The 52,800-nt window shown below is 32.1% G+C and overlaps 1 protein-coding gene across 2 annotated transcripts; it reads left to right on the top strand.

Moving 5' to 3' along the window:
- The first annotated feature begins 3,984 nt into the window (after window positions 1-3,984).
- On the top strand, window positions 3,985-52,196 carry LOC134711820 (gamma-tubulin complex component 3 homolog). Of its 2 annotated transcripts, none has more exons than XM_063572722.1 (26): window positions 3,985-4,125; window positions 5,942-5,987; window positions 13,121-13,182; window positions 13,314-13,381; window positions 13,996-14,082; window positions 14,935-15,158; window positions 15,530-15,609; window positions 16,851-16,928; window positions 18,300-18,418; window positions 23,253-23,378; window positions 23,915-23,983; window positions 27,767-27,896; window positions 28,594-28,688; window positions 29,422-29,493; window positions 29,747-29,857; window positions 30,400-30,502; window positions 32,288-32,415; window positions 33,417-33,481; window positions 39,731-39,866; window positions 44,046-44,114; window positions 44,761-44,896; window positions 46,457-46,545; window positions 47,105-47,236; window positions 48,540-48,680; window positions 48,938-49,057; window positions 51,990-52,196. In XM_063572722.1, the coding sequence occupies exons 1-26, from the start codon at window positions 4,047-4,049 to the stop codon at window positions 52,143-52,145; spliced, it is 2,721 nt and encodes a 906-aa protein (XP_063428792.1). In that variant the 5' UTR covers window positions 3,985-4,046; the 3' UTR covers window positions 52,146-52,196. The 2 variants fall into 2 exon arrangements, with proteins under 2 accessions (XP_063428792.1, XP_063428791.1); XM_063572721.1 differs by having other exon boundaries at window positions 14,932-15,158.
- The last annotated feature ends 604 nt before the right edge of the window (window positions 52,197-52,800 follow it).

Genomic DNA, 52,800 nt, shown 5'->3' with positions numbered 1-52,800 from the left:
ATGTCTTTGTGACGTCAAATACGTTGACCCGGCCTTACTGATAACTTTGACCCGGACATATCAGCAACGTCATAATGTTTGAACCGACGTTAATAACTTTGACCCGAACTTATCAAGTCATATTTTGTGTACTGGCGGAACAAAGAAAACACTTCCGAAACACGCAAATATAGCCCGATAAATCGATTATCAGATTATCTGCATATTGATATTGTAAAATATCAGCTGCTTGGCATTATATGAAGGCTTTTTGATCTCGTTCGCTACACTCACTCGACAAAAAGCTTCATATTATGTCTCGCAGCTGATATTTTACGATATCAACATGCAGATAACCTGATAATCGGTACATATCAGACAAATATAACTTGTACAAGACACATTCAAGACTTCATATCAGAAAAATATAATTTGTACAAGACACATTCAAGACTTCATATCAGACAAATGATAACTTGTACAAGACACATTCAAGACTTCATACCAGACAAATATAATTTGTACAAGACACATTCAAGACTTCATATCAGACAAATATAACTTGTACAAGACACATTCAAGAATTCATATCAGACAAATATTTATATACACAAAGAGTTATTGAAACAACATACCATTCTCAGTTATATACTCGCACTTTTATCAGATCATTGTAATGGTGGTTAGATAAGTTCTGAGAAACCAACCACGAAAATATGACTATATATATATACCCATGCAATTATTATGTATTATAACACGACCGGATACCATCGTCAAGATGTATTTTATTTTGGAACCAGTTAAGTTATTCTCAGAAATTCAGTGTAAGTGATTCCCATCTTCGAGGACGTGACATCATATTTATAAAATCAATATTAGCATCAAGACAGGACACGACCTCATTGTGTATAAATGTCAGACGAGGAGCTACATGAAATATAAATTTTATTAATAATTAAGACTATGCAGCTAACAATACTTTGATATAAATTATAAGTAAGTAAGTAAGTAAGTAAGTAAGTAAAACTTTATTTGGATTCGGCATATTGACAAACAATACAAACATAAGCTCTAATGAGCTTTTCACCGAATATAAAAACATATGCAATAACAAATAAAACAAGGCATGCAGCATGCAATAAATAATAAGAAGCAGTACCAAAAATTAACTCTAAGCAAATAGCATATACATGTATCTTGCAAAATACCAAAACATATATATGAAGCACTAAAATTTTTAAAAATTTTCTGTTTACTGAAAATTAATTTTTAACTAATTTATGATTTATAAAGTAAAAATTTCAAATATTTCAAATTTTAAAAGGTAAAAAACAAAAATTTCAGTTGCAACGCAGGCTGTTAATGCAACATAAAAAGCATAAATATTGTAACACAAAGTTATCTGCAGGCAGAGCAAAAACATTCTGTTCCACTCCAGGACTGTACAAGACTCTTAAAATGTGAGAAACTGTTAACAGTCCTGAAGTGGTCAGGTAAGCTATTCCATAAAGTAGCAGCAGCAAAACTAAAAGATTTTTTTCCATATGAGGTAGTTCTTACCTGTGGTACAACCAAAATATTGCTGTATCTAAAAGAATATTTAGTGTGTTTAATTTTTATTAAATTTTGTAAACATACAGGAGCCAAATTATTTAAAATTTTATAAGTCTCAAGTGCCATTGTCCTGATGCGTCTTACTTGTAGGGTTGGAACCTTTGCGTTCAATCTAATTGAAATGTTGATCTCTGATTACGTTATACTGCATATGAGCAGTATAACGTAATCAGAGATCAACATTTCAATTAGATTGCTTTGCGTTCTCAAGAAGAGTTTCAGAGGATGATAAATACTCGTCGTATACAAATCGTAATGCTCTCTCTTGTATTTTTTCAAGTTTTTTAGAATTTTTCTCTGTACAAAAATGCCAAGCCAAAGGGCAAAAATTAAAATTACTCAAAATAAAAGTATGAAAAATTGTAAGTTTATTTAATCTGTTTAAAAATGATCCAATTCTCTTGAGAACATTCAGCTGTTGTGATGCCTTTCTACACAAGTTACTTATATGTGCATCAAATTTTAGTTGGTAATCAATATCAATTCCAAGTAATTTTACTGTTTCTTCACAAGATAAAATATTTTGCTGAATTTGTAAAGATGGATTTTTTGCAAAGGTTCTTTTCCCTACAGCAATAACTTGGAAATTATCAGGATGCAGATAACCTTTTTTTTTTTAAAACAAAAACAAATGAAAGACGGCGAAAGACAAACTAGTTCACAAAACACTATACATAGAAAACTAAAGACACTGGAACTATGCAAGTGAGAAAAAACAACTGGCTGATTTATGTTTTTTTCGTAAGAATTATAATTTTTGCACGTTTCAGACCAGGTCCCTAATATGTATTGACAGCACAAACAAAACAAAAAAATGTCAAATATCGTTTTATACAGGCTTCTATAGTACGGTAAGTATTGTTTCTGCTTTAAATAAAAATAATATTCTTACTATTTACCACAAAAACTGTACTACACATGCATGCACAGAAATGACTGTCATTGTCTTTTTCTTGATTGAAATTAGTTTCACACGTGAAACCATATACTACTATTTACAAGAGACCATTTTTCGTTCCCTAATAAAAAAAAATAAAAAATTGGGATGTTCCTTTTGAACCAACGTACGGTGTGTATTTCTTTTCTGTCCACATGTTTGCGAAGTACGTGTTTGCAATGATAACGGCATATGATCTTAGTTAAAACATTTTACTACTGGAAACAGACAAATCAGAGTGTTGGAAGAATGGTGTATATATTTGGCTAGTTGTTATCTTTTTGACCTATTTCCCATTTCCATTCTCAATTTTTATAAAAATGAGATCGGTGGTATGAGTGACTGTGTCAATGAGATAACTCAATTAAAGTCACAATGTGTTAAAAGTAAACAATTATATAGGTCTACATTCCCCATTTCCATTCTCAATTTTACTAAGTATGGCCTTCAATACGGAATCTTGGCTCATATTGAACAGCAAGCTATAAAATTAAGAGACCAAAGTGACTAGTGCAAAACAATTCAATCAGGAAAACCGTCCGGATACGGTCTAATCAATATAAACAGCAAGAAACGAGAAAACAGTAAGTACCACAACAAACGACAACCAATAAACAATGTATTGGTTCCTGATTTAGGACAGATACAAACATATATTCAGCGAGTTTACACGTTTTTAAAGGCGCCAACCCTCACCCTAACCTGAAAAAGCGGTTAACATTACAAAATAGAAAAACGTACAATAAATCAACATCCCAGAGACCGTTAGCCTGAGTTTTAACGCCATGAATAGTCAATGTAGACGTGACTTGTACAATGACAAAATAAAAGTATCACTCAGGCAGGATGATAGTTAGAATTTAAATATTTATCTCCTTAACTGTAACTATAACTAAGTGAACACTCTTGATAGCTTGGGTTTGTATATGATTAATTGGTATACATCTTTAATTTAGAATGTATTCAAATATTAGGAACATTTCTATAGCTTTTGTTAACAGTCAATTCCAAATACACTTCAATCTGGGAGCAGTATATCTAACATAACTTGATATGTATGTTCCTAGTTCAATGTAGAGAAAAATCTAACGTTTAAATAACGTTTATTGAACCATACCGGTACCATACGTTTTATTCAGTTTGTTTTAGATTTTTCAAACTGTAATACGTGTTGTACATACAAACAAATTCAGCGTGTTTAAACGTTTGTTTTACTTTATTTTAATTGACTGTAAAGAAAAGCCTTTGTATGATTATAGTTCATTTTGTATTTTGAGACCACCCTTCTCTAGTTTTTCAGACTTTAGTTTCGTATAATTATTTTGCTCACAATTTTCTATGATTCGTTGCTCATATAAAAAGATTCTTTTAAACAATATTGTTAATTCAAAACTTTCCTTTTTTCTTTTATTTTATTCGAAAATATAAAATAACTTTACATTTCATGCGCATTGCCCGTAGCGCGGCAAAACAATTCTCTTGCAAATGGTCAATATCTGGCACTTTTTGTGCTATGGATAGGAGGGGCACAAATGAAACTGAGACATTATTGTTACAGAAACTTTGTTGTAAAATAACAGGCCTTTCTGAGGGTAAATAAACATGTTCAGTGTTATCTACCAAAGGTCTGACATCAAACATCTTCAGACATGCACCAAATATTTTGTTAGGCATGAATGTGTGTCCACATTTTTTGTCGTTATTGAAACTGTAATGAAGTAAATATGATATGAGGCAGGTGTTAAATATCTGTGAAAGAGTATTAGTATTTGAGTATGATTTTTGCAACATTTAAAGTGCATTCAAATGTATGTTGATCCCTCTAGGCTTAAAATTAATGAATTATTCTGAGCCCCCTAGATCTGCAAGGGTATAGTTCTTGACTTAGGTCTTTGTGATAATTATACCCCACACACCAAAGTTGCATAGGGTATAATGTTTTTGACCAGTCTGTCAGTCCGTCCGTCCTTTTTCTTGTCATCGCAACTCCTCTGAAACCACACATCAGAATTTCATGAAACCTTTACTATATAGATGTGCAGATATCGACAGGAAATTATGATGCTATTTTTTTCCCCTTACAGTTATTTTATTTTTCCAGTGACTAATGTAGGGACATGCAGGGGTACATGAATGTGAGGCCGCCTAAAGCTCTTTGATTTTTTACTATTTTCCAACTAAAGAGCCATGTATTTTTCGAATTTCAAATTGCCAGGTTTAGTTCGCACTTATTTCTTAAAAATTAATTGTTTATCGTCCTCAAATAGCTTGTCAGTGTCAAGATATCTCTAACAGGAAAACAGGTGTTGGTTTGTTTACATTGTCTTTTATTCTATCTCCATGACTTTTGGAATGAAAAACTTTTTTCAATGATTTCTTCAAACAAATAAAATTCTTTCCTGCAGATTTAACAGGTTGGGAAAAAACCCACACCCATTGACAAGGAATGCATGGACGATAATCAATAATTTTTGGGGTAATACGTCATAAACTGCGACCTAAATCAGATGTTAGTTGTGCATGTTGTGTTTTGAATTGTATTTATGACACCATTTTCAATGATTTAATACAAAGAACTAGCTTCATGTAAAAAAATGATATTTAATGTGTTTTTTAAATAGATATATCATGTTCAGGAGGGGTATTTGTGAAAAATACCAGTCAAGAGAACGTTAAATTTCGTGTGTCAAAAGGTGAAGGAAATTCATTCTCAAGACTGGTATTTTTTGCAAATACCCCTCATTAACATGATATATCTGTTTAATTACACCGAATGTAATTAACGTTATAAAAAGCATTGATGAGCGTTACGTTACAAGCGTCCAGTCGGATAGAGTATTTTTTTGGAAATACCACGGCAGATAGGGTATAAAGGGCATATGCTTTTTGCATATAATACCCTGGCGAAGTTAAAAAATGAAGATATTCATTTATTGATTTAATAACAGTAAATTGGTGAAAAATACACTGGCTATCATAATCAACCAATCAAAACCCAGGATTCTTGCATAAGGTGTAATTAAATTAAAAATGAATTAATTTTTATCTTATATAGACAGTAAAATCAATTCGGGTTATATTAAGAAAGAAATTGGGTGTCAAACAATCACCATTTGCAAACAGTTGTCATTATTGTATGTACACCTACATTCTTGATTTTTCTTTTGAGAAACTTTCTGAACTCATTGATTATAAACTTGCATATATACAATGTAGTATGGGTTACAATGTATAGGAATATTCATTATTATCATTTGAAATGATTAAAGGCTTGTTTATTTTTATTTTGCTTACTGTACAGTTTGTGTATATAAATGTACGTAGTTAAATATGGAACTTCTGTATTATTGAGTCTTCATTTTCTTGCTTGAGAATACATAGGTAATGATATATATGTCTTTTTTGTAGATGTTATTTTACCAGTTCTTCAGCATGCATTAAGGATAGTTGGAAGGTACGTAAGATACATACAAACCATATAGTTCTGACATGTTCATTCATTTAATGTATTAAGATACCCAATATTTTATATAATATCAACTACCTTCTTGTGTGTACCTAATGAAGGTTAATACAAACATGTGTTGTGTGCACCGATCTGGGTACAATATTTATTTTATCAATAAACTGAGAAAAATTCAGACATTAAAATCATTTGGTAGTTTTGTATTATGATTCACAACCACTCTAGAAAAAGAAATTTGGTTATCACAATAATACAACATCAACAAGTTATGATATAAATGTTTATCAGTTCATATTTTTTGCCCACTTGGCTTTTCTAATGACTTCAATGGTGTCTGTCATCGTTGGTAACTATTACATACATGTACATCTTTTCTGAAAGTACACTTCAAAATTTAACTAAATTGGCATATAATTCTACCATTAATTTTTCATGTTTACCTAATAAGATCTACAAAACTATAAAAGATAGAGAGAAACTTTGTTTACCAATATTGATTAACAAGACAAGATGTTGAAATCGTCAAAAGACTCTAAACTTGTCCTGTAATGATGATTTTTAAAGGCAGTGCTTTAAGGCCTGACTTTTAAGTCATGAGGTTCATCTTTTCATACGCAATCTTTGTAGGGGGTCTTTTGGCCAGAAATAGATCCGGAAATGTTCGAATTTCTCCTCTTCTTTTTATGGTATAATATGGTTTTTGTTTCTTTCATTTACATTGGGGACTAAAGAAACGATCAGTGTGTATTGTTCGTTTTTTAGAACTTGTTATTAGTGTGTATTTTGCATTATAAGCAGTCAACCTGACTACAAACTATCATTATGTGTATTCCGTGTGGAAAGAGGTCGGGTCAATTTGAATGTTATCTGACATCTAAAGTTTCTTTAATTAGTTCAGACGTTGATATAACAATGAAAAGTCGACTGAACATGATTAATATTGCATCTTCTATAATTCAAAGCGGAATTCGGTTTATGAACGAGAAACCGTAAAGCGTTTTCAATTTCGGTTCTAGTTATGTATGTTGTCCACGTTTTATCCTGGTTCCCGGTACTACGTTCCGGGTATTAGCTATTTGATATATGTGATGTGTAACATTACGATCGGGTACCAGCCAATCTACGTGTGTATGTGTACATGATTTCCCGCCAAAATGACACTTCCGGCAAATGACGGATAAAACCTAATCGACGATCCCGGGTCAATGGACAAAGCCAATGCAATGTTACGCGACTCGGGTTCGCATACTTATTTTATTTATTTTGGTAATCGATCTATTTCCGGTATCATGTAATATTTATCGTCATGAACATTGATGTTTTTACTTGCTGAACATTTGTTTCTCTTACATAAATTAAACATCTCTATACGTTTTGAAATTAATTTTATGTTTTTGTTGGATTTCAACTTTGTCTTGTGTATTTTTTTACTTGTCCACGGGCAACCAAGACAAAAATAATTACTTGTCAGGTTGTTCAAATGTACGAGTCGGGCATAGCATTTCCACACCCCTGGTTATAAAACTTTTTCTTCAGGGCACAAACCCACTTTAAAGAGACTTGTCTACTGCCATACCCATCTGATGCACTCAACACTCAGTTTCAATCAGTTTTCTCAGAACCAAACAAAATCAGTACTACTGAATTTGAAAACAATCAATACATGCAACAGAAAACAGCTTACCCTATCATGCCCGACATAAACATCACCATCCAAGGTATCTCAAAACTTCTTCTAAATTTAAACCCATCCAAGGCAAGTGGACCAGACGAACTTAAGCCACGTGTCCTTAGGGAGTTAGCACATGAAATTTCACCAATACTATGCCTTATATTTCAAAAATCATTAGACACTGGCGAAGTCCCTACTGACTGGCGTACTGCACATGTTTCACCCATCTACAAGAAAGGTTCCAAATATAATCCAGAGAATTATAGACCTATTTCTTTGACATGTATATGTTGTAAACTTATGGAACATATTGTAGTTAGCGCAATCATGACACACGCAGACAAACATAACATCCTGTATCCCCTACAACACGGCTTTCGAAAAAACAGATCTTGTGAAACTCAACTTTTGGAATTTGTAGATGATGTCACTAAAAATATGGAAAACTCAAAACAAACAGATGTACTTATAATGGATTTCTCCAAAGCTTTTGATAAAGTCAGTCATAACTTGTTAACACACAAATTAAACTACTATGGGATACAGGGGAAAACAAATGCATGGATACAGGGCTTCTTATCATGTCGTACCCAAGCAGTTATCCTAGAGGGTGAGACTTAATGCTATGTCCCTGTAAAGTCCGGAGTGCCTCAAGGATCTGTTCTGGGCCCAAGTCTGTTTTTATTTTACATAAACGACATACCAGTTGGGCTAAATTCCACCATACGCCTATTTGCAGATGACACCATTGCATATCTGGTAATAAAATCAAACAGTGATTGCGAAACCCTTCAAAAAGACCTCAACACACTAGGCATTTGGGAAAATACATGGAAAATGGCTTTCCATCCTGACAAGTGTAATGTCATGTCCATCAGCCGGAATAAAAATCCATTCGTATATAATTACACTTTACATGGCCACATTCTTGAACATGTTGATAAGGCAAAATACCTAGGTGTGACAATTCAATCAGACTTAAAATGGCACAGTCATATTAACAACATCTGTAATAAAGCCAACAGCACACTAGGTTTTCTTCGAAGGAATCTTAACATCAGTTCCACCTCAGTAAAGGAACAGGCATATAAATCTTTAGTCAGACCATCACTAGAATATGCCTGTTCAGTTTGGGACCCTTACTTTACTGAGGATATTAACAAGATAGAAAAAGTACAAAGAAGGGCTGCTAGATATGTCACTAACCGACACAGAAACACTTCAAGCGTTAGTGACATGCTAGATCATTTGAAATGGAGAGACCTGGCACAGAGAAGAACTGATGCACGCCTGGTCATGTTCTATAAAATTTCATATCACCTCATTGCTATCACAAAAACAGACAGTCCAGGAACATGCACACACTCTCATACCAAATTCCATCCTGCCGAACACAAATAAGACAACAATCATTTTTCCCACGCACAATTAAAATCTGGAACAGCCTTCCCCTGAGTATTGTGATGAGCGACTCTATAGAGTCGTTCAAAGTAGCCGTCTCAAACTACACCTACAGCCCATAAATTCATCATGTGTAAATAGTTTTATCTTAATATTTAAAAATAATAAATTAAAAATATGCACTATCACTATGTAAAAATTTTTTGTTTTTGTTTTTTTTTGTTTACTATCACAAATTTGTTATATTTCAATGTATATAAATATATTCACAAAGCAATGCGCAGTACAAGTGACGTAAACTTCAACGTGTTGAAGGCGGTCATTACATAGTAGAAGTAGAAGTAGAAGCATCCTATTTTCATGCACCATTTGCAAGCAAGAGACTGAATGGTTTGCAAAATTAAAAATCAGGACGGTGTCCAATTAAAACAAAAGAACTAAACTGGATGAATATTGTAGGAGAAATCTAGAGGAAAGTTTTGATTTGTGAAATTGGTTTTCCTGAAAAGTCATTCATCCTAGCCTACAGAAAGGAACTATATATTTAACTGTCCACCACCAGCTGACGAGCTAATGTTGAGCTTCACATATGGAATTACTCAAAACCAATGTCTATGTTTTCAGCACAGATTTCACAAGTTATGACACAGCTGTGCTTTTTTTTATACTTGTTAAAGAGTTGTATACTAAATTTTATTTTTTTATCAATAAATATATATTGTGTCATTTAAGAACTTGTATTTTGCCAAAAGATGCATACTAGTGAATGAAAGTGGTGCAGTTCATTTTGCTTTGGTATATAGAATTGAATTACAATTGTTCATGTTATTGGAATGCTTATAAAAATAAGGAGATGTGGTACAATGTATTTGATATTTAGTGAGTTTATCAAGCAAAAGTGAATAAGAAATAGGTATAAGCAGTTACAGGTACTACTGTACAATCTCAAACAATGAGAAAAACTCATACCGTAAAGAGAATTTCATATTTACAAGCAAGTTTTGTTTTTGCGTTAAATATTTTCTTCTATTGTTTTAATTGCAAATATGGGAAGTGGTTAAAATGCTAATGAGACAGCTGTTATGGCCACATAGCCTTAATTGAAATTTTCTTTTTCATTCATACCGGTAGATTTTGCCTGGAGTTAGAAACATATCTGCCAACTTTTCAAAATGCACATGGGGGTTTTACGTGAAAGATGGTCCATAAAGTCATACAAAACCTTCAAGGGGGCCTTCAAATGGAAGCAGGACAAGTTGCCCCACTGGCTAATCACCCCACTTTTTAAAAAAACGCCACAAACTGATTTATCAAATCGCCCCACATGTGAAATTGGTTAAATCATGTTTAATATTACTCCTGCCAACTCGCCCTACTTATAAAAAAACAGTAATATTTAGATTAATATATATACAATTAAACATAAAAACTCGCACCACTTTAATGAAAACTAATCTACACAGAATACAAAAAAACCGAAAATTAATTTAATTACTATTATTGATATATACTGAGATTATAATTCTAAAAAAAACCTGATTGTTGAAGAATAACTAAGTTTTAAAGCTTAGTTATTTGCATAACAATTGAAAAGTAACCAGTTAAATGTATCAAAATGCAATATAAGGAATTTAACTTATATTCAATGGAATAACATCTTTTTCCATAAGTGGGTCGAGTTGGCATTACTTAATTCATCCTGGTTAATAATATATTTATCTAGATTTCACCCATTTCCATTAGATGGGACCAGTTGGCAGGAGTAATATTAAAGGGATTTAACACAGTTCACAAGTGGGGTGATTTGGTAATCCAGGTTGGGGCAGTTTTTTTGTCGAGTCTGCGACTTTTGTCGCAGAAAGCTCGACAGGGATAGTGATACGGCTGCGGCGATGTTAGCTCAGTTCTTAAAAGCTTTATATTTTAGAAGGTGGGAGACCTGGATGCTTCATACTTTGTATATGGTTGCCTCATGTTATGAAGATTCCGTCAGTCACATGTCCAATGTCCTTGACCTCATTTTCATGGTTCAGTGACTACTTGAAAAAAAAGTTAAAATTTTTTGTAATGTTAAATTCTCTCTTATTATACATGTAAGTAATTGGATAACTATATTTGGTATGTGCGTACCTTGCAAGGTCCTCTTGCCTGTCAGACAGTTTTCACTTGACCTCGACCTCATTTCATGGATCAGCGAACAAGGTTAAGTTTTGGTGGTCAAGTCCATATCTGAGATACTATAAGCAATAGGTCTAGTATATTCGGTGTATGGAAGCACTGTAAGGTGTACATGTCCAACTGGCAGGTGTCATCTGACCTTGACCTCATTTTCATGGTTTAGTGGTTATAGTTAAGTTTTGTGTTTTGGTCTGTTTTTCTTATACTGTTTGCAATATAGGTCTCCTATATTTTGTGTATGGCATGGTTGTAAGGTGTACAGGTCTACCTGGTAGGTGTCATATGACCTTGACCTCATTTTCATGGTTCAGTGGTTTAAGTTAAGTTCTTGAGTTTTGGCCTTTTTTTCTAATACTTTATGCAATAGGTCAACTATATTTGGTGTATGGAAATATTTCATGATTTACATGTCAGTCGCACAGGTTTTATTTGACCTTGATCTCATTTTTTACGGTTCATTGCTCAGTGTTAAGCTTTTGTGTTTTGGTCTGTTTTTCTTAAACTATAAGCAATTAGTCAATATTATTTGTTGTATGGAAGAATTGTAAGCTGTACATGCCTACCTGGCATGGTTTATCTGACCTTGACCTCATTTTCATGGTTCAAAGGTCAATGTTTAGTTTTCTTGGTTTATGTTAAGATTATGTGACAGTTGTAATAATGCTTTATTATTAGGACTATCAACAGAATATCAATGATTAGTAAAGAAGGCGAGACATTTCAGTGTGTGCACTCTTGTTTTTAAAGTGAGGCGAGTTAGTGAAAAAGTGGGGCGATTTGTCATGGATTCCCTTCAAATATATTCTAATGTGGTTTTTGGCTTCTTCGTGCATTAACAAGCTCATAGCCATTGTTGAATTAATTGTTTTCCTTAAAATAGTCGACAAAATTGCTCTCACAAAATTTCCATTTGGGAGCCTTGAGCTCGATGGGGGAAATACTCTGCAAATACTGACAGTTGACAGGTATGGTCATCAAAAAAGTTGACATGTTACTATGTACATTTACCATTATGTTACTTGATGTCCTTGCTATACACACAGTACAGAGACTAGTCAATCTTTGTGAACTATTTTTTATGGGAGTCATAAAATATGTGTATACAATCAATAATTAAAAATAGTCTATTTATATTGAAAAGGAAAAGTTCTTATATGTCTAAAGAAGAGGGACGAAAGACACCAAAGGGACAGTTAAACTCATAAATTTAAAGCAAACTGACAAGGCCATGGCTAAAAATGCATTTCATGGGAGGCACAGAAAATATACTGTAAACAGTAGACTAGATATAGGTGAACTAGGTACAAAAGAACTCTAAATCTTAAATTCTACAAACCACCTCTGTTCTATGGAAGATAATGATATAACTGGACTAGAAATACACACAACCTGTAATTAACTGCCTTTACAGCGCTTTCGCGCTTTGATTACTTATATTTTATGGTTTTGACTACTATCTTGAAAACCATAAAAGATGGTACATGTATGAGACAAGATCTTTAAATTTATAAGTAAAATTTTGCCAAATTCTTGGTCACTCTTTATAGGAGTGATTCACTGATTTTCATAATTGATATTTTTTGTATCATTTTTTGAGTTTGGGCAGAAACTAAAGAAAATAGAGAACTGTAATGAAAAAACAACAATCAATATAAGATTTTGACATGAATCCTATTCTAGTCCACAATGTTTGAGAAGGTCTATTGTTAAATGTTCAAGATGCTCATAGACCTAGGTGAGCAACACTAGCTCTTTTGAGCCTGAGGTTATTTTATAGATATCAAAGAATGGATGAGTGCTGTATTGAATTTATTAAATTTCATTATTTGTAATTAATAATAAGTTAATTCCTTTTAAATTACAATTTCAGCAAAGTTGATCCGTTAGTTGAAAATGATGAAATACAGGTTGCAGAAAGAATTAAAAGGAGATGTAAGTAAAACATGTAATTGTAATAGCTTTATTGACATGGCAAATTTTCTTTTCTTTCAAATATCAATAAAATCTTTACAGTAGAGATTGCTAAGTTAATATTCTGTATCTGGTTTATTATATATTTTTAGTGGTCAGAAGAGGAAGGGAAAGTGATGCTGCTGTATTCTCGGATCTTCATAGAAAACTTCAGTCACAGGTAAAGGGATAACTTGTTCTAGTAAATTGTTAGGAAAAATTGGTTTTGTTAGCAATCAGGCCATAATTTGCCAACGAAACAACTAATTTAGTCCTGAAAGATTTTTGAAAATCACTAAAACTTGCAGTTCAACTGATTTCACAGCAAAGTGTGTCTCTATCAAAATAGGTATTTGGGAGACAAATTGTAAAATTTCTAGTCTTAAAGGTAATCAAAATGGTAAGTGACAAGAAAAATCACGATTTTTAAAGTGATCCAGGACTAATACTGTCCAAATCAATACAACAGCATCTTTATGTCTGCTTTGATTTAAACAGGAAACCAAGCAAATTTTGAATTAATTAACATAGAGTTGTGTCTGAGGTGTTGAGTAATCACTGATCTCAGTCAGCTGATTTGTTTTATTTACATTTATTGTGCAAACCAGCTGTACTATAAGATTAGCTAAGGGATCAGAACTTATGTTGAATACTTGATTTTCTTTAATTCATAATTGTAATATATGAAATCCTCATCTATTCTCTTATTTCCATAAGAAAATGGGAATAAGTTTTCACCTTTGAAGAAAACTTGATAATCAAATTTTAAATTGATATATTCAATTTGTATTTTAGGGAGTGTTAAGAAATAGATGGTCTATCCTTCATTTATTACTGTCATTGGCTGACAGTGCCCCTAAATCAGACCATGCAACCAGCAGGGTAAGTTTAACTATGAAACATGTACTATTTTTATAGATTGATATAGATAATACAGAAATGATGGTGTTCATTGAGAGGAATGTACATGTTGATGCCGTCAGATCTTAAAATACAATATTAATATCTCCATTCTAATGAAATTGACAGAAAACAACGTCGAAACATCCATTTAAAAAATTTCATACATGGTCTGTGCTAACATGTAATTGTCATAGCATCAATTATGAATTGATACCATGAAAATTTGCAACATTATCCAATCAGACTGAATGTTATAAACAGTGTTGCAATTTTTTGCCTTTCCGTAAAAATCTCACATCTGTTGACATTTAAAAAAAATATAAATAATCAAGCTGTTGACTGAAAATATTCACTTTCTGCTGCCATGACCTTGGTACTCTTAGTTTTATCTTTCTTGAAAATTGTCATAGTAGATGCTTTACCATTAAAAGAACATAATCTTACCTTACTGTCACTCAAGATGGAATAAGTTTACTGCTTAGGTTGACTAATGCTATTTTTAGGTCATCAACAATGGCAGAAGATAGATGGCGGGGATCTGTTGACAGTGGCCCATGATATTTTAACTATGATGGGCCACCATCATAAAACAGGCAATGGAGACCCCTGGGTATCAATAAGAACAAAAAGCACATTTGCCTTTTGTTTAGACCAATGTTCTTCAATTTAAAGCACAAAATATCTCGAGAGTTTAAGATAAGTGGTGTCTTTTAATGAAAGATTTTATAAACATTTACAAAACTATGTTCAACTAATATAGACTTTCACTTGTAAATAATGTTTTTGCATGATTTTAATGTTATCTGACTTACTGTCATTAACTTCTAACAGAGTGGACTGGGAAGTTCTGTATTTGGAGTTGGACTACCCTCTCATGCTACATCAACACCGTTCAATCCTGCACTACATCATCTGCAGCACCCTACTCCAGGTAGTAGAGATGTCACCTCACTGCAGTCCATGACACACTCCTCTGGTAGCAGTGGTATTAGTAGTATACGCAGTGACATAAATAGTAATGATCCAACACCGGTACCACAGTCATTTTTACCTGTGTATGTATAACTTTATTTTTGTTTCTCAATGTCATATCTTTATTAAAATTTGAATTTAATCTATGCAAAGAAACCAGGCTTATTGTTCCAGAATCTTTTCATCCTAAAAAGACTTATATAAGAAAAGAGTCAAAATCTTTCTACATACAATCATTATCTGTTGATTTACTTTGACTGCTTTGAATAATTACTAATGGACATATTTTTGCTTTTGTTGATGAAATATAATTTGTACTGATGTTTTATAAATTATAAGAAACTGAAAGGACAGAAATTTTTATTTATCATCTGTGAAAAGACTGTATAAGGATAAAAAAATAAATAATACAGAATTAATAGTCCTGATAATGACATTACTTTGTACTTTACAGGACAACTTTCACCCATGTAGACCAAGACAGAAATAGTAGAAGTACAGGCATGAGATTAGCTTCCACACTTACTGACAGAGGTAAAGTATCAGAATAATGTTTAACCCTTTCGCCGATGAGTCCCGGTTTACCGGGATTCACGCTTCAGATATCTGACGATGAGTCCCATTTTACCAGGATTTGAATACCTCTTTTATGTTTCCCGCTCAAAACAGTGCAAACATGAGTTATCTTTCTTTGATGAATACCCTGATGAAAGTGTAAACATGGCGCTTCCGTTTGTTGAAAACCCTGTCAAAATCAGAGGAAATATATGGAATTTACGAGAATTTGAAATGAGGAAACATTTTTTTTGAAAGAATATGGAAGAATTGAAGCCAAACTAGTATACTTTTTTGACATAAAACGACCGTCGTTTTATGTACAAAACACTTGGAATGGACATCGTTCAGTGTGAGGAATTTGTACAATTTTTGCCATTTTGGGCTAAAAAATTATGATTTGGGGTTAAAAAAAGCAGAATTTTGAAAAATTCACATAATAGGAAAATTTGAATATTTTATGAAGAAAAAATTATCAAAACATGAACAAAACTGTGAACATGGTGTTAGTGAATGAAATAAATACACAAATAACTACAAACAAGTTTTGATTGACATTTATTATGAAGATCTCTCACTTGAGTAATAGTAGCCAGGGAAGCCATCGTCTCAGAGTAGCTTCTGTCTGGGAAGCAATCGGTGAAAGGGTTGAGGAATATATATATATATATATATATATATAAACAAGTTTAAATTGAAAACTACGTTCAAACCTATGATTGCGTTGGATAAAAACCGCAATTTTTGTACGTGTGCATGTCCAACTAATTTTGTATATACGCTTGTGATAAAATAGATAGCCAGTGACATAAACTTTAAAACAAAATTCACAAACATCAAATATTCTAAGTTTTCAATTATTTCCATTGATTGTCTAAAGGATTATATGACCCATATAAAAATTACAAAAGGAACAAAATGATTATCAGACTGTCTTTTAGGTCGTATTCATTTAATTTCTTGAAAGTTCAATACATGGTAATATAAGTTTATTGCTCTTTTCAATGAGATGCCATCCAAGTTTATTAAATTTTTTAATGTTGGCAAATAAGATTATACATTTGAACAGACGTCAGATGAATCACTACTGAAGGTATACAAGTTCAGTTACCCAACAGTAAGTATTCATGAGCCTATCAAAAGAATGAGTACGATTAAAATATAATATCAGGAAGTATTAAATTTAGAAGACAATAGAAAATTGTTTATGATTATTTCAGGTACAGAATCAGCATTAATGCCAAGAGGTGCTAGAACAGTTATAGAATCAGGGATTCCTATTAACAGGGGAGATAATAGTATGTATAAACTGAATCAAATATTGTAATGTACAGGAATAGAATCAGGATTCCCTATTAACAGGGAAGATGACAGTATGTATTTACTGAATCCATTATTGTACCTTCTACTGAAATAGAATCAAGGATACCTATTAACAGGGGAGATAATAGTATGTATTTACTGAATCCATTATTGTACCTTCTACTGAAATAGAATCAAGGATACCTATTAACAGGGGAGATAATAGTATGTATTTACTGAATCAAATATTGTACCTTGTACTGAAATAGAATTAGGGATTCCTATTAACAGGGGAGATAATAGTATGTATTTACTGAATCAATTATTGTACCTTCTATTGAAATAGAATCGGGTATACCGATTAACAGGGGGGGGATAATAGTATGTATTTACTGAATCAGTAATGGTACCTTCTATTGAAATAGAACCAGGGACACATATTAACAGGGTCATATTGATTTAAAAATAGTGATAAGGTCTATTGATGTGTGAACTTTATTGAATTAACCACAAACCGAATAAAAGTCCAAAGGGCTTAATCTAAACAGGAATATATCAACAGTATTTATTCACTGTAATGTACTGTCTTCTAAAATGAATCAAGGATACATATTAACAGGGGAGATAATAATATATATTTACTGAATCAATTTTCTACATTAGAAAATGCCTGTACCAAGTCAGGAATATGACAGTTGTTATCCATTACGGTTTGATGTGTTTGGACTTTTGATTTTGCCTTTTGATTTTGGATTTTCTTTTTGAATTTTCCTCGGAGTTCAGTATTTTTGTGTTTTTACTTTTTATTGTAATGTCTACTGAAACAGAATCAGGGATTCCTATTAACAGGGGGAGATAAAAGTATGTATTTTCTGAATCAATAATTGTAATGTCTACTGAAATAGAATCAGGGACCATAATAACAGGGGAGATAATAATATATATTTACTAAATCAAATATTGCACTGTCTACTAAAACAGAATCAGGGACACATATTAACGGGGGTAATAATAGTATGTATTTACTGAATCAATTATTGTACTGTTCACTGGAATAGAATCTCAAAATTGAGAATAATTTAGATTAAGCCCTTTGGACTTTTATTCGGTTTGTGGTTAATTCAATAAAGTTCACACATCAATAGACCTTATCACTATTTTTAAATCTGTGACACTTCACCAGAGATTTTGCAACACTTGAAATATTGATGCCCTATAAAAAATCACTTGTACACAAGCTGCATCAGACATTTCTGTAATATCACAATATTCAGAAATGGCTGATAAATAACAATACGTTGTATACCCTCATATATTTACAAATTGCTATCTAGCTCTATAATAGTCAAACCTTCTTACTTTTTTAGCCTCTTATGAACTGCCAGAGTCAGAGTTAATCAAAGATATTGTTTATACCTTCCAAGGCATTGATGGGAAATGGATAAAATTTGATCCGTCCAAAGATGCATACAGAATAGATTCACAGGTAAACAACTGACAACTGATTTTTCTGTTAGGATGAGATCTGAAGGGAAGTAGTTTTAGAATATAATAAGAAGTTGTTATGGAGTCATAATTGGCTGAATCAAGTTAAAATTTCTTGTATTGTTAGCTCACGTGACTCCGGGACATGTGAATATTTTGAATCAGTTAGGGTTTTCTGTCATCTGTTAACTTCTACTTAAATCATCTCTCAAGACTACTGGGCCAATATAACACAATCATCTTTACAGAAAGTAGTTTTAAAAATGGGTCTGATCATTCCACCTACCAACCAATATGTCTGTCAATACTAATATTAGAACATAGGGGTAACATGCCAATATTATTTTGTAAACTATCATTGGTAAAAAAAATCTAGTGGATAGATAAAAAATAAAAACAGCAAAATTGATCAGCAGGAGAAGATCTAAGAAGTAATAATGACCAATAGTACAGTTGAACGGCAAACGATTTAATGGCTTCTAAGGTCAAGACATTGGTCACGTGGTAAAAGGTCAGAGTTTACGATTTTTTGGTAAACGTGCACGCCTCGTGGTTTTTGGACTCGTATTGTCTTATTTGTACTCGTACATTAATAAAAACCAAAGAGTTCAATTCTAGATTAAATAAGCTTCCTTATTTTATATAATTATCATTTAAAAGTGTTGTTAAAATGTTATAAATTCACGAGTGAAGTGAAACTTTTTTTGTGAAAATTTGCGTAGGTCCACGGAAAATCCTTTATAATTCCTCAAATGGGTTTGGTAACGTGTTGAGGGGTATAAAATATGAAGTAAAACCATTTTTTGCTTCTTATTTTACTATATCAGATCACAAAAACCCCGGATACGCAATTGTGTCAGATTATTCGTTGCGAAGCGGAGATCAAAGGGAGATAACTCGGTACGCGCATCGTAGGATATTGCAAGTTCACAACAGTAAATTCGAGTAAAATTAATGATTGCAGATATTTTTCGAAGATTTCTTCAGTAAATTTTCAATATTCCATGTTCCTCTACTGTTGTAACATTAAAATAGTCATGGAAAGGTTGAATATGACATTTTTTCAAGTACTTACAGGTTATTGAACACTTCCAAAGAAGAAAATTCTGAACTTGAACTTATTGTATTTTCTCAAACACCCTTTTGGTAGATAGAAGGATACAAGAGGGGTTTATCAGTTGTCAGTAGAACCTGTGTTACAATAGAATTGAACTTTTCATTGCATGAAAGCAAACTGAATATGGAAACAAAGGACATATAGTCTTTAAAATTGTGAACATTTATACTTTTGAATGAAAATAATATGAATTTGCAGTGGACAGAAGTACATGTACAATGCTTGTTTTATTGTACCTGCTTTAAGATACAGTGGTGGATCCCAGGGGTTCTGGTGACCTCCTCTTTTTATGGAAGATTAATGCATTTGAATTCAGGGATCATATAATTAACTCTCCTTTTTATCCTTGGTTGAGAATACCACCACTTATGTTTAAAATTGTCTGGATTCACCCTGAGATAAGAACCTTTATAAGATGTACAAGTTATGTTGCTTGCCTTAATCAAGAGAAAATATCTGAACCCAAAGAACCAGAAAGGGATTTAGAACATAATAATCAACACAAAGATAACTAAGCAAAAGCTGTATTGCAACCTGATATCATGCAGTTCTCACCATAATTCCTATTATATGTATTATTTCAAATTTTGCTTTATTTTTCTTCTTTTTATATTTGAATTCAAAAGTCCTGCAACCGACTGTTGAGTGCATTCAATTAAATTATTGATTGAATAATAAGCTATAAAGCTGACCAGTAAATAAAGTTTGAAAATGCTTTGTTGAAATACAATAGTGGTATTATATCATAAAATATACTGAATCAACTTCAAATTTAATCCAAATTCATACCTACCTGCTCTAAAATGCATAATCAATTGAAAAACAAAAACCTGAGAATACTACAATGTATAAAATAGAGATTGCATGGACACTTCCCATGTTATAGTAGTCATAGACAAAAATAAAACTGACTTAAATAAAGTATGTTCATGTTTTTTTGTAAAAAGGACAACAATAAGATATTTATTATTCTGATATCAGAAATAATCTCATAGTATCAAATAAGAATGTCAGTTCTTTTAATTGAGATAATCAATTTAATCACATTATTTACTTTTATAAAAAAAAACTCATGATATTATCTGTATTTACAATCATGGACTATATAAAAGCTTGTCAACATCTCACTTACTTCAAATGCTTTTAAAATTAACCTGTTAGTACTAAAATAAAGAGATGTGGTATAAGACATGTAAGATAAGATAAGATATTTTATTCTAATTAAAAAAGGCCATGAAGAGCAAAGTAATGTGTTACAATGATTTATATAGTTGACACAATAATGTTGATATAAATCAGATAAACATGAATATAACCAACTCCATTCTTAGATTTTAAACCACAGCCAGACCAGGGCCACACATATATTAGAAAAAAAGGGTATAACAATTATATCTTCTATTATCATGATTATTAAACGGGCAAATATTCTCAAAGTCTTAATTAAATCAATATCTGTACTGTATTTATAGTTTTCTGAGTGCAAAACATTTATTTTAAATTGCAACATTTTTCAATACCTCTAGATTTACTTGAATAAAATGCCAATTAAATTTTGCACTTGTGCTAAACATTTCAAATTTTTTACAACTTATTATTCTATCATTAAATTCTTTTCTTTAAATGTTATAAAGGTGAAACTGACATTTAAATATGGTATAATTGCCAATAAGATAACAGTCAAGAAACTTATCACCAGAGTCCAATTAAGTGCCTGTTAGCAGTGACAGTTAAATTACAAGTCACTTTACATACATCAACAATGAATAAATTCCATTGTTTTCAGGCAAATGAGGAAAATAAGAGTACCAATAGCTTTTGTCTTACTACATGTACAAGAGAATATAATAGAAATGATAATATAAATAAGGAAATATCAGAGACAAAAAAGACAGGACTTAGCCATTGGACTATATGTAAAGTATTCCCTTACTAATCCTTGGAGGAGCTGCTGTATACTTTATAGAAAAAAATATGTTGAGGATTTGGCCCCATCAATCAGGATTTTAGACATTTAATACATAATAATGTCAATTGCAATCTGTTCTATTTGTTCCAATGTATAATGAGTATAAAATTTTATACCTAGGGTGGGAATTAAATGTCTTAAATCCATGCATGTTTATTTACTCTATTGTTCTTTGTGTACATAAAATGTACATGTATATGAAATATATCAAATGCAAAAAAAATGCTGTAATGTAAATATGGTAATTTGTAAACATCATATTACACCCTCACTATTTAAAGACCTAGTAAAGGAAGTCCCTGCACCTCGCTAGACCTGTTTCTTAGACAAGATGTATTATATAACTCTTGAAAGTATAACACGATAAAGGTTATTGCTAGGACCTTATTGCTAAGTATATAGTAACATCGACGTGCAATTCAGGTAAAGCAAACTGTCAAACATAAACAATCTACCACGTGTTTGTCGACTGTACTTGAATTCAAAACGACCCATCAGGCCTTATTTACACGAATTTTTGCTAAAGCAGACAGTTAAATATGTCTGTTTACCTTATGAGGTCTGTAAAGAATGGATTTGGTGGTATGACTTGTGTATGCATGGAAATATAATGAAGAAAACATTGATTTTTACCGTAACTTTTGAATACACAACATTCCCAAGGTATCCCCACAAAACACATGGCTACTTTGTAACGATGGCTGGTAACGTATAGCCACTTTCTAACGGCAAATCTAATTGGATGATCTCCAAAGATCAATAATAAAATTGCTAATAAATGATTGGATATGAAATTGTGTCAGATTATAAATAGAGGAAAAAATGTAAACATTGAAATCCGCCATTTTGACGTAGGAAACAAACTAATTTTCAATCTTCGATTAAAGGACATTGCGCACATTGCCAGCGTATCATGCATAACCAGTCATCTGCAAATATAACTTTCAATATGTTTTTTACACTTACTTTTCTATGTTTTAGTTAATTTAATGTTTTAATTTACTACAGAACGGGACATCGCTCTCAAAGATGCCGTAGAAAAAATTATAGGTGGCGCTGTTTGTGGGCGTAAACCTTTTACATACGGGTCCTTTTTGTGTCGACAAATTGACCTTTAACTGTCAGATTCAGGCGTTTGCCTTCCAACTGGTACCAGATCTACCCACATTATCAGTTGGAGTTATTGCCCTTGAATGATGATTATCCAGTTTCTGTTATGTTTGTGTAAACCAGAAAACACTGTAAGAAGTAAAAATGACCATTGGGATAATTTCTAACCAAATTGTCAGTTGGAGTTATTTTCCTTGAATGATGATTATACAGTTTCTGTTATATTTTTTTTGTAAACAATAGAACACTGTAAGAAGTAAAAATGATCACCAGGGCAAGATTACAAGTTGCACTTGAAAGACACATTTTAATAATTTTTTTTAGCAGAAACATGTAGTTTGAAAGAATCTGTAGATATCAAAATTGACATGCATGACAAGATGATAAGCATTCTACTGTTTATTCATCTTGACACAAGTTGGCACTCTTATTGTTGAATGATGATTTTTAACAATTTTTATTTTATTTTGTGTTTACTATAGTAATTGCTGAGTAACTTTAAAAAGCTAAAATTATTTGTTGGTTTCCTCCACAGTAAAAATTGGCTGTCATGATATAGCCACAAATGCTAAAAAGAGGATTTAAGCACCAACAAACAATAAAATATTATATACTTTTTGTAATATTTTATATTTGCAGGCTGGAATTCCAAAAGCTGTCAGACAGTTAGTAGGTAAACTAGCAGAATGTGGTTGGTTGTTTAAAAAGATTAAAAGTTATGTGGAGACCAAAACAGTTGATAAAACATTTGGTCTTGTTGGACAGGTAGGTTAGGCTATTTAAATTTATTCTATATATCCTTATAATAAAAGGAAAGAACACAGTGAAACAATTTTTGACACAAAATCAACATACTTACAAAATTTGGCTACTCTCTACAAAGATGCATCAGCCTTTAAGGTTGCTATGGTGGCACACATATACAAATATCTTCAAGGTGCTTTTATTTATTCTGTTATAATGTGTTGTCTGAAACTAAAAATCAAAACCAACAAAAGTATGATCTCAAATGATTTTACCTTTAAAATGTTAACAATATAAAAACGCATGCATTATTTCTGTAGCTTACAGTTAGTAATAGGTCACTATCTATAAATGATATATATATTGATTGGAAGAGATACATAGCTAACTGACATAGATAAGCCACCTTAGGTTTATTTTGCATTGATCATTGAATGTTAATTATATGTGATGCCTGTAGAAAGCTTTGATCTAATAACTTTCAGCACAAGATTCAATCATAATCGTGACAGTAAAGCAAGTGTACTCAAAGAAGATTTTTGCATTTTACATTATAGAGCTTTTGTGCATCATTACATCAAGAACTTACAGAATATTACAGATTGATAGCTGTATTAGAATCCCAGGTAGGTAACAGATTCAACCTGAAAAGGATTACATTCAAAGGGCTCAAGGTTTTGAACATAACATACATCAAGATTGAAACACAGCTGAGTTTAAAACTTTATGGAAGTCTTTCTACCTGGTCAGATTTTGACAAGAAATATTAATGATGAATAAGTTGAGCATAATTATATAATTTTATCTGAATGTTTTTTTTTGTACAGTTTGTTTTTTGATTGGAATTTTGATAGATTTGGTGAAAGTAAACTATAAATACAAGGGATATTACTGTAGGGTATGTTTGATTACACGTGGTAATTTTTGGTATGTCAATGATGTACCAAAATTATTATAGTCTTCCATAGACTATCAAAAACAAAATTTGTGTCTGCTTTTTAGCTCAACTGGCCCTTTGGGCCAGGTGAGCTTTTCTCCTCACTTGTTGTCCGTTGTCGTCCTGCGTCCGGCGTTAACTTTTACAAAAATCTTCTCCTCTGAAACTACTGGGCATCAGGGCTCACACTACTTCAGAATTATAGGGAGAAGTGACTTCTCTTTTTGAAACTGATAGGGAGAAGTGGTGAGATTTGAAAGAGAAGTGCTCTTTCGCGCGGTGCGCTACAATGTTTGGATTATACTATAGCATATATAGTATAAAGGATCATATGTAAATAATGTTCTTTTTATAATGTTCAATTCATATCTGAGTATACAATTAAAGCAACATTTCAAATAAAAAGTTGTTAAGTTTTACTCAGGTTCTTGTGAGAAACTACCAATTAAATATTTAGTATCTAGCACTAAAAAAATATTTTTTTATCTTAAAAAGGTAAAGAAATTATAATATATATCAATTACAATTTAATTCAAAACTATCTTGTGTATGAAAATCAGTGTTTTTCATTAAAAAAAAATAAAAGTTATTAAGCTGGGCCATAATATATTGATAATAGTATTATAATAGTCATGATAGTCTCAGAGTTAAACAACTTTAATCAATAGTTTGAAACAATCCATAAAAAATATAGAGAATTATATACACCAATCAATTAGATGTAACCAAAAGTCTTTTAATTCGTGTGGAATACGTAATTTTCCCCTTTAGGATCCATATTCTTCTGTCAGCTGTTCCATCCGTGCGTCCGTAGTAATTATTGTAAAAGTACGGATTTTTGTCATAGCTGGTCGGGTTGAGATCCGTAGTTTAGAAATCGGTCAATGGCGGTCAAATGCAAGAAAATTTACAAAAATAAACGATGTTTGACAAGTTATTTGGAAGGGAACATTACGTTTTTAATGCAATAAATGGATTAAACACTTACTGGAGGCAACTTGTATCACGTTTAAATGAAGAAACAAACTTAGTTTGCCGCCGAAATATAGGTTGATGTACGTTTTCGAGTAACAAGCACCGGAACAAGCAGAAATGCACGAAGTGATAACAAGTTGTTTTTTTATCAAATAACCTGCTACAGACTTCAAAGACAATGCTTCAACCTCTTTTCTTAAGATAATGAATCGTTTATGTCTAAATTTCTTTAATATCAATAAAAAATTGATGTTTCATCAACTTGGTAAAAATTGAAAATGTCCGATGACGGAAGCAACTGAAAGCGAGTATCGTCAAGAACAGGGCAACTTCTTTTCGCTTTTGGGGGTCGGGGAAAGCGAAGTGACGGTCGGGAAAGCGACTTCTTCGCCCACTTCGCCTGGTAGCGTGAGCCCTGGGGCATCATTGGGGAATCTAGTTTTAAAAATTGTGTTCGCTGACCCGGCCAACCAACCAAGATGGCTGCCATGGCTAAAAATAGAACATAGGGGTAAAATGCAGTTATTGGCTTATAACTCAAAAACCAAAGCATTTAGAGCAAATCTGACATGAAGTAAAATTGTTTATCAGGTTAAAATCTATCTGCCCTGAAATTTTCAGATGAATCCGTCATTCCGTTGTTAGGTTGCTGACCCTGAATTGGTAATTTTAAGGAAATTTTGCTGTTTTGGTTATCTTGAATATTATTATAGATAGAGATAAACTGTAAACAGCAATAATGTTCAGCAAAGTAAGATCTACAAATAAGTCAACATGATTAAAATAGTCAATTGACCCCTTAAGGAGTTATTGCCCTTCATAGTCAATTTTTAATAATTTTCATAAAATTTGTAGATTTTCACTAACATTTTCCACAGAAACTACTGTTATAGATAGAGATAATTGTAAGCAGCAAAAATTTTAGTAAAGTAAGATCTACAAACACATCACCATCACCAAAACACAATTTTTTCATGAATCCATCTGTCAGTTGACCACTTTAGGAGTTATTGCCCTTTATAGTCAATTTTTAACCATTTTTCGTAAATCTTTGTAATCTTTTAGAAAAATCTCCTCTGAAACTACTAGGCCAAATTAATTGAAACTTGGCCACAATCATCTTTGGGGTATCTAGTTTAAAAATGTGTCTGGTAACTCTGCCAACCAACCAAGATGGCAGCCATGGCTAAAAATAGAACATGGGGGTAAAAAGCATTAAGAGCAAATCTGACAGGAATTAAAATTGTTGATCAGGTCAAGATCTATCTGCCCTGGAATTTTCACATGAATTGGATCATTGGTTGTTAGGTTGCTGCCCCTGAATTGGTAATTTTGATGAAATTTTGCTGTTTTTTTGTTATTATCTGTAATATTATTATAGATAGAGATAAACTGTAGACAGCAATAATGTACAGCAAAGTAAGAACTAAAAATAAGTCAACATGACCAAAATAGTCAATTGACCCCTTAAGGAGTTATTGCCGTTTATAGTCAATTTTTAACAATTTTCATAAAATTTGTTGATTTTCACTAACATTTTCCACAGAAACTACTGTTATAGATAGAGATAATTGTAAGCAGCAAAAATGTTTAGTAAAGTAAGATCTACAAACACACCACCATCACCAAAACACAATTTTGTCATGAATCCATCTGTGTCCAATGTTTAGGAGATAACTGTATTGTATTTTAAGCTCCGACGGCATCAATTGGGGATTTGATGGTCGCAAATTAAGTTTAATGGCGACGCGTTAGCGGAGACAGTAAACGGGTATTTGCGACCATCAAATCCCCATTTGATGCCGTCGGAGCTTAAAATACAATATTGTTATCTCCATTCTAATGAAACTGACAGAAAACAACGTTAAAACATCTATTTAAAATCTGTCATATGCCGTCTGCGCTTGTGCGTACGTCCCATAGCATCAATTAGGAGATAACTGTATTGTATTTTAAGCTCCGACGGCATCAATTGGGGATTTGATGGTCGCAAATTAAGTTTACTGGCGACGCGTTAGCAGAGACAGTAAACGGGTATTTGCGACCATCAAATCCCCAATTGATGCCGTCGGAGCTTAAAATACAATATTGTTATCTCCATTCTAATGAAACTGACAGAAAACAACGTTAAAACATGTCTTTAAAATCTGTCATATGCCGTCTGCGCTTGCGCGTACGTCCCATAGCATCAATTGTCAATTGATGCCATGTAAATAAGTGACGTTATCCAATCAAAATGAACGTTACAAACGTTGTTGCATTAGAATTGTCAATTGATGCCATGTAAATAATTGACGTTATCCAATCAAAATGAACGTTACAAACGTTGTTGCATTAGAATTAATATTAACATAGACCAAGGTGAGCGACACAGGCTCAGAGCCTCTAGTTCTTATCAAGCAATGATTTAAGGTTTTTTGATTATTTGTAAACAGAATTTATTGATCACAAAGTTAAAATGAATCTCTACTTAAAAGAACTGCATTATGTTTTATAGCTACACCAAGAATTGGACCAAGGAATAGGTCTTGGTTTCACTGGTCTCTCATTACGACAGCTGTTTGTCTGGACATTTGATCCCTTACACCGACTTAAAACTCTAGCAACCGTGGTGGATGGTTGCAAAGGTAAAATAAAAATATTGAATTTTGTCATACTAGTAGTGGTTGGGGTATTTATAGTTGATAATACAAAATATGTTATTGAAGAGAGACATGAAGTAGTTAATAACATTCCATGAAAAACAAATACTAACACCATTTGCAAATCTGTATGAAAACAGTAAATCTTAAAGTAATCATTCAGTTCAAACAAGATTAGTGTGACTAAACCATTAAATGAAGTATAATACCTTCAAAAGTGATTGATGTCTCTATCTTTGTATAATTCATCTATCTGATGTTCTTCACAATATTTTCCATTTGTAGTTTTATATGCCTATGATTATCCAAAATTTTCCTTGCACATATTTTTACAATTTCCTTTCTTAACTGCTTGTTAGTTTTTGTTTACTACAGCTGTTACAACATGTGGTCAGTATTTTAAATTTTCAAACTTTAAAATGGAAACTCAAAACTCTCATTTAATTGACATGGTACCCAGGGATGACTCTTTCAAAAATATGGTTACAACCTATAGAGGTAAAGTTAGGATTATACTTATATTTTCAATATACTTGGTATCCATTCATAGTTGAGATTTCAAAGTGATTTCCCCGGGTCCCATGTATATTTTATGAAACAGCTCTGAAAATATTGACGTAAGTTATATATTGTCAAAAACCCAAGATTTACATTTATGATAAAATTTAATGGTTCTTTTCAGGTAAAAAAGGTGGAGCTTTGTCATCTTCAGTTTATTCCTATATGTTACATGGAGATCCATTTATTGCATCACTCATTAAACATATTTTAACCATGGTAAGTGTTAAATATCTTTGGTCATTAATTTGATGTTGGTATTTATTTTTGGATAACTTGTGTACCGCGATAATGTTATTTTACCCAATTTTAACGTATTCATTTGTAACTGTCATCGCTGTTACCAAAACTAGTATTGTGTTCTTTTTATTTTGTTCTTCTTTTCATTGAAATACATGAAGTACACAATTTTATAAACATCAGAACTTAGAGTGTTTTATTTCATGTCAGCTTGTTTTGAATGGTACCCTATATATTTACATCACATATACTGGTAGTAACTTACACATGTCACCATCTTGGAAAACATTGGTTAATATTGAAAGAATAAAAAAGTGCAGATCTTATTTACATATCAGGAAATCATTATTTTGCTTGTAAACACGCTGAAAGACTGTTTGTCATCTTAATTTTTATGCCCCACCTACGAAAGTAGGGGGCATTATGTTTTCTGGTCTGTGCTTCCGTTCGTCCGTCTGTCCCGCTTCAGGTTAAAGTTTTTGGTCCCAAGGTAGTTTTTTGATGAAGTTGAAGTCCAATCAACTTGAAACTTAGTACACATGTTCCCTATGATATGATCTTTCTGATTTTAATGACCAAATTAAAGTTTACCCAAATTTCACAGTCCACGGAACATAGAAACTGATAGTTGCCCTGCCAATTTATTGTACACTTGTTCCGTGGATATATGATGGTGAATTATAAGATATCCATGATATGTTTATACTTGTAGGTTGCCCAGCCTATTTACTGTACACTTGTGAGGTGGATATATGATGGTGAATTAGAAGATACTCATGATGAGGTGAATTCATTATCTACTGTAAAAATACACATATCTATATATATAGATGTATCAACAAATTTGTGTTATTTATAGTTTAGAAAATTATTCTTCTCATGTTTCTAAGAGTGCTGTTAAAAACATATGCTTTGCCCATCTTGATTTTATTGAAACATCTTATCTTAATTATTTGAATGCTTACAAGGAGTTGCATATATATGTTAAGTACAAAAAACTTAAGTCATCTATTAATGGATGTAATACTTTTTTCCAGTTCTTTGTAGCCTCTGACCCTACCGTGAAGAATGACAGACTATGGCATGATAAGTACAGTCTGAGGAAATCTATGATTCCTAACTATGTAACTACAGATCAAGCCAGAAGGGTATGAATACTTATGAATTTTGTACTCTAACTTCAAATGAAAGGGGTACTATGGCTTCCTCCACTTCTGTTCTTTTGTATGTATACATTTATGTTGCATTTTCTCAACAATTTATAATCATAGCTTCTTGATAAACATCAGAGGTAAGTTTCGGGTTATTACTTAATGCGTGGAACATAACTCTTTCTTAGATTTTAAGTTCTTGAGTTATGTCCCTTTATAAATTGAAAAATTGACAAATTTGTAGTTTCCTCATTCTAAATTGACTTTGCCTCAACCAAATGTTATGTAATTTATTCATAATGCTTATTACCATGAAACACAAATCAAGTTGAAATTTGGGTAATGTAGTTAACCCATTACTGTTTGTAATAGAACAATGAGAGTACTATAAAAAAAAAAACATACAGAAAGTCAGAAACAAATGTCATTAGGTTCCAAAGAAAAAAATTGTCAATAGGTATGAAATAGTACATTGACTCCTGTTATTTACAAATGATGGCATCAAAATCATTTTAGAAAATGGAAATTTTTTTCTTCAGATCCTGCTGACTGGCAAATCAATTAATTATCTACGCCAAGTATGTAAAGACACAGCTCCTATTAAAGGAAGAGAAAAAAGTATTGAAATAGACAGAAATAATGGTATGGTGCTACTTATGAGATATGCTTTTGAATTTTGTTTTGAATCATTTGGCGGATTTGGACTGGTTGTTCACTTTACTTCAAGTTTCTTAAAATATACTCACACCAAATCATGTATGTCAGAAAAAGATAAGAAAAAAGAAAACTGATTTGGCTGAGAGTAGTGACTATTTTAAAGTTTTTAGCTCACCTGGCCCGAAGGGCCAAGTGAGCTTATGCCATCACTTGGCGTCCGTCGTCGTCTGTCGTCGTAAACTATTTCAAGAATCTTCTCCTCTGAAACTACTGGGCCAAATACTTCCAAACTTCAACTGAATGTTCCTTAGGGTATCTAGTTTATAAATTGTATCCGAGGTTTTGATTTATCAACAAACATGGTCGCCATTGCTAAAAATAGAACATAGGGGTCAAATGCAGTTTTTGGCTTATAACTCAAAAACCAAAGCATTTAGAGCAAATCTGACATGGGGTTACATTGTTTATCAGGTCAAGATCTATCTGCCCTGAAATTTTCAGATAAATCAGACAACCCGTTGTTGGGTTGCTGCCCCTGAATTGGTAATTTTAAGGAAATTTTGCTGTTTTTGGCTATTATCTTGAATATTATTATAGATCGAGATAAACTGTAAACAGCAATAATGTTCAGCAAAGAAAGATTTACAAATAAGTCAACATGACCGAAATGGTCAGTTGCCCCCTTTAGGAGTTATTGCCCTTTATAGTCAATTTTTAACCATTTTTCGTCAATCTTAGTTATCTTTTACAAAAATCTTCTCCTCTGAAACTACTGGGCCAAATACTTCCAAACTTTAAATGAATGTTCCTTAGGGTATCTAGTTTATAAATTGTATCTGAAGTTTTGATCTATCAACAAACATGGTCGCCATTACTAAAAATAGAACATAGGGGTCAAATGCAGTTTTTGGCTTATAACTCAAAAACCAAAGCATTTAGAGCAAATCTGACATGGAGTTGTTTTGTTAATCAGGTCAAGATCTATCTGCCCTGAAATTTTCAGATGAATCAGACAACCTGTTGTTGGGTTGCTGCCCCTGAATTGATAATTTTAAGGAAATTGTGCTGTTTTTGGATATTATCTTGAATATTATTATAGATAGAGATAAACTGTAAAGTGAGCAATAATGTTCAGCAAAGTAAGATCTACAAATAAGTCTATCTGACCAAACTTGTCAATTGACCCCTTAAGGAGTTATTGCCCTTTAAAGACTTTTTTCACAATTTGTTCATCATGTTGACTTACTTTAAAAAATCTTCTCCTTTGAAACTGCTGTATCAATTTCAGCCAAACTTAGGCTAAATGAGTTTCATAGTATCTAGTATAAATTTTATATTTTATTTCCTTGTATGTCAAGAAACATAGCTTCTATGGCTAAAATAGAACATAGGAGAAAATGATTTTTTTTTTGCTTTTGAAGAAAATAGTTTGATCCAAAAACATTTAAATAAATTGAAAAGCCAAAATAATCATTGATGAAAGATTTAACCAAAAGAATTAAGGTGAGCGATTCAGGCTCTTGAGAGCCTCTTGTTTAGAGCTATTCCAGTTAAACATATAGCTCACCCCAACAGTGGAATGATGGTTAATTTCAGCCTGAAACAAAGTTTTAACATGTTTTAAAATGTTGAAAATTGTGAAGAAAGAAAAAAAAAGCATAATTTGGACAATAAGAAATAAATACAGTACTGTGGTGAATGAGGTAATGACTTACAGCTTCAGAACCTGTTTGAGAGAATAATGATTACAATACTGATATTTATTTACAGCCTATGTTATGTTCATGCAAGATACAACCACAGAATTTCAGAATATAATTGACGAGGCTTACAAAGATACTAGTCTCCATCTTCTAGATGTTTTACATGAGAAATATAAATTTTTAGATCACTTGAAGGTAAGATCCGAACTTGTATGATGCCATCATTTATTCATGCTGGTTACATTCTGCTTATTTTTGCCGAAGTTACAGGCTATGAACTTTGTTAAATTGTTGAAAATCATTTTGCAGAATATTTCATGCACTATACATGTACCATCATATTCAGCTGCTTGCTCTACATGTGAAGTGATGATGCCCCCATACATACAAATGATGTTCATAAATATCAGCTTTTGACTGAAATGTAACAAACTTGGAAGTGGTTTATTCCATGAATTGTATGCAATAGACTAGAAATGCTTGATCATGATTTCATGTAGATATTGGAACAGATTAGAATATTATTTATAGACTATTTTATTTTCCAAATTACAGCTAGGCCCATTTTAAGAGCAGTTATACAGACTTTTTTTCTAAACGCTTTCAGATATTGGGCTGACTTTTGGTATGTGAGTTACTCATGATGAGTTCCAGATCAAGTTTAAGTTTCATTCCACTCCACTAATTTTCCCCAAAATTTCGGGATTTGGACTACTGTAAATTCAGAAATTATTGCGTGCATTTATTATTGCGATGTTGTCATTTTACACTTGAATGCGATTTTAATTTTTACGATTTTGAGAAAAGTCATGCTTAATTCAGTTAAAATATTACAAAATGCGAGTTTTAATTATTGCATTTACAACTCAGTCGCATTATTCGCAATAATAAGAACCTCGCAATAATTTCTGAATTTACAGTATGTTAAATTTTTGAAAATCACAGTTATACAGACTTTTTTCTATAAGCCTCCAGATTTTGAGCTGATTTTTATATGTGAGACCACCATCATGTTTGTGTCCACTGTGTTATTGAAATTGCAGATTTTTGAACTATTTGAGACGGGGCCATTTGTGTTTTTGACACATCTAGCTAAAAGTAAAAGTTCAATTACTTTTACAATAGCGTTGCTTAAATTGTGTATTAAATGATTTACATATTTCTACATGTAATGTGTTTTTTTCTATTTTATCTAGGCAATGAGAAGATACCTTCTTCTGGGCCAAGGTGACTTCATAAGACATTTAATGGATTTATTAGAGTAAGTCTCTAAGTAAAGCGCATACAATCATTATATTATACAATTGAAATTGCATTACATATGTCAATTTCTTTATACTGAAATTTTTATGCCTTTCATATTTTTAGCTCACCTGACCTGAAAGGTCAAGTGAGCTTTTCTCATCACTTGGCGTCCGTCGTCCGTCGTCTGTCGTCCGTCGTCCGTAAACTTTTACAAAAATCTTCTCCTCTGAAACTACTGGGCCAAATTTAACCAAACTTGGCCACAATCATCCTTGGGGTATCTAGTTTTAAAAATGTGTCCGGTGACCTGGCCATCTAACCAAGATGGCCGCCATGGCTAAAAATAGAACACAGGGGTAAAATGTATATTTTGGCTTATATCTTTGAAACCAAAACATTTAGAGCAAATCTGACATGGGGTAAATTTGTTGATCAGGTCAAGATCTATCTGCCCTGAAATTTTCAGACGAATGGGACAACTTATTGTTGGGTTGCTGCCCCTGAATTGGTTATTTTAAGGAAATTTTGCAGTTTTTGGCTATTATCTTGAATACTATTATAGATAGAGATAAACTGTAAACAGCAATACTGTTCAGCAAAGTAAGACCTACAAATAAGTCAAACATGACCAAAATTGTCAGTCAACCCCTTAAGGAGTTATTGCCCTTTATAGTAAATTTTTAACAACTTTTCGTCATTTTTTGTAACGTGTACAAAAATCTTCTTCTCTGAAAATACATGGCCAAATTTAACCAAACTTGGCCACAATTATCATTGTGGTATATAGTTTAAAAAATGTGTCCGATGACCCCGCCTACCAAACAATATGGCTGACATGGCTAAAATTAGAACATAGCGGTAAAATGCAGTTTTTGAATTATATCTTGGAAACTAAGACATTTAGGGCAAATCTTTCAAGATTTAAATGTCCATCAGAATAAGATCTTTCCCCTCACAAATTTTCAGATGAATGGGACAACTAGTTGTTGGGTTGCTGCCCTAAAATTTGTTAATTTTAAGGAAATTTAGCAGTTTTTGGTTATTATCTTGAATACTATTATAGATAGAGATAAACTGTAAACACCAATACTGTTCAGCAAAGTAAGATCTACAAATAAGTCAACATGATCAAAATTATTAGAGGATCCCTTTAGGAGTTATTGCCCTTTATAGTCAATATTGAACAACTTTTCGTCATTTTTGTAACTTGTACAAAAATCTTCTTTTCTGAAACTATTGGTCAAATTTAAACAAACTTGGCCACAATCATTACTAGGGTGTCTATTTAAAAAAAGTGTCTAATGACCCCACCTACCAACCAAGATGACCGACATCAGTAAATACAGTAACAGGTGAGCGACACAGGCTCTTGAGAGCCTCTAGTTTTTGGTACTATTAAATCTGTAACTGATTTTCATAGAAATAGACGTTTAAAATAAATGAAATCCTAAGATAGCATGAAGTTCCTAAAGATCATTGACACTACTTGTTTCATGATAAAATTATAAAAATTTGTAGAAAGACCAAGAAAAAATATGTATAAAGCATAGCCCAAACACTTTATTTTATTACATTTTTTTTTTTTTTTTTTTAAGACATGCAAACGTTTTATTTCTAAATATTTCCTGTGTACAATTACCTTAGTCGTCCAGGATCAGGCTAAGGGTCCCTGTTTACAAAAAGAAACCATCTATCCAGGGGAAATAGAAGGCAATAAAAAAAAAAGTTATCCACTTTAAACCTTGGAATACATTTAGTGTAAAAAATATAATATCCATATAATGTTAGAAGCATCTAACAGTTCTACACTTTAATTTCAAAATATTAAGTAGATAATTATAAGATACCCACATAAAAGATGTGCATTTTCTACAATAACCATGATAGGCTAATACTTTTTTTATCATTTGTTTTTGATACAATTATTATTCTAATACTATAAACCATAAAAAATGTACTTTGACTCAAGCTGTATAAAAAGTGTCTAAATTTTCATTATTACAGACTCCAATTTTGTCTTATCAATGATATCAACGCCTTTCAAAAGAAGAACAAATTTTAGATTATATTTCAAGTTTTGTTTCCAGATTTTATAAATATCTTGTGGTGTTTTAGGCGTTTTATTAAATTTTATTGAATTCCTAATTTTCCATAGTGTCCATTTAAAATATATGATTATTATGTTTAAAAAATTATCATATTTTAGTTGTTCCGTGTTTATACCCAATAGAACCTCCTTTTCACCAAAAGGATTATTTATTCCTATTTTTGACTCAATAAGTATTTCTTGGAGGTTTTTTAAAATTAATTGTGATGTACTACAACTGAAAAATAAGTGTTGCAGGGTTTCTATATTATTGTCATTTTGACAAATGTGGCATTTTCCATTTGATATCTTCATTTTTTTTAATCTTTCTTCAGTATATAAAATATTGTGCAAGGATTTCCATTGGAATTCTTTTATTTTATTTTCAATTTTCAAAAATTTTAGTCCCGACCACATATTTTCCCAAGGTAAATTTGTTCCAAATATTTCCTCCCACTTAATTTGACATTTTGGAGATACATCTTTATTTAAAACCGTACGAATATAATTGAGTTTTAACTTTGATGGTTTGATTTTTTTGTTGTTTAGATTAATGATCTCAAGGTCATTTGAAATCTTTAATTTACTTTCATCATGCAAATTCTGGTTTCCGCAAGATTTCAAAATTTGCACGAAATCTTTAGGAATTGCCTGTTTAATTTTTGAAAATTCAGAAATACAATTTCTTCGATCAATCAACTTCTTATAAATTTCATTGCAGCTGATGAAATCTGTAGTTTCTAAATTCCAAATGTCCTGGATAGTTGTGAAACCGCTTTTTAAAAAAGAAGAGTAGAACAATGATTTATTTTTGAAACGAATAGAAGTTTCCAAATAACCTCGTATTTAAAATAGCACTTTTATATGGAGGTATTTCAACATTTTGAATAAATCCTGACCACGTATTTATAATTTTCTGATAAATTTGTGGTAGTTGGTTCATATCTTAACTGTTTAAACTTGAACATTTACATACAAAAAAAGTGTCATTATATTTTTCGTCAAATTTCCGAAGGCAATACTTACCGATCGCATTCCAGCTTTCCAATGGCTCATGAATTAAACGATATACTAGTTTTGTTTGTTTGCTTTTTATAAACGTATCTATGCTTACCATTCCCATCCCCCCTTTTATTTCGTCCAAACAACAGACATTTCTATCTACCTGGTTCACTTTACCGTCCCATATAAAGTTCCAAATTATATTATTTAGCTCTTTAGTATATTTATCCGGAATTCCTCGTATTTCGATCTCGTAAGAACAAAGAGAAAGTATCATATTTTTTACTATAAGTGTTTTACCTTTAAATGTAAGCTTCCTACTTTTCCATACATGTACACAGTTTTTAACCTTTTCTATTATTTTTCTCCAAATATCATTGTCATCTATTTCATAACCATGGCACACCCCTAAAGTTTTAACATTGCCTGTGATCCATTTGATTTTATCAAATTTAAATCGTTTTCTTTTAGAAGCCCCTAATAGTAATCCTTTTGTTTTGTCATAGTTTATTTTAGAACCCGAAGCTTTTTCATATAAGGACAAAACTTTAAAAGTATTTTTACAGATTTTTTCATTTTTATTAAATACCTGGGTGTCATCTGCAAACATACATAATTTGGTTTCTATAAAGTTCCCTCCCCCTCCTGGTAATTTTAATCCTTCTATTTTAATGTCACCCCTTATTGCACATGCCATGGGTTCAGCTTGTATGATATACAACAGAGGCGCTATTGGACACCCTTGCCTAGCGGAGCGAGTAATAGAAAAGTATCTCGATACAAACCCATTAGTTTTGATACACGTAGTAGCATTATATAATAGCATCTTTATCCATGCTCTAAATTTCCCGCCAAATTCAAATTTCTCCAATACAAAATCTATCCATTCCCATTCAACCCTATCAAAAGCTTTTTGTTGATCCAAAAATAATATAATTCCTTCTTCATCTTCGTTGTCAATATATTCTATAATGTCCTGAATCATTCGGTTAGCCTCGCTTATATTTCTACCTTTAACAAACCCCTTCTGATCGGTATGAATAATTTTAGGCAATACTATTTTAAGTCTTTCAGATAGAATCTTTGCAATAATTTTGTAATCACAATTTAGTAAAGTTAGTGGTCTCCAATTTTTTATATTTTCCCTTTCCCCTCCTTTATGTAATAAGGTTAAGACCCCCTTATGTTGAGAGTTACTCAATATAGTATCATTAAAAATTTCTTGTAATAAACTAAAGAAATCGTCTTTTATTATATCCCAGTATAAAACATAAAATTCTGATATTATACCATCTTCGCCAGGTGATTTGTTTTGTTTATAAGTAATTTTAGTACCTTTTCTACTTCTGAGATATTTATATCTCTATCTAACATCTCTTGATCTTCCTTACTTACCTTGTCTACGATAAATTGACAAAGTTGTTCGCCCACTGTTTTGTCCCACCCTTCCGTGGCAAAAAGTTTAGTATAAAATTTTACTTGTTCATTTAAGATTGAATCAATGTCACATTTATACTCACCGTTTTCTGTTTTTCCACGTTGCCATAGTTTGTTCTGCCCATTTTTCTTTTCTAAATTAAAAAAGTATTTTGTCGACTTTTCCCCGTCTTCGGCCCATTTAGTTCTTGCTCTAATTTTTGCAGAGACTGCCTTTTTAGTATAGTATTCCTTAATTTTATTTTCTAATTCTGAAATTTTGTCACATGATTTATTTGATTCGTTTAATTGAAGTTTCAATTTTTCAAGCTGTTTTTCTAAATCAATGACATTATTTTGTTTTGATAAACGGTTTAGTTTTTGACTAATTTCCATGGTCAAAAATTTAATTTTTGATTTTGTAACATCCCACCACTCTTGAATGCTATTGAATCGATTCTTGTTTTTAACCCAATTTTCCCAAAACGTTTTAAATGCATTTGAAAATTCATCAGTCTTAATTGTATTTAGATTCATGATCCACATTCCCGGTCCTCTTTCAATGTCATCTAATTTTATTTTTGAAGTAACTATGTCATGATCACTAAAAGGAAATGTGATTATACGTGTGTTTAAAACTTTACAGCTAAGGGATTTCGTACAAAAAATATAATCTATTCATGATTTTGAAATCGTGCCTCTTTGAAAACTATACCGTCTATTTGTTGGAAATTTAGATCGCCATATATCATATAAATCAAAATTCAATAGAAGATTTTTCAACTCGTTTAAGCCTGTGTCATCATTTTGGTGTGAAGGGGATCTATCTAACTTCCTATCTAACGCACAGTTAAAATCTCCTAAAAAGATATTATAATGGTCTGTGCCATCATCTGAATACAAGTCATTTTTAAAGTTTTTCAAGTTTTCAAAAAAATGTTTCCTTTCAGAACCCTTATTTGGGGTGTACAAATTAAAAATATGGTAAACTGCAGTGTTAGTTTTAAATTCACCAATTTGCATTCTACCTTTATCATCTATCATTGGGACATCAAAGCTAAGCGTAAAATCGTTTTTTAATAAAATTCCCACACCTCTCGATTCGTTTGTACCACAATTCCAAAAACTTTCACCACCCCCATTCTTTCCATTCTTTGTTCCAAAGCCAAGTTTGGTCCTGTGTACAATGTGTTTCTTGTAAACAGACAAGATCTATGTTTTGTAAAACAATCCAATTAAAAACTAATGTACATTTTTTAACATTTCTTAAGCCATTTACGTTTATTGATGCTATTTTTATACTCATTGTAGAAGTTTGAAAAGGTAAATTTGTTTACTTCTGATGTAACGTTTAATGACACGTGATGATCTTTAATTTTGTTTCTAAACAATAGACTTTTGACTTCATGAAAAGTATTTACCTTTACGTAAACTTGAACACATACATGTACACTATATACACTACATATCACATATAATGCGTTTGCATTACCGTATTTGGTTAAACATAACAACCTATCATAAATATTAAATAATTTGACTTTATACTGCTCACCTTTCCTGAAACAGTTATTTTTATACATATAATAGTTGAAATAAAAACTACAGTCTACAATCAATAGAAACAATATACAAATATGATGTTTGAAAGTAGTGGATATATTTACAAATTTAAAAAACTCAGGCATGCATTTTTTTTTTCATTATTACATTAATTTAGTATTTCAAGCATATATCTTTCATGATATAATGTGTTTTCAGAGAAGATTTAGCTAAGCCAGCAGGTAATTTATATCTACACAACTTGACAGGAATACTAGAGACAGCAATCAGAGCCACAAATGCTCAGTTTGATGATTCAGATATTCTCAAGAGACTGGATGTCCGCTTGTTAGAGGTTAGTAAAAATATATATGATATAGGGTTGTTTCATTGTTAATACCAACTAAATATAAGATAGGAAGATATTGTATGACTGCCAATGAGACACTTCTCCATAAAAGATCAAATGACAAAGTAATTAACAACTATAGGTTATTGTAAGGCCTTCATCGTTGAGAAAAACCTATACATCATAGTCAGAGCTGTATAAAAGCAGAATGAAATATGAGTTAAGATTTTTAGGCAGTTAAGCTGCCTTATGCGAGCACCCTGGATTTGTGTGCTACCCAATAAATGCTGAAATACATGCCTTTGTTATCATCTAGATGACTACTATATTATTTATAACTTATTAGGCAGTTTTTTCATACTTTTCATTCTGGATTACAAAAAATATGACAAGAAAAACCTTAAATGATCGTCGATTTTCCCAAAAGTTTTTAAGTTGCACATAGGAAGTAGAGCACATTAGGAATCCTTCTGTAGTTTTTTTGTCCCCTGAGCTTTTGGCTAAGATGTCAAAGAGCAAATGTATGAAATATTTAATTGCCGAAAATCATTAAAGACAAGTAGTTAAGATTTCCCAAATTGCAAAAGTCGTAGAAATATTGTTTGTCATCTATACGTAGTCAACTACGTATATATACGTCACTAGTTGGCGGCAATTTTGAATTAGAAGACGAAATTTTCGTATCTTTTCAATTTGGACGCAGGGGTTTAAATAAGCGGTGGTCCGAGGTCTGTGACCTTCCAATTTTGCAGTCGAACTTTCTACTTGGTTTCTAGCTACGCCGACATGCTCGACGGACCTCGAAAGAAAAATAAAAAAAATAACTTTGCAAACATTTTTACCAAAGTTTCCTAATAAACGATCTCAAGCTTATTTTCTTCATTACTATTCATGACAGAGATGTTCAATTTATTCAACTGCTAGCTTTACACAGAAAATCGCCGATAAATAATGTGTAAATCCGAGTAAAATCGTATCTCACTATCGAGGCTCCACTATCTGTCGAGAGAGAACAACATTGAAAAAATGGCTGCCGCGAGATTACAATATTGGATCCGATTCCGGAAGCGAATAAGGGTAATCCCGGGTTTTGGCTTTAAAAAAGCTATAAAAATCCTGACAGGTGACAAAATACATCTATGCATGGTAAATAAATATAAACACTAGAATTGAAAACCAAAAGATATATGTAAAAGAAAGAAAAAGAAGAAAATATTTTGTACACCAATTTTAATGTCAAAATCCAATACAATGTGACAGCTGAGAACAGTTTATCTAACAGCTTAATTTTTTTTTATCAGCGATAAATGTTGGTAATGCATGTTAAATGCTTTTCTGATTCAAGTTAAACATATTTCTGCTATTTCAAGGGTTTTTTCTTCTTCTCAATTTTGATAGGTCAGTTAAAATAGCTGGAAGTTTCTTATATTAAAAAAAAAGATGTTGTATGATTGCCAATGAGACAACTATCCACAAGAGACCAAAATGACCAAAACTTGGTAACGGTCAAGATCCCCACCCCTTAAACCATATATCGTCGCTGTTATGCAAAAACCACGTATCTCAATTTTTTGCGGAAATCTTTTTATCGATTATTTTGGATTAAGTATGTATGTTCCATTGTATGCGAAAATATCTGATCTTCTAACCAATCATTAATCCGAATTCTGACATATGACGAAAAAGTGTAGTCGGATTGGTGAGACATTATGTTGTGCGAAAATATTGTATTTCAAAAGAAAAACACTTTGCCCGGCAGCTGACATTATAACAGGAAGAGTTTAATCAATTTCGGGTTCGCAACGCTAATATATTAGCTTAAGAATAAGGAAAAACTTTGAAAATACAATATAGTAGCAGAAAGTTTTGCTCGTCTTGGTAATTGATTGGTTAAAAGATCAGATATTTTGGCATACAAAGGAACATACATATTTAATTCTAAAAAAGCGATAAAAGATTTCAGTTTTTACTGCCTGGTGTAAAATTATCAAAACCTTAGATACGAGGTTTTTGCATAATAGCGACGATATATTCATGTATGGGAATCATATGAAATATAGGTAGAGTTCGTGGGGCCATTCTACCCCTTTCTGTTTGAGAATTTATATAGGGTGAGATCCACAATCTTAAACAATATATATTTATGTATGGGACAATATTACAAATCAAATGAATTATAAGGGGGTCCCTATGGTCACCGTACACCCTCCTGTTTGAGAACTCAACAAATTTCGAGATGGAAAATTTCGAGATCATCACCCCTTAACCATATATACTCATGTATAAGACTATATAACAAATCAAATGAAATATAGGGGAAGTCCCTGTGGTCACCCCACCCCTCATGTTTTAAAAGAACTTTGAAACAGTTGCAATCCCCAACTCTAAATTAAATGAAATATAGGGGGAGTCCCTGCAGTCACCTGATTGAGAAATTGGAAACAGTCGAGATCCCCACCTTTAAATTAAACCATATATATTCGAGCATGAGAACTAATCAAATGAAATATAGAGAGAGTCCTTAGGGTCACCCTACCCAACCCTGTTTGATAACTTAGAAACAGATGAGATCCCCACCTCTCAACCATATATATTCATGTATTGGACAATATAACAAATCAAATGAAATATAGGGGAATTCACTGGGGTCCCCCACCCCCTCCTGTTTGAAAACTTAAATAAGGGTCAAGATACCCCACCCATAAACCATATATATTCATGTATGGGACAATATAAAAAATCAAATGAAAAATAGGGGTTTTGGACTTGTAAAAGATTGAGATACCGACGCCTTAACCATTTTTATTCCTGTTTGTCATTTCAAAAAAGATTGAATGACATGCAAGGTCAATCTCATAGGCAACACATATGCATATCACTTTGCTAGAACCTAACACCTGTCATTTTATTCCAAACTTGGACTTGGGGTGAAGGTGGGAGTCATTTACATTTACTATGGACAGGTCAGTCAGACCTCACCATTGATCCCTGTAGTAGTAAACATTTCCATTCTCAATTTTATTTGTCTGATTTTTGTCTCATAACTTTTGTACTGTACAACACAAACTCAGTTTCCTTTCCAGGGAAGCAAGTCCATTCATACTTTTACAAGCTCATACTAAAGTCAAATTGAACTACTAACAGTCAACTAATACGAACAACTACGATCAACTAGAAGAACTGCAATCATTGCAAATTTGTACCACTGCTGACTCATGAATGACTCATGATCATTCGTGGTCATGTGCGTTGCTATTCTATCTATCTACATCTATATCGTTGAAATGCAAAGGGTCTAAGACCCATCACGCAAGTACTAATTTGGTCATTCAATATGATGCTCATTAAAAACGTATTTACATGTGAAATTAAAATCAAATGTTTGTTGCGTTGACTACTCTGTTAAATAAGTTGTGAGGCTGTTCTTGAATGCCTCTGCATCTTCTATATTTAACAGTCTTATTGGTAGAGTATTCCAGTCTTTGATGGTACGTGGAAAGAAGCTGTATTTGTAGGTGTTTGTTGGGGTTTGAAGGTTTCTAAATTTGCTTCGGTGGTATTGCCGTGTTGTCCTGCCTTGTTGTTCTACATAATCTGGTATATTTATGGCTATCTTTTTATGTAAAGCTTTGTGAAATAAGCAAAGCCTTTTTATTTTCCGTCTTATTTCTAATGATGGTAGTTAAAGCTCCTTCAGTAGACTCGTAACTGACCCAGGTTCTCTGCTGTATTGATGTTTGATGAAACGTGATGATCTTCTTTGCGCCATTTCTATCTGTTTGATGTGGTTTTCTTGATATGGATCCCATGCACTGCTTGCATATTCGACATTTGGTCTGACAATGGCTTGATATGCTCTTTTCTTAATTTCTTCTGGGTATTGAAAACCTTGATAAAATATAAACTATTTGCCTTAATGTTTAATTCATTAAATGAACATAAATGTACAATTATATATGAATGTTTAATGTTTGTTTTAAATCTTTAAAAAAAAGTTGAAGCAACATTGCCACAGTTTTCATAATTATGTTTGCCTTGGTTTTTGGTTAACTGCCTGCAGTGCTTACAGCGCTTTGATTATAAATATTTGTTCAATTGTTATATGATAATTATTGTAGGTATCCCCAGGAGATACAGGCTTTGATTATAAATATTTGTTCAATTGTTATATGATAATTATTGTAGGTATCCCCAGGAGATACAGGCTGGGATGTTTTCAGTTTAGATTACCATGTAGATGGTCCTATTAGAACAGTAAGTAAGATGTAAACTGTAACTGTGGACACTTGCTAGTCTGATGAATTGAAGATTAGATTTATTAATGTCGATTCCCTGCCTATTTCATATGACATTTTTCAATAGAATAATTTAATAAAGAGATTTTTTTGGTAGTGTATGTATTGTGATATGAAATAAATAAAAATTTTGTGAATATTTTCAATTTACATTTCACCAGATTTGAAACACTTTGATTTTGAATTTGTTTGCTAACATGAAATTAACTTTAAAAAAAGACTGAAAGTCCAACAGAAATCAGTAGCAATTACCCAAGTTAAATGAAATAAAGCAGGAAAAGAAACTGGTAAATTGCCATGCAAATGAATTAATATATAATTATAAACTAAGAAAGAACTAGCATGCTTCTCCTATGACTGCAATACTTTTAAGTAGAAATTAATTGCATTAAAAAGCTGTTTACATTTTGCTTAATGTATCAAATGCTGTGTCTGGTTAAATTTCTGCTGTTCATTTATTGCATGAATTATGTAGTGAACTGTAAATATGTAGAAAGTTTTTTTCATACAGAGCTAATATTAATATTTGATGGACTGTAGTAGTTAAGATAGGACCTAAAGATCTGCAGATAAAATAAATGAATGATTGTTTTCTATTTTATTAGGTTTTTACACCAGAATGCATCATCATGTATTTACGTGTGTTTAACTTTCTATGGAGAGCTAAAAGGATGGAATATATTCTTGCCATGATCTGGAAAAACCAAATATCCAATGCTCGCATGCTTAGGGCCATTCCAGGTATATAATATGAGTTCTCAGTTGGAAAAATAGTAAAGATGCTTTGTCAACATATCTGTCAGGCAGGACTTTCTTGACCTTAGCTTCATTTCATGGTCCAGTAATAAGGGACTAAAGTCGAAGGCTCGACAAAAATCATTGGATATGTTGAGTTTATATGATATTATAATTTATATTCAAGACTCCAAACAATAAATTAAATCATAATCAGTAAGTAGTAGATGTACAGTCAACTATGCAGTCTAATAGTTTTACTGTATACATTGCAAAACATATTTTATGGTTAATATAGCTTTCATTTACTATTTTGTAGTCACTTGTAAGTGTTTGGTTAAAGTTCAGATTTATAGTAGAATTTGTAAAATAAATTACAACAAGAATGTGTCCTCGGTACACGGATCCGCACTATCATTTTCTATGTTCAGTGGACCATGAAAATGGAGGAAATTCTCTAATTTGTCATTAAAATTAGAAAGATCATATCATAAGGATCATGTATACTAAGTTTCAAGTTGATTGGACTTCAACTTCATCAAAAACTACCTCGACCAAAAACTTTAACCTGAAGCCAGATGGACGCACAGACGGACGCACAGACCAAAAACATAATGCCCATAAAAATGGGGCATATATATAAAAATTTATCCAAGAATTCAACAAGTTGGAGAGTACATATAATTTATACAAGAAATTATGGTATAACGTAAGGGTACCCAGATTGCACCAAGTACCCAAATTGCACCTATTTAGAAAAAAATAGCAACGATAATCTTACAAGATTTCCTAGAGACTAAACAATTTGTATTTTTATTATTTAATACTATGCACGTCTTTCAACATAGGTAAACATATTTAGATATACACAAAACGTTCACAGTATTTATCAACAGATGGACTGTTTACTGAAAAAGCTAAATGTTCGAAAATGTCATCATGCGACGTCATCAAAACGTCATCTTTCTAAAATTAGCAAATACAATATATTACGAGTATCCATTTCGTAAAATATGAAGAGTAAGCATGGACTAATATCCAATTGTTCAAAATATTTGAAAAAAATAAACAAAAGCTCGGTTATTAGACTTTTAACGATGTGAATTTAAGCATGGATGCAATTTGGGTACTCCTCATTACAGAATCATGGATAGTTTGAAGGTTGATTCAAACCCATTTTTGTATGACTCAATATGAATTAAAAATTAAAGTGTAACTATACAATAACGAAGGATAGGGCTACAAAATAAACACAAAAATAAACACAGTATGGACATTTTTTTCTGAATTATAAAAAAACGTAGGTGAAAAAACTGTCAAAATAGGTGCAATTTGGGTACCGTCACGTTAACCTGTATTTCTAGATTCAGTATCTTAGATCAGGTGTGGTTTATGTATTTTGTTCAATTAAACAATAAACTTTATCTATGGACAATTCTAGATTAACTGTAAAAAGAAACCAGTGATCATCTCTCATGCACTGTCAGTAGTTAAATTTCTATTTACAATATGTTTATTCAGGACCATTGTGTTTGTTTTATGCATAACACTTTTTTATTTTTATAGAATTGACAGGTATTCTGCATCAGTGCCATGTATTAGCTGCAGAAATGGTTCATTTTATACAACAAGTTCAATATTATATTAATTTTGAAGTAAGTACATTTTATTTTCTGAACAATTTTAGCATAAACTGGAATTTTACTGTTGTAATTACATTACTTCCAAGTAATTGTATAACTAACAAAAGACAATGACCTCAATTTTATGCTTTAATGGCTAGTATCATACTTTGGTTTGTTTGTCAGTAAATATACAAAAAGTCAACAAAATTTTGAACTTAGTTGCTTGTAAGATATTAATCTTGTCATTAAAAATATCTTAAATGCTTTTTAAACTGCAATAGAAATATCTCTAGAGGTTTAGGTATATATCCTATCAATGTTTTTTTCATAATTATATGTATATGTTCTTTATTATTTGTTCAATGACTATTGAATGGTATAGAATATAGGTTAAATTATCTATAGAGATAATTACTACTCTGTCTCACAGTAAAGATATGTCTAAATACTCTGAAATGTTCTTGGAAAATGAAATTTATGTTTAAATATCAACATTAAACACATAGATATAATTAAATGTTCTTAATTTTTTTTCTTTTTATAAATAACAGTATTAATATCAGGTACGTTCATGTTTTTCTATATTTAGGTTTTAGAGTGTACTTGGGATGAACTACTAACCAAAGTGAAAGAAGCAGAGGATTTAGATTATATAATAGCAGCTCATCAGCAATTCTTAGATACAATCACTGCCAGATGTCTATTGGATGAACAATCCAGGGTCAGTTTTTATTATCATTGTTGTGCATTAATAAAAGGAAATTTACGGTATATCAGTATAAATCAAGTTACTCACAAAAATCTCATTTAGAGATTAACATTTGTTTTCAACAATAAACAAGATCTACACTATATGTTAAGTTCTTAACCACCTATTCTCCTGTTCTCTTATAAAAAGGTTCCTGTGCTTTAAAAAAAAAAAAAAAAAAATCTTCATGGAGGTTGCATTTCTGTAAATATTGACAATGCAATTTCCCATAGGAACTCCAATTATGACTAAAACTGTACCACTTTTACTATTCAGTTTTGAAAGAAATCTTATCCTAGAATTGAAAGTTCATATGCACTACAATTTTTTCAAAGGTCAAAATATAGGGCTGTGCAGCATATTTTCAACGTTTATATGCCCTGAACTTTTCATAGTTTAATCTAACACTAATTTTATTAACTACCCCTACCTCGAATGAAGGGTTACCATAGATTTCAATGTAAACAATATGCACATGGATATTTACTGGTAACATTTCCAAGTTATGTCTCTATGAGATGGAACACAGAGAGCATAACTGGGAACAAGTATGTAAACAAAATTATTTTTCTATGAATATTTTAAATCTCCCCAAAAGAGGTGTGGTTTGAGAAACAGCTGTATTTATAAAGTGCAATCTGGAAGTGGTATCTCTTAATTCATCTGTAAATAAGTTTTGTTCATTTGAATGTTGTTTTAGTCTACAGGAATTTATATATATCTATGTGCTAGGATTTTTATCTACTCAAGACAGTTAAATTTTCAAATTTATAACATGAGGCTTGTTTAGCCTGAAGTTAAAGGGGACTTAAGATTTCACTGTCTCCATCTGTTTATTTGTCAGTCCGGCAAGTCAATTTTCCACTCATGCCAATAATCAGTTTTCCACACCTTTTTTGATGTCGAGTTTCAAGGTATTGACATGATATTTGTTATATAGTTAGCACCATGACAAGTTGTTCCAGGACAACTAATTTTAAACTGATAGGGGACTATGCATTGTCATGAAACACTCTCAGAATGCTTGTTTTTGTGTAGTTACTAACAGTTATAACCTTGCCTTTGGGATTCTTTTGTGAAATATCCAAAATGTAAGTTTTCTCTATTGAATGAACTTGAAGATTAAAGCATTCAAAACTTAATCAAGGCTCTTTCTGTTATTATAAAAACCATTACATCTCTTATGTATTTCAACTAGAAAGAGTGACAATGATTGAGGCAAAATATGAAGTGTTGCAAAGTCACATAACAATAGTTGTTTTTTTTTCATTTACAGGAAATTCTCACTCAATTAAGAACAATATTTGATCTGGTAATTGAGTTCCAAGCTGCACAAGATAGTTTTTATTCTGAAGCAACACAAGAATTAGATATTAGGAGATGTTATGGACACAGACGAGAGCGCAGATCAAAAGAGGTAATTAATCATAAAATTATGATCTTCCTCTTTATGAATCATGTGAGAAAATTCAGTACTATATATTGCTGGAAGATAAAGATTTCCCACCCAAATAAAATATTCCAAAACCATAGAAAAAGAATTTATTTATAGATAAGTTTTCGTCATCAATGATACCATGCTTTTATTGTAGCATGTAACATGTTTTAATAGAACAGTTTTTTGGTTTCATAGATTTGCTTGTATTACTTTTGATAATCTTGATTTTTCCCCAGGGTAATTGGGAAGTGACTGATGAAGAGGAGGAGGATGAGCAGCTAAGACGAATTAGTTTTCTGAAACAAATTATCCCTTCTACAAGAGCAAGGCTAACAGTTCTGTCTCAATCTTACCAGGTACAGGTTATACAAAGCTATATCAAATTAATACCATGCTCAAAAGAAGAGAGTATGCTGTTTTACCTCTGTTGGTCTGTACTTCTCTCAACATTTTCCTCTGGAAATACACATCTTTGTCCGAAATTTAGTTGCAAGCTTAATGTGAACACACTATACTGAATAATGCTGTTTCACATTCAACGCTCATCAACTTTCTGTTTACTGGATATTTATATGTTCTTGTACACATAATTGTGCTAACAAAGATCTGTCAGGTCTATGGGGCACATACCATGGTCTATGGGGCACTTACCATAAACCTTGCTGAGCTGAGAATTATAAAATATTTATATTTCAATAGCTGTTATTTTGACACGAGAATCCTGTACAATTTTAATCTTTATATAACTGTGTTAAAACACAAAGTTTATCTGTATTTTTAGCTCACCTGGCCCAAAGGGCCAAGTGAGCTTTTCTCATCACTTGGCGTCCGTCGTCGTCGTCCTGCGTTAACTTTTACAAAAATCTTCTCCTCTGAAACTACTAGGCCAAATTTAACCAAACTTGGCCACAATCATCATTGGGGTATCTAGTTTAAAAATTGTGTCCGGTGACCCCGCCAACTAACCAAGATGGCCACCATGGCTATAAATAGAACATAGGGGTAAAATGCAGTTTTTGGCTTATAACTCAAAAACCAAAGCATTTAGGGCAAATCTGACAGGGGTAATATTGTTAATCAGGTTAAGATCTATCTGCCCTGAAATTTTCAGATGAATCTGACATTCCGTTGTTAGGTTGCTGCCCCTGAATTGGTAATTTTAAGGAAATTTTGTTGTTTTTGGTTATTATCTTGAGTATTATTTTAGATAGAGATAAACTGTAAAAAGCAATAATGTTCAGCAAAGTAAGATCTACAAATAAGTCAACATGACCAAAATGATCAGTTGATCACTTTAGGAGTTATTGCCCTTTATAGTCAATTTTTAACCATTTTTCGTAAATCTTAGTAATCTTTTAGAAAAATCTTCTCCTCTGAAACAGCTGGGCCAAATTATTTGAAACTTGGCCACAATCATCATTGGGGTATCTAGTTTAAAAATTGTGTCCGGTGACCCCGCCAACTAACCAAGATGACCGCCATGGCTATAAATAGAACATAGGGGTAAAATGCAGTTTTTGGCTTATAACTCAAAAACCAAAGCATTTAGAGCAAATCTGACATGAAGTAAAATTGTTAATAAGTTGAAGATCTATCTGCCCTGAAATTTTCAGATGAATTGGACAACCTATTTTTGGGTTGCGGCCCCTGAATTGGTAATTTTAAGGAAATTTTGCTGTTTTTGGTTATTATATTGAATATTATTATAGATATAGGTAAACTGTAAACAGCAATAATGTTCAGCAAGGTCAGATTTACAAATAAGTCAACATGACCAAAATGGTCAGTTGACCTCTTTAGGAGTTATTGCCCTTTAAAGTCAATTTTTAACCATTTTTCGTAAATTTTATATATCTTTTACTAAAATCTTCTTCTCCGAAACTGCTGTGCCAAATTGATCCAAACTTGGCCACAATCATCTTTGGGGTTTCTTGTTTAAAAAATGTGTCCGGTGACCTGGCAATCAAACCAAGATGGCCGCCACGGCTAAAAATAGAACATAGGGGTTAAATGCAGTTTTTGGCTTATAACTCAAAAACCAAATAATTTAGAGAAAATCTGACATGAAGTAAAATTGTTAATCAGGTCAAGATCTATCTGCCCTGAAATTTTCAGATGAATTGGACAACCTGTTTTTGGGTTGCGGCCCCTGAATTGGTAATTTTAAGGAAATTTTGCTGTTTTTGGTTATTATATTGAATATTATTATAGATATAGGTAAACTGTAAACAGCAATAATGTTCAGCAAAGTAAGATCTACAAATAAGTCAGCATGAACGAAATGGTCAATTGACCCCTGTAGGAGTTATTGACCTTTGTAGTCAATTTTCAATCTGCTTCCTTTGTTTAATATTCACATAGACCAAGGTGAGCGACACAGGCTCTTTAGAGCCTCTAGTTTTTTTGTATCAGTGACTTTGATCTATTGACCTTAAAATCAACCAACTTTGTGTATCCTTCTATCTTGCACTTAAGTTTTTGATTAGCCTTAATTAGGTTGTGAAAGCAAGATTTAGGTGTTCTGTTTCAGATGTTGGTGTCAGCAATTTGTTTTAGTTTTTATTTAATTATTGATTTAGCTTTTAGTTGTATTAGAAAAGCACATTTTATTTCTATGGAGACCTGCCTCTCAGTTATGGTCTATTTAAATTTTAAACTTTTGCATATCTTACAAAGTTAGTGATAAGGTCATTTATATGGGGTATCACTTAAGGTATGTCAGTCATAGATATAGTTTAGCTTTCTTGTTTCCATAGTTGCATTAATAGCAATTACATATAGACAAGAAATATGTCTGTGTCAACAGTTTGTTCGTGTTTAATTTAGGCTTACCAAAGTTGGAATAGTAAAAATATAGTGTGAGTTTGGTTACTAGGAAATTTTGTCCTTATATGCATAATGTACTCGCCACTCCGGGTAAAATAAGTGACTATAAACCAAAAGTAGCAAAATATTAGAGGAAAGCACTATTATTGTTAATAATTTGACTGTAAAATATAATGATTTTTTATCAAGAGAAATTTGCTAAAACATATTTATAAAAAAAAATATTCAGCTAAAACAAAAGGAACCTTTCAATTCAAGTGAAATGAGTTGTCTAAGGGTAGGCAAAATTCTATAAGATGATATACCAAGTAATATGAAACATTAGCACACAATAAATACCATTTTAACATATATTTATTTAGAAAATGTTTTTGAATATGATTAATTTCTATTATAGGATATGGTGAAGCAGTTCTTAGTGATGGTGACAATGTTTATTAATATGATTGTCTTCTATTTTAGGATATGGTGAGGCAATTCTTAGTGATGGTGACAACACACCAGGACGCTAGTTTGCGATTCCTCAGTTTCCGTCTAGACTTTAATGAGCATTACAAATCAAAGGAACCAAAGCTACAAAGCCCATTTATGTACAGAGGCTCAAGACATGTCACATAATATAATATATATTTATTTTAAATACTTAGTGCTGGGTACTGTTCACTTCAGGGGCGGATTTAGGCAGGGGCGTGGCGGGCGTGCGCCCCCCCTAAAATTTGCAAAGCATGGGTTGACTTCAACATAAGTATCAGAAGAGACCATTCCATCTTTTTTAACATTCAAAGTATATAAAACAGTCAGTTTAACAGAATCAACATGATTACTAACCAACTGTAATCAACTGACCTACGCTTTATTAAAGTTCTATAAATTATTTCCAAGGAAGGTGTCACGCGCGTAGCTGCATTCGATGACAAATATAATAGGTTGTATCAGTTAAAGCAGAGACATATGTGTATATATGTCTCTGGTTAAAGTAAATACAAATGTTACATTGTATTTCCGGTTTTTATAATCAAGTTCTTTGATAATCGATCATAATCGTAGTTCCAAAACATCTCTTTATACTCGCTTTCACAATTTCATTTGACACGACCAAGAAAACAGTCGGCAGGTGAGATTCTTTCATAATATCCGTAATGAAAGATAAAAATACTGTTTCTAGCGAAAGGTTAGTTTATTAATTTGTATCTCTTTGTCTATATTTGTTTCTCACTTGCAAACCTAAATATTTAGCCGAATTCTGTACCGTATTACATGCTTGGCGTCCCAA

This window comes from Mytilus trossulus, chromosome 3 (assembly GCF_036588685.1).
Source record: "Mytilus trossulus isolate FHL-02 chromosome 3, PNRI_Mtr1.1.1.hap1, whole genome shotgun sequence".
Classification (NCBI taxonomy): domain Eukaryota; kingdom Metazoa; phylum Mollusca; class Bivalvia; order Mytilida; family Mytilidae; genus Mytilus; species Mytilus trossulus.
Note: the sequence above shows the minus strand (reverse complement) of the source record. Positions and strands in the feature narration are given on the sequence as shown.

Coding starts and splice junctions, on each gene's coding strand:
- LOC134711820 (XM_063572721.1), top strand. CDS start 4,047: ATGGATAGGAGGGGCACAAATGAAACTGAGACATTATTGTTACAGAAA. Junction 29,858..30,399: donor CTACAGATCAAGCCAGAAGG/GTATGAATACTT, acceptor TTTTTTCTTCAG/ATCCTGCTGACTGGCAAATC. Junction 44,897..46,456: donor CATGCTTAGGGCCATTCCAG/GTATATAATATG, acceptor TTATTTTTATAG/AATTGACAGGTATTCTGCAT.